Source organism: Beta vulgaris, chromosome 4 (genome assembly GCF_026745355.1).
Source record: "Beta vulgaris subsp. vulgaris cultivar EL10 chromosome 4, EL10.2, whole genome shotgun sequence".
Lineage (NCBI taxonomy): Eukaryota > Viridiplantae > Streptophyta > Magnoliopsida > Caryophyllales > Amaranthaceae > Beta > Beta vulgaris.
The window spans coordinates 29,171,385-29,243,473 of NC_079205.1; the positions used below are offsets into that span (position 1 = coordinate 29,171,385).

At 34.5% G+C, this 72,089-nt stretch overlaps 1 protein-coding gene across 2 annotated transcripts; it reads left to right on the forward strand.

Moving 5' to 3' along the window:
• The first annotated feature begins 10,865 nt into the window (after positions 1-10,865).
• LOC104907473 (protein ANTHESIS POMOTING FACTOR 1) lies at positions 10,866-35,469 on the forward strand. Of its 2 annotated transcripts, none has more exons than XM_010696408.4 (10): positions 10,866-11,044; positions 13,279-13,382; positions 14,865-14,974; positions 15,088-15,154; positions 15,385-15,484; positions 26,102-26,218; positions 26,299-26,436; positions 26,605-26,686; positions 26,979-27,028; positions 35,018-35,469. In XM_010696408.4, exons 1-10 carry the CDS (start codon positions 10,967-10,969, stop codon positions 35,210-35,212), a joined length of 1,041 nt encoding a protein of 346 aa, XP_010694710.1. In that variant the 5' UTR covers positions 10,866-10,966; the 3' UTR covers positions 35,213-35,469. The 2 variants fall into 2 exon arrangements, with proteins under 2 accessions (XP_010694710.1, XP_010694711.1); XM_010696409.4 differs by having other exon boundaries at positions 10,867-11,044; positions 13,282-13,382.
• The last annotated feature ends 36,620 nt before the right edge of the window (positions 35,470-72,089 follow it).

Here is a 72,089-nt window from a genome sequence, read left to right on the forward strand (position 1 = left end):
ATTAAGTGAGTTTAACTAATTAAGTGTCAGTGCCTTCATTCTCTCATAATAGCCATTTGTTCTTTGCTTTCTTACTCTAATTCCACTAAGCTTATTTCGATCAATTGTATTTTGGTTTTTGGGGTAAGGGAACTTTGAGTGAAGTTCTGTAAGAAGAGGCTTTGAGTAAAGCTTGTATGTGTGAGAAAACTTCGAGTGAAGTTGAGAGGAACTACTGTTAAGGGAACAGTGGCTCAGGAACTTGAGTTTAGGAACTCAAGGTGTGGCTCGAGTTAGAATTAGGTTGTAACAAAGTTGTTTGGCCTAATTAGTGAAAGAGTTGAGTTTAAAATCCCTAGTGGTCGAGGTTGTTTCTTCTTGTTGGGCCCAAGAAGTTTTTCCTCGTAAAAATCCCTTGTGTTCCTCTAGCTTGTTTATTTGTTTAAGTTTAAATTTTCGCAAAAAGTTACGTTTATTTCTACACCTACAATTCACCCCCCCTCTTGTAGTGTTCCTAGGGAAATAACAAATATTATTTCCACTCAAAATTTATTTTATGATAATGTGATTTTATTTGATAACTATGTTTATTAAAATAATGATTTCATTTAGTTTTGATTTATTTAACAAGTTTAAAATAAATCATTTACTTGTTTAATTATTTATTTTATTATTTCTAATTAATTAAATATTTTTTTTACATTTGTTATTGGTATCCCTATACAAATTGTCCATTCATAATTGTCCATCCATATTAGTACAAAGCCCAAATGCCAAGTCCATAACCCAAACGTTTTTAACCAAAAAGAAAAAGGAAAATAAAATATAAAAAAAGAGTGAAAAAACGTGATTCTCCACTATTATCTTCATCTCCTTCCCTCCTTGTTCTGATTCACAGCACAAGAAAAAAGAATTGTGACACCTTCCTCTTCTCCCTTCTTCTTCGTCTGATTCACAACACACACAACCAAGATCTTCAACACAAAATTTTCAACTTTGTCAGTAAATAAATGAATTAAGGGCAAAAATTTTCTTTCAAAACTAAACCATAACATCCACCATTAGATTTCTGACCAAAAATCTTCCCTATAAATACTGAACTCTACTCACCATATTACTCAAGCAAACAATCTCAAAAGATTTGCTTCAATTCATTTTTTTCTTCCTTGATTTCTGATTTTTGATTTTAAAATTAAAATTGAAATCGAAACCAAACATAACTCCTCTGTTCTTTTCTCCGCCGGAAACCGCCACCTCCTACCACCCATACAACCGCCTGAACCACCAAAATCGACCGCAACACCGCCAGCCACCACTCGCGACTTCCCTTTTAAGGCACCTCTGCATCACCTCTGCTGCGTCGCGACTCGCGCCCAGCCACAAAATCACCACCTGAATTCCATCGCTGAACTTGGCCGTACTTCGCCAAAACCGAACCACAACAAAACGCCTTCACCTCCCCTGCTTCGTGCCTCCATTGCTTCGTGTCTCCTCCATTTTCTCCCTTCCTTCTTTCGTTCGTCCATTGCGCCGTTTCTCAGTTTGAGAAACTGAAAACCTCCTTCCCTTTTTGCCTTTTTGTTTATTTTTGTTTTACATAGTCTATTTTGTTTACTTTTACTTTGAAAACAAAATCAATGACTTTCCTAAATTTGCCGACTTTATTAAGTTAGTATATTTTAGTTAACCTTTTATAACTTGATAAATGTTTCTTAATTTTCTAAAATGAAACAAGGAGTATAATAGAGTTAGATTTTCATGTATAAAATAATTGTTGAAGTTAATGAGCATTAAGTTGAAGTAATTTTGAGTACTTAAAATGATTTCATAAATGATTTCAAAATCATAAACTTTGATTACGGATCCTCTAAAAGATCATTAAGAATTTCTTTAAGTTATTTTGAATTATTTAAATTGTTTTATATATATAAAAACGGGGTTATTTAGGAACTAACTTAGATCTCATTAACATCTATTGTAGACTCCGATTTCGTAGATAAGGAAAATCAAGAGTGTTAATCCGTTCGTGAACTTAACTTTTCGGCACGCGTCACGAGGTAATCTCCTATGTCCATCTAAACATAGATCCCATTAGTGTAAAACGAATTGATTACGTGATTATGTGCTTATAAAATTTATAAGTATGGACTATAATTATGAAGTGTCAACCTAATGCAGATTATGAATATGAATGACAATATGAATAACGACTATGGATTTCGATTATGAATCATGACCATGGACGGTGTACGATATGACAAAGATGTTTACTATAACGTTATTAATATCGGTTAATGTCAATTAATAATGTTATGATTATTATTATATTATTATTATGATTATTATTATTATTATTATTATTATTACTATTATGATTATTATTGTTATTATTATTACTATATATCATTATGAGTATCATGAATATTATTCTGGTTATTAATACTGAGACTTTATGAAAGTTGGAATTGGTAAGAACTTGTGATAATGAAATGATTATGAATCTGAAGTGATAAATGAACTCAAGTGACGGTTGTGTTTATGCAATGAGTTATTGAAACCGCTATGATGGATTGAAATTATGATGGATTGAATATGTTCACACTGGATTGAATAAGATGACGTAAATGTGTACGTGATTTATGTGATGACTTGAATTAAAAGATGTTAATCACGTAAAGTGAAATATATCGGAGGGAAATGATAAACAGGTTTCCCTGTATGAGTGGTTCCTATAGGTTCTCTGGTTTATGCTGATTATTCTGTTACTGTCTTTCTTCTATCTTGTTGTGATCCAAGTAAAAGGGGTGTGCACACTAGGGACTCTGTTATTATGGCCATTATGATATCCGTAGGTGGTTACAGCCTTACAGGGGTTCGCCCCGGCCTACAAGTAGGTGGTTACAGGCGTACGCCCCGGCCTACAATGTTGAAGGAAGTGGTTACAGGGGATTGACCCCGGCTTACTGGCGTTCTCTTTCCTATCCTCGAATAATTGGATTAATTGAATTAATGATATGATTATTCAGTGTATATATATGTGTATATGTGCTATGACTTTCAAAACTATTAATCTACTATTTTACAAAGTATTTTCAATTTAAGTATTTTACGGGATGGAGTTGGAATTACTCAGTTTTTCTGATTTTTGGGAGCTTGTCTCTCTTGTCTCTTTTCAATGTATTTGTGCAGGTGGGTGGTCGATCGGGGGAACAAAAGGGAGCTAGATCATTTAGAATTGTCATCCACTTAGCATATGATTACTTCCGCTGGAACTCTGAAACACTTAATTAATTAGTAATGTGTAATGAACGATTCACTTGGTTGTAAGGATTAATGAATTTGATTTAGTTTGTTTTTAATTTAGCCTTGCATTTATTTCCAAGAAGATAAGTGCGGCGGTAGCGCCACCCGTCGAGTCGAAGCCTCGTGGATTTGTTTTTCCCCCAAAACCCGAGTTTTATCGAATAAAGAAGGGTTCGGGTCGGTGGGGGTGTTGCAGAATGGTATCAGAGTGAAGTTACATTAACTAAGGAAAGATTAGAATTGTTAAAATATAGTAGTTAAGGAAAGTGAATCAAATAGGGTTAAAATTTAAATTTTTTTAGGAAGTCAAGTTAATAAAATATTTAAGAGAAATGAAATTAGGATTAAAATATGACTTAAGGATGTGGTATGGGTACGAATGGGTTTTGTGTGCATGTATGAAAGTACTCGTTAAAGGGGATTGACCCCGGTTTACTGGCGTTCTTTTTCCTCTCCTTGAATTACTGGATTAATTTAATTAATCATGTGATTCTTCAGTGTATATCTATATGTGTATATGTGCTATATGACTTCCAAAACTATTAACCTACTATTTTACAAAGTATTTTCAACTTAAGTATTTTACGGGATGGAGTTGGAATTACTCAGTTTTTTTGATTCCTGGGAGCTTGTCTCTCTTGTTTCTTTTCAATTGCTGGTGGGTGATCGACGGGGGAACTAAAGGGAGATCATTTAGAGTTGTCATCCACTTAGCATATGATTAGCTTCCGCTAGAACTCTAAAACATTTAAGTAATTAGTATTGTTTGATGAACTATTTACTTGATTTTAAGGATTATATGAAATTGAGTTTAGTATGTTTTAATATTGACTTGTATTTATTTCCAAGGAGATAAGTGCACGCGGTAACACCACTCGTAGAGTTGAGCCATCGTGGATTTTCTCCCCCAAACCCGAGTTTTGTCAATTAAAGAAGGGTTCAGGTCGGCGGGGGTGCTACAGAATGGTATCAGAGCGGAGTTAGATTAACTAGGGAAAGATTAAAATTGTTAAAATATAATAATTAAGGAAAATGAATCAAATAGGTTTAAACTTAAAATTTGTTTAGGAAGTCAAGATAATAAAATATTTAGGAGAAATAGGATTAAAATATGATTTAAGGATTGAGTATGGGTACTAATGGGTTATGTGTGCATGTGTGAAAGTACTCGTTAAAGGTACTTATTAATTGTTTATGTTTTATTAGATGGCCAAAACACGAATGATCGCCAGGAAATGCACCAGAACCTCTCGTCAAGGACCTTACCTTCTAAGGATGAGGGTAGGAGAGTCGATTTCAGCTTTCATCTCCAAGTTACGATTAACCATGAAGTGTTACCAGCTCAATGAAGGTCAGGGGTGTTCGGATTACCTCACGCCACCTAAATAGACCGATGTTTTAATTCACACTCTCCCCAACGATGGCCCTTATGTCGGAATCAAGAACGAGTACTCAGATCATATTCTGAAAAATGAAAGGCCAAATTTTGAACGATACACATGGAAAGGGAAGTGGTATCTCACATTGAGTTACTTGGAGAAACGAATGCTCGATGCTACAGCCAAGTGGCTTAATGACTACGTAACTTCCGATGACAATGAACCCAACTATATTGATAATGAAGAAATAGAAAGAAGTCCTGCCCCACCCGTTGAAAACCATGGTGAAAATGAAAACGAAGATGAAGAAGAAGACCTGTCCGAATATGAAGAGTGAAACCTTCAACCCTAGCTAGCCTTAACCACTAGGAATCTAAGTAAAATGTAGTAGACTTCTTAATGCTAAGTGTTAACTTAATTTTTTTGTTATGCTAGTTATTCTTAGTTATGGAAACTAAGGCAACTCTTATGTGATGAATGCAATGTGCATGGTACTCTTTGAGTAAATGAATTGATGAACTTTTGGTATATAACCTGAGTATGCTGTGTGGAAAAATGAATGAATTGAATGAACCTTGATTATATATTTATGTGAACTAGAATAATGCAGGTAGCTTATGCTATACGTTTATACACGATCTAGAGTAAGGCGACAAGAAAATCAAATAGCTGAAACTCGTGAACAAGTTGCAACACGACTTAGGACTCTCGGGCAACTAGCTCATAATTTTGGCTTAGTTCTTTAAAACCAGATCAACAACCACCATGGAGACTATCCGCAAGCTGCAATGGCGAAAAAGATTTCCGCTTTGAAACCACCAACCTTTGTTGGTAGAGAAGACCCATTACTTCTCGAAAACTGGATAAGAGACTTCGAAAAGATTTTCACGGCCACGGGTACGCTTGAGGCCCAGAAAGTAGACCAAGCGACCTTTTACTTACACGAAGATGCCGTCACTTGGTGGGAAAGTGTCGGACCAATTATTAAAGCTCAAGAGAACTTTAACTAGGAAGCGTTTAAGGTAGAAAGTAAGGCTTGATTCTTCCCCGAGCACATTTGTAGGCAGAAATACAATGAGTTTAGTAGGTTCAACCAGAGCTATAACATGAGTGTGCAAGAGTACGCTCAAAAATTTAATGAGTATGCTCGTTTCTATCCAACTGTAGTTCCAGATGAGGGAACTAAAGCCCAGAAGTTTGAAGACGGACTTAAGTTTGATCTTCATACTCGAATGGGAGGTAGTACCTTAACTACCTTCGCAGAGGCGTATGCTAAGGCCTCAAACCTAGAGAGAATTCTACAGCATGAAAGAGAGGTGCTAAGTAGACATAAAAGAAAGGAACCTGCCAGCATCAACAACACAAGGATACGACAAAAGGCCCAGCAACAACAACAATGGTGGGAACAACAACAACAATGTTGGACGTTACAACAACCACAACAATCAAAATTCTAGACAACAGGCCCAACAAGGAAATAGGATACAAAGGAACTTCGTTTGCAAGAAGTGTGCCAAGAACCATCCAGGATTCACTTGTCAGGGTGGAAGGATCAAATGTTTCGAGTGTGGAGAAGTAGGTCACAAATCGTTCAACTGTCCGAAGAAGCAAGCCCGAAATGGAATAAATACGAACAATGGTAATAATGGAGGTGGAAACAGAATTCAAAACTTCAATAACAACCGCCCCAATGGAGGAAATGTTGCATAGAACGGAAACCAGAACAACCGCTCTTTTGGAAGTGGAAATGGAAACTTTGGAAAGAATGGCAATGGAGGCTACACCAATGGAAAAGCAATGTCATGAGTCGAATTGAAGCTGACCCCGATGCTAACATTGTGACTGGTACTTTTCTTGTGAACTCAAATCCTGCTTATGTACTCTTTGATTCAGGAGCGTCTCATTGTTTTATTTCTAGCACTTTTGTTGATAAGTATCCCCTAAAATCTACCCAGTCTTGTGGAGCCAATATAGCCATGCCCACAAGGTAAAACTATTTCATGTAAATCTCTTTTCTAAAGTATCACTAGGGGGAAAAAAAGAAGGGCTGCGCAGGAAGGGCTGCGCTTTCTTCAAAACGCAGCCCTTCTTTATTGTAGGGTTGCGTTTTTTTAAAAAGCGCAGCCCTACATAACAGAAGGGCTGCGTTTTTGAAGAAAAGCGCAGCCCTTTTGAAAAAGCGTTGTGCTTGTCAAAAAAAACGCAGCCCTTCTTACAGTCAGAAAGGCTGCGTTTTTTTTTACAAGCGCAGCCCTACTGAGTGAAGGGTTGCGCTTGTATAAAAAATGCAGCCCTTCTGACTGTAAGAAGGGCTGCATTTTTTTGACAAGTGCAACCCTTCTGAGTGAAGGGTTGCGCTTGTAAAAAAAAAACGCAACCCTATATGGTTTTTCTTTTAAAAAAAATTGAAATGTACTCATATGGCTGCGCTCTTGGTATATCGTTTTACAAAATTTGACAGCATAATCTCTCTCCTCTATTTTCCCTCCTCTCTCACGCCCTTCCTTCTCCCTCCTTAAATTCTCTCTCTTCTCCACAACAACAAATATCAGATCCTATATTTTTCAACCCTCATTCAACTCTTCTTCTTCCAAACTTTCATTTTCTGCATTTTTTAGCTAAATTAGGGTTTCTTTCTTCAACAATGGTGTCCAAGCGAATTCTCAAGGTAATAAATTTCATTTCGTTCAACAATGGGGTACCGCAGATTCCGTGGTTTCCGTGGTTTCCAACCCTCTGTTCTGTTTTCAACCCTCCGTGATTTCATTTCATTTCTTCAACTTTCATTTTCTTCAACAATGGGGTACCACAGATTCTGTGGTTTCCAACCCTCCGTTCTGTTTGTACTTCCGTCGTTGTTACCCACCGCCAACACCGCCAACACCGCCACGACGAAGAAGTCACCCACCGCCAACACCGCCAACACCCGCACCAACACCCACACCCACACCGTCATCACAAGTGATGATTTTTCGTTTTTCAGATCTACAATTTGTTGATGTTTGTTTTGATTAATTAATGTAATTTCAGATTTATAATTTTTCCCTTTTGTATTTCTGTTCGTTTTTTTATTTTTGTTCATTTTCGTTCTTGCTTTTCTTATTTTCGTTCCTTTCTGTTCATTTTCATTTTTTTTTCATTTTCGTTCATTTTTTTTGTTCATTTTCGTCCCTTGTTTTTCAATTTTCGTTCGTTTTTTTTCCCTTCTCTCTATTTTCTAATTTCATTATACTTTTTTAGTTCCAGATCTGATTTCATTATACTTTTTTGTTTTTTAGTTTATTTAATTTCATTTCGGTTTTTAGTTTAGATGCAAGAATATCATATTTTTTTCGGTTTTTAGGGTTTAAGTTATAATGCTGTAAGTGTGGGTTATGGTGTGTAGGCAATTTCCAGTTGAACAACGAATAATATCAAATTGTTCTTTTTGCTTTGCTGTAAGAACAATTTCAAATTCGTGGCTCATGGATCAATTTTTTATGTTTTGGATTGTTTAAACAATATCAATATGAGTAGATATATTTAGGAGTAAAAAAATGCAAAAAACAAAAAAAAAATTATTTTTTTTTGGTCAGAAGGGCTGCATTTTTAGTTAAAAAGCGCAGCCCTTCATGCTTAGAAGGGTTGCGCTTTTACCTAAAAACCGCAGCCCTTCTAAGCTGGAAGGGCTGCGCTTGAAAAGTGCAGCCGTACTTAAAAAGTGACGGGCTGCTATTGAAAGGGCTGCTGTAAAAAAGCGCAGCCCTAAGGGCCCTTTTTAGCGCAGCCTTTCTTTATGTTTCCACTAGTGTATCCCTGTAGCCATAACTAGTACTGAATTACCGGCCGATCTTATCCTTTTGACCTAAAAGACTTTGACGTTATCTTAGGAATGGATTGCTTAGCTAAGTATAAAGCCAAAATCGAGTGTCATACCCAGAAAATATCTCTTAGATGGCCAAAAGGAAATAGGATATCTTATAAAGGCATAATCTTCCAGCCTGACGTCAAAATAATCTATGCCCTAAAGCTTCAGACCTGTCTTAGAAAAGGCTACTAAGTCTATCTATGCCAAGTAAGGGACGTAAACGTGGAAAATGAGGAGTTGACTCAAATTCGGATAGAAAAGGAATTTTCGGATGTATTTCCCAAAGAATTACCTAGAATGCCGCCAATCAGGGAAGTGAGTTTCAAGATCGACTTAGCCCCAGGAACATGACCTATCTCTAAGGCTCTGTATCAAATGGCACATGCAGAAATGCAAGAACTGAAGGTGTAGTTGGAGGAGTTATTAGAAAAAGGGTACATTCGACCTAGTGTATCGCCTTGGGGAGCCCTGGTATTTTTGTTCGGGAGAAAGACGAATCTTTGAGATTGTGTATCGATTATAGGGAGTTAAATAATGCCACGATAAAGAATAAATATCCTCTCCCGAGAATCGAGGATTTGTTCGATCAACTTCAAGGTGCAACAATATTTTCAAGGATCGATTTGAGATCGGGTTATCACCAATTACGAATTGCTGAAGAGGACATTTCGAAAACAGCCCTTCGTACGAGATATGGCCATTATGAGTTCACAGTTATGCCTTTTGGACTCACTAATGCGCCAGCAGCTTTCATGGACCTCATGAACAGGAGTTTCCAGCCATACTTGGATAAGTTCGTGATAGTGTTTATTGATGATATATTGGTGTACTCGAAGGATAAAGAGGATCATGAGGCTCAGTTGAGGAAAGTATTGGAGATTCTTCAAGAAAAGTAATTGTACGCCAAGTTCTCAAAGTGTGAATTATGGTTGGAAAATGTATCATTTTTGGGTCATGTGATATCAAAATAAGGCGTTTCCGTAGATCCATCGAAGATTCAAGCAGTGACCGATTGGCCTCATCCTAAGAACGTCACTGAAGGAAGGAGTTTCTTGGGTTTAGCCGGATATAATCGGAGGTTCGTAAAGGATTTTTTGAGAACGACCCAACCTCTCACCAACCTGATGAAGAAAACGACCCAACCTCTTTCCTCTCCTTGAATAACTGGATTAATTGAATTAATCACGTGATTCTTCAGTGTATATCTATATGTGTGTATGTGCTATGACTTCCAAAACTACTAACCTACTTGCAAAGTATTTTCAACTTAAGTATTTTACAGGATGGAGTTAAAATTACTCAGTTTTCTGATTTTTGGGAGATTGTCTCTCTTGTTTCTTTTCAATGTATTTGTGCAGTGGGTGATCGACGAGGGAACTAAAGAGAGATCATTTCGAGTTGTCATCCACTTAGCATATGATTAGCTTTCGCTGGAACTCTGAAACATTTAAGTAATTAGTATTGTTTAATGAACGATTTACTTTGTTGTAAGGATTAATGAAATTGAGTTTACTATGTTTTAATATAGCCTTGCATTTATTTCCAAGGAGATAAGTGCGGCGGTAACACCACCCGTCGAGTCGAGCCCTCATGGATTTTCTCCCCCAAACCCGAGTTTTGTCAATTAAAGAAGGGTTCGGGTCGGCGGGGGTGTTATATTGACCCAGCGGTCAGATCTGTTTCTGACACCACTAAGGAGAGGTGGTAGCTCGGTGAAGTACCACCCGAATTTTAGGGTATTTCGAATCCTCACCCCAACAATATGTTGGGCATTTATTCTGGAGTATTTATGCTTGTACCCAACCTCTGAGTTGGTGTCCCCTGCACGCTAATAGCCTAGCAGAAGTTAGTGTTCGGACCAATTATTTTTTCTAATAATAATAAAAAAAACATATTTCCTAAACAAAATTGTCAAGAGTGGCAACTCACATGACTATTTACACATCTGACTATCTGAGATCACATATGAAAACAAAAGGGACACTAAAACTTTGTTTGGTAGGAAGGATTTGGATGGAAAAGAAAAGAAAGGAAAGGTAAAAACAAACTTTTTCATGTTTGGTAAAAGAAAATGAGAGGGGTTTGATTGGAAAAGAGAGGAAGTGAAAGGAAAAAAATACTCTTAAATAGTTGCTTTCCTTTCCTCCCAAAATCGGAGGTATTTTACCGGAAAGAAAGCTAATAAACTTTTTACTTATGTTTTCTTTGTTTTCTTTTCTTTACTAATGACAACCAAACATGTGATTCTTCTTAAATCCAACAATTATACCAAACATTGAAAACCACAAGTATCTTCTTTTCCTTTCTCGTCCTTTCTTTTCCTTTCCATTACTAAAAAAAAATTTACCAAACCAAGTGTAAATTTTTTTTTCTATAGTATTCGCAGCTGAGGCAAATCCGAAGTGAAGTGTTGTCGAGTGGGAAAATCAAACAAAAGGGATTTCTCTCGTCGGCGTTAATGGGGATGATGTCATTAACGGAGCTTGATGACGACACAGTGCGTAGCATGTCAATTGGCGCCGTCTTCTCCGATTTTGTGAGTCTCTTCGTTGTTCTATTTCCTCAATTTCCCCTCCTTTTTTTTTTTCTCTTGTGCTTTTCTTATTTCTGTTTGAGATGTTTCTAACTATTCGACTACTTGATCATAATTCATGAAACTGGAAAATTGTAATTTGTTTTAGAAGTTTCAACCAAACGTATCTATAATCCTTACAACTTGACGGTCAAACTGGAATATTGTAATCTATCTTGGTAGTGCAATTGTCACTGCTTTTGGAGTCGAACTTTGGCTGTTTATTTGTGGCCATGACGATGGTGAAGGTAACATATATCCCAATTTAATCGCAACAGTGTCTCAGACTCTTATGTGCATGGGTTTAGGATTTATTTTATTGTTAAAGTTGATTTGATAGAGGGTAGTGGGTATGATCGGAATAGTGGGTGGAGTTGGTATTATTTACGATAAAGGTGTATGGTATAGTGGTAGAGTGAGAAAAAAAAAGGGGATTCAGGCCTTAGGTAGAAGTGCTCTAAAGTAAGTTGGAACGGTCGAATATTGACAGTGTTGCAATGAAGATGGTACTACTTAACCTAATACACAATGGCAATCAAATTTGGGATGTGCAAATCAACACTCAAAAGTGTTCTTTCTTTTTCTTTTCCTCTTATAGTATCATCTATCTCGAGTGGGTTTTGAGATAAGGGGCCTACTTCGTCGTTGCCTATGATCTTAAAAATAATTTGATGAAGTTTGGGTGAGACCAAACAGAGGTTCAATATTAGTTTCGACGAATGAGGGGCCAAAGTACCTTTCACTTGTAAATTAAAGATAAACATGAATGTTGCAATCATGTACATTTTTCCTTCTTAGTTCTACCAAGAGGCAAGAGACAAGAGGCTGATGAGAATCTCAAAGTTGCAAATGATTAGAAACAGTTATAGACATCCCCTCGTCAGTAGAGTTTTCTCCCTAAATACCCAAAACATCCTTCTATGATGTGTTGACCGCTAGGATATAGGGTTTGACCAGTACGATATAGACTATGGCATGAGGATAAGAATATCTTTTGAAGACTGGAAGGCAATAGGACCCCAGAATTGTGTTACTTATTCTAGTTGAAGGTTTTGATTTAAATTATCAGAGCCAAGATGGGAATGACTATCACTCTAAATATGGAGCATCCTATTGGTGCTCATTGGAGTTTGTCAAATGAGGATCTTGGTAGGCAAATTGAGGAAGAGGGCATGAAGAAGAAATTAAGAAAGAGGAGATAGAGAAAGAATTTATGTAATGAATTCTGGGAGTTTGATAGAGCTTGAATCTACATTAAAGAAATCATATAAGTCTCTTTTAAATAATCAGTGCTTCATGTGCTGATGAAACCAATCACCCCTTTTGCATACATCTTTACATGTCTTCCTTCAATTCAAATTCCTGTTTTTCTTTCGAGATTTTTTAATATGCTTATTAATTTTTTCATCATCTTTTTCCCCTTTGTATTTACTCTTCTGTCTCTTCTTGTATAATAACCTAATTCGTCATATTATAGTGTATTACACGTGAACCTGATATCTTGGTATACGGTTGATAATATTTATCCAAGACTATGCAGGGAGATTGCTTTCACCAAGTGGAAATAAATTATCTGTATTGCTTCTTAGATATTTGTAGTAAAAAAATTATGAGCTGGCCGTGATACTTGTTTTGTGAAAGCCTCTTGCCGTAGAATGACTTCGAGCTGTTCAGTCAGGTCAGTCAAGCAGTCTGAGGCTTTCACAAACCACTTTTCCAAGACACCTCGTAAAATTTCCTATTATGAAATTTAAGATCAGCTACACTGACATCCTCAAAGGACCAGTTTGCTGAGCAGTAATAATTCCCTACTCCCTAGTCACTAGACTATAGTCTTCTATATGTTTAATTAGAGACACATAAATAACTTTTAACTGATGGTTTAGGTTTTCTCAATGAAAGCGTAAAAAGTGAGGATGATTTAGCAACATTGCTTGCTGAATTACTTGAGCAAATCAAGATATTTTGCTGACATGCAACATCTATCTGCAGAAGCTCTCTAATCTTATAAAGTTTTCTGTAAAAGATCCATAATAATAAACAATTTTTTCTTCAAAAGAATGAAACTTTCCAATCTTAATGGTTATCTTACTGAGAGAGGAATAGTGAGAAGTGGGAATGCACGCAGCAGCTCTATTGTTACATGTTTTTCTTTTTGTTTTTTGACATCTTTGACTTGAACTTGTGGTTTTTCCTAGCAGGGTGAGAAGATAAATTCAATTGATTTCCACCGGACAAGTGATCTGTTGGTCACAGCAAGTGCTGATGATTCAGTTCGGCTTTATGACATTGTCAATGCCAAGTTAGCCCTCTGTCTGATATTAGTCTAGATTTGGTGAATGGTGCTAAGTTACTGATCTAGATTACTACTCCCTCCATCTCCTTTAACACTTCTCAATTCTCATTTTCAAAATCAAATTTCATAAATTCTAAACACAAAATCTCACCAATATGTAAGAAAAAAATATAGTTATGCTTGTTGATTCGTTTCAATGTCTACAATCAAAATATCAACTTTTTTATCATTTTTGTTAGGATTTTTTTTATTTACAACTACCCATAAGTAGAGGCTTTGATCTCTAAATCACCCTTAGATGGAAAGCTTATTAAAAAGACACATCTCTTTAGTTACATCTCATAGCCACCCTATGCCAAGAATTCGACAATTAACTATTAAATTAACATAGTGCAATAGTTATTTTAGAATCAAGACCTACATCAACTTAGTAAAAGAAAAACTGAAATTAAATACCCATCAACTCCAGTCTCCAACCCTAATCCCAACCCTTACAAGCCCCACCATAGCCACAACCCACCCAACAATAGCTTCTCTCACCACCATCTTTATCTTTTTGCCTCCTGTCGCTTCCTCTTACTGCGTCTCCTCTTCTCTCTCCTCCTTTCTACCTTTCCATCTTGACAGCAACAAGGACACCAACCAAATTCACTAATGGCACACCAACTATAACAATTAGATCCAAACACGGTACACTAAGTACAACAATTCAACCCAAGAAGAACAAAGAAAGATGCAGGAAAGAGAGAGAAAGATGTCTCAGATGGGGTCAGGCTTCACAAATCAGGGTGGGGACTGTGGTGGTTAGTTTGGGATGTCGGGTGTGCGTGCGTGCGAGGTACATGCTGCAAGACTCCATTACATGCATATTAAAGTGGGCTGGTTGAGTTGAGTGGTGGACATGACAATGGTGGTGGTGGGGGATATCGAGGTAGAACCAGGGGTGGGCGTGATCAGCTATGGTATGATAGGAATTTTTTTTATTGGGGTAGGGGGTCATTCTTGTAGTGGTGATGTTGAGGAGTTCTGAATATATATAACATTTTATAATTATTTACTGTACATGTTTTAACAGGAGTAAGCAAAAAGTTGGTTATCAAAGGATAATTACATCATTTAATTAAATAGGGTGGTCATGGGAATTAATGAAGCATATGTAGGTATTTTTTTCTAGGGTTTTTATTTGGGGGTGGCTTTGAGATCAAACATCAAAGTGCTACTTGTGGGTAGTTTTGAACAAAATTCTTTTTTATTATGATGTATATAAACATATTGATGATCAAAGCTGTGCAAAAGGCACATGAGAAGTTTAAATGAGGATGGAGGAAGTATGTCAATTAGTTTCTCAACATTTTTTCTTACATGTCTATATGATGACTAAAGAACTTGTTCTCGATATGATACTTCTGTTAATTTCGTTCACTGGATTATCTGGTCTTTTGAACAAAGTTTAATTTGGTTTATCTACTCATCTGCAATTCTTTCCAGACTTCTGAAGACCACATACCATAAGAAACATGGTGCTGATCGTATATGCTTCACCCACCACACTAGCTCGGTGGTTTGTTCTTCAAAGTATAACATTGATTCAACCGGAGGCAAGTTTAATTAAAATTGTTTCTTGAATGTATCCCATCTCAATAATGTGTACAAGCTCTGTGGCCTTTTGTCTGAATAGTTTGCTAAGATATCCTTTCTTCGCCTTTGCCAGAATCCCTAAGATATCTTTCCATGTATGATAATCGCTGTCTTCGCTACTTCAAAGGCCATACAGAAAGGTTTGAATATATTTTCTATGATTGGATAGTTAACTATGATTTGGCTTCTACAGTGGAATCATTGCTGGCCTTTTCCTTCATTTTGATTTCAAATCGTGCAGGGTGATAAATCTTGAAATTTTGTCATCCTTGAAATATTCTTTGACTACCTTTCCATGATATCTATCTTGTCTGATTTTTTGAAGCCTTGGTTTGCTAATGTCAGCTTATCTCTTTCTCCCTCTGTGTAGAGTTGTTTCCTTGTGCATGTCACCAATCAATGATAGTTTTATGTCTGGTTCCCTTGACCACAGTGTAAGAATATGGGATCTTCGAGTAAATGCCTGCCAGGTTGGTTTAACCTCTTTTTTAGATATGTATTCATGGACTCTATGTTGAAAACGGATTTGAATGACCGGTAGACTGTGTGATAGATCTGAAGTGTAATTCTTTTGCCCTGGGAACCTGTTTTTCAAAAAATTGTTGCTAAATTGGTAGTCTTATTGCTATGGGGCGAATAAGTTATAATTCTATTGGTCATTTTGGAGACCTTTGATGCATCAACAATAGATAGGAAGATGTTGACTAAAACATTTAGATGTTGATCTTCTTTGCCTATGCCTTCATCCATCAGTTAAAGGCACGTCAACCGACTTCAGCCTTAAGATGTCCAAGCTTATTTATTACACAAGTGATTGGTCTCTTCCTTGCTAAAAAAGGTCACCTTTATCTCATGATTACTTGGTTGCTATAATGCCATCCCATACTTAGCTATTCTTTGAGCTACCAACCCAATTCTATGATTGTTTATAAGAGGAATGGCACTAGTAGAACTTTGCGAGCAATGTCCTGGAAGATTTTCTCTCTCTCTCTTCCTGTTTCTTCATCTTTATTTATTTATTTTGTTGAATGAGTGTGGTTAGCACTGAATTCCTATTCACACGCACAAAAGAATCCATGGGCGCTTTACCCTTTTGATTCTAAGCATGTTCTAGGTACTACACTGCTATGTTACTCCGACTCATATATGGGTGTCGTATCCGAGTAGGTATCGGAGGATCCAACATCCTACTCAAAAATTTTAGGGCGATACTGCTATGAACTGATATTTTAGGGGAGGGTAATTTAGGTATTATCGTAATTAGTAGCTTGGGGAATAAGCTAGGTAGTTGTGCTAGGGTAATTACACTATATATAGGGATAATTAAAGAGAGAAGGACATGTTGAAAATAGATGAAAAATTGGGTGAGCTCTTGTAGTTCAATTGGGATAGAATCAAGCCTATCGAAAGCTTGAATATCGGTTACTTCTTGCTGTTTTTTTACTATTACTATTCAATCAAAGTTCATCTTCTTCTTTAATCTCTCTATTTTACTATTATAATCTGTCCAAGCTATGTTAATTCATAGCAAATGGTATCAGAGCAGAACAATTGATTTTTCGAGTTTTTCAAAAAAAAAAAAATGCAGCAGATTCGAAATCTGGTTAGAGAGGGGTTTGCAGAAATTATGTGGAGCTTGAACCCTTGTTATCCAGATCTGAGGAAGTTGCAAGTCATCCGAAATGAGCTTCAACTTCCTTTATTTGATGGACGAAATCCAGAGGAATGGGTTGATGAAATGGAAATTTTTTTCCATCTTTTCTGGTTCAGTGAAAAGGAGAAATTAGAGGCTGCAATTGTCGAACTTGAAGGCGAGGCATTGTCGTGGTTCCAATGGGAGCACCATCGTCGACCGTTCTACCGGTGGGAAGAATTGAAGGCGCTGGTTGCACGACGTTTTCGTACAACGTCGACAAATCTTGGAAAGGGTGGTCTCATCTGAATAGGGCAGCAGACATGGTGGAGAAGATTCCAGAAATAGGGGCATCTTCAACAAGCTTGCTCGAAGAAGTCAAAACCACCATATGTGGAGGTGGAGAAGAAATCCACCACAGTCAGATGAAGGTGAGTTCGGTGGTGAGCCTAAACCAAGCGGCGAAAAATAAATCTGAAAATGTTTCATTGTCCTTCTTTGGTGGATATACTGGCGGTATACAAGCGGGGGTTGCCTCTGCATTTGAAGTTTATGGGGGTTCTAGTAGCTTTGCAAGGGAAGCAGCCATTGGAACATCATTTGAGCAAGGTGGTGATAGAGGTGGTCCAGAATTCTTGGCCGGAAATTGCATGTTTGGTAAAACTGCAACATGTGGTGGATTGAATAGGGAAGAATATGGATTCTTCAAGGGCGGATCTGAAGCTAGTGGCTCTGGTGGAGGTCCGGGCTTCGCCGGCAGAGTTGCGGGTGGTCATGCGCTTGGTTCAAGCGGCGAAGAAGAGGAGTTTATTACTAGCGCAGCTGGCAGTGGCCCGAGCGGTGGCGACGTGGTAGGTGGTGCTGTGTACCGGGAGCTTCAAAAAATTTTTCAGAAGATTCCAGAAATGGAGATTCAAAAAGAGGAGTATGGGAGAAGAATTGCTGAGTCATTGATCAGCTTGAGGGGAAAGCTAAATATAGATGATGCAATTAGTAAGGGCAATTATGTAATTTCTCAAGAAAGCCCCTGCCAGTCAGCCAGAAATCACATGCTAGCAGCTACAATCTGTATAATTAATGAGATGGAGCCCACTTTGGAGGCCAAAATTTCTGAACCCATTTCCCCCCCTCTCCACCTACTAATCAACCCAACCCAGCTCTAGATGTCAACCCTCCTTCTAATTTCATGCTTACCCCAACTAGTGTGGAACACGTTTCTGGGCCACCACACTTAAATCTCAGCCCAATCATCTTTAAACCCATTCTCTTTCCCAACTTGTCCAGTCCACAAACTCCCAACTTTCTGATTTTTTCTTCGACATCTAAATTCACTCAGCTAGAAAAAAATTCTACAACCAAACCATTCAAGACTGCTTTTACTTTCCTCAACCCACCCCCTTTCCATCTTACCTCTGAAAATCCCAATTTCAACCACTCTTTACTTCTACCCCATGACAACTTCAAGGCTGACTTTTTCTTAGCTACACCACCAGAGGAAGAACAAGGACTCCACAATGAAGAGCTTGAACGCCAGTGGAAGCCGGGCATCAATTCTCACACAGACATTGCTAATTGTTGCCAAGGCCAGGAATTTCGTTCTAATTACTATCCACCTTGAGGACAAGGTGGAAGTTTGGGGGGCCGGTAATGCTATGAACTGATATTTTAGGGGAGGGTAATTTAGGTATTATCGTAATTAGTAGCTTGGGGAATAAGCTAGGTAGTTGTGCTAGGGTAATTACACTATATATAGGGATAATTAAAGAGAGAAGGACATGTTGAAAATAGATGAAAAATTGGGTGAGCTCTTGTAGTTCAATTGGGAGAGAATCAAGCCTCTCGAAAGCTTGAATATCGGTTACTTTTTGCTGTTTTTTACTATTACTATTCAATCAAAGTTCATCTTCTTCTTTAATCTCTCTATTTTACTATTATAATCTGTCCAAGCTATGTTAATTCATAGCAGATACTGCCACACGGCCAAGAGACTAAGACAGTTTCTTGATCAATTTTCTTGGCACGTCTATCACTAAAAGTGTCGGATTTTTTTTCGGACACTTTATTTTCATTGAAAAAGGAATAAAAAGCAATTGTGTACTTTTTTTAAAATTATTGTTCTCTTAAAAGTAAAAAATTGACAATAAAATTGCTCCCTCCGTCACAATACTCTTTACACTTTCCTTTTTTATCCGTACCAGAATAGTCTTTACACTTCTATGGTTGGATATGACCCACTATTATATTAATCTTTTTACCTTTTAACCATTGCCGCATAATACTCTCCTCCAAATAAAATGATACCACTCCTACTAACTTTAACCATTGGCGCACACATTCTCTCCATCAAATAAATAATAGTACTACTACTACCTACTAACTTCTATCACATCTTCCTTTTCAATAAAATAAGAATTGATCTCCAAACAAAAACTTATGATATGAAACTGCGTGCATTGATAAGTGTCAAGAGTGTTCTCGGACAAAGGGAGTAGTTTTTTTTTTTTTTTGGTGTTGGGCAAAACAACATGATAGCCAATAGGAGAATGGAACCTATAGTACTTACACCCTAGCAACTGCTCCTCTTATTCCTTCAGCTAAATTATGAGCTAATTTGACATGAGTTTATCTACCTTTTCTATCCTAATTCTGGCACATAACGATGCCCAGAATATTACACCTTGTAAATGTTTTATATGCTAACCGGTGCTTTATCCGGATGTCGTAAGGAGGTGACATTTGCATCATCAGTGAAGATCATGACCATTGGCCCCGTTCTCCATCCCTATTTTAGTCCTTGGAAAACCGCAAAGAATTATGTTTGCAAAGTCCAGGCACCTGTCTCCCTGCTTTCCGTGGCCGATCCTTTTCCGTGCACCATCCACTTGTATCTTTACAACATCCTGACTATCATCCCATGCCCCATAAGTCCAAACGAAGTCATCATGAAGTTGGCCTACCTCAGGTGGGGGAACACTCTTTATGGTCTCTATATGCGCTTTTCTTTCATTCTATGCGCCTCGCCATCGTTGCATATTCTCATGTGCCAACTATAATATCCTTGTACGGTTAGATGGGGTAGCGCTTGAAAGTGATTTCATTACGGTGGCACCAAAGTCCCCATATGATCATGACTAATATGATATAGCTGTCCTTATCCCCATGATCACCCTTTTTCAAATATGACAAGTTAGATAACCGATTCTTTAACGGGATATGATTATGTGAATCTACTCTGAACCCCAAATTTGACGCTGCCCAAACTTGTTTTGAGATAGGTATTCTCGGAATAGGTGCTCCATGGTCTCTCTTTGTTGCATGCGAAGTTTACACTCGAGATCTACCCGAGTTCCTCTTTTGAACGTTACCTTTTAATATTTCCTGATCAATCTCGAAATAAAATACTTTCATTTTGGGAATAGATCGCTACTCCCTATCTTTCTCCATAAGTAAATTGTATTTGAGGATGTGCATGTAACATGCTCCCGTAGCCAGACTTGATTGATTACTCCCCACTTGAAGACGGTAACTAGAATAGGTCATCTTTTCTTTCAGTTCTTATTGGGACTTAATCACTTAGTTTCTCTTGCTGCAGTAGACTCAAAACTCCGCCATAACATATCTTGGTCCCATGTTTTATGTAATCTCAACAATTTGTTCTTTCAATAAGCTTTCCATATCAGCCTTATCTTGAATTTCCAGCCACCCAACCCATACTACTTATCTCCAATTTTAATCCTGTCTTCCAAGCTCAGCTTGTATCCTCTGAATTTCTGCTTATCATTTGGTTGTGCTTACCGAACATAAGTGTTGGCTGTGAATATGTTGCATTTAGGACACGCGTTGCTAAAAGATTCGGGTTCTTGTGTAGCCTCCAGTTTGAAGATGAGGGCTTTATTCAATATCCGTACATCCCTAAACTCAAGACTACAGTCACTCTTATGTTTAATTGATTTCATTATATTTCAATTGTAAACCTGTTTGTTGTATATTATCCCAGCCCACCAAAATTTTAGCAAAAGCGAAGTAATTTTCTTTGTAATCTTCACGGGCACATATAAATAGTCATTATATGAGAGGCTGAGGCAACGAGGACAAAGTTCATCAACAATAGTGCGAGGTGGAGAAAGAGTTGAATACTGTCAGGAGCTTAAGACCTTAACCATTTTGTAAACAATAGGTTGGAATTTATAGCTGATCTACCATCTATTTCCATTGGGCTTCTAAGAGAGCTTCCAATAGGATTTTCATTTTGGACCCCAAGTGATTTCTTCAGCGATTCACGTATTGTAGGAGGGGTGTTTCCAGAGAATTGAATATAAGATTTTAAAAGCTGACTAGTTAAGCAGAGATTGCACAAAAGGTGTGCAAGACATACATCATGACTTCGCATGGCTTATCACCGTTTTTGAAGAAGTCGACGAATAATGAGTTATTGGTGGTGATAATCTCGCAATCATAATTTCTCTTAGTCTACGAGCTGTTTGTGCCCTTTCCACAGCCCTCCCAAGAACTTCCATACACAATTGGAATAGATAGGGGGAGAGGGGTCACCTTGCCGGAACTTGGCACAAGCTGTGAATCTATCGTAGGGTGTGTCATTAACCAATACTGAGAATGTAACATCGAGATACACTCATACACCCAATTTATCCATATTTTTTTATTTCCATTGCCCTTAGTTTGTGAATGAGAGAGTCCGGCCTGACTCCATCATACACCTTGTAAAGATCAGTTTTTAGGATCACATAATAACCATTTCCTTGCTTCTTCATTGAGATCCAGGAGACGAGTTCATGAGCTAGTAAGCAACTGTCATGCATCATCCAACTTGGCACAATGCATATTGTTGTTCCGAAATTAAATATGGAAGAACAATCTTCATTCGATTCACCATAACTTTCGTTATATTTTGTAAGTTGTATTACACAAGCTGATTAAATATGGTAGAAACTTGATGAGGTTGTGCAACCTTTGGAATGAGGGCTTTAAACGTCTTGTTGGTCTCGCTTAGCATATTTCCCTGACAAAGAAAGCGTTCACCATATCCCGAACCTGATGTGCTATATCTCCCCAAAAAGTTTCGAAGAAACCCGGAGGTGCACCATCCAGCCCGGATGATTTCCGAGACATCATACTAAACGCTGCTTCTCGTACCTTGTCCATTATATGGGCTTATTTCCTCCTTTACCCTAGGCAAATCCGAGAACCATTCCTCCTGAAAAGGTAACTGGCAGTGTAGTGGGGTTCAATAAGGAAGAGTAGAACTTGATGAATTCTTGGTTAATAGGCCCCTCATCTAAATCCAGTTCCCTAACTCATCGTGTATAGTACTTATTCCTTTTTCTACTTCTTTGACCTTTTGACTTTGGGTCTCATTTAGTTTCTTGAAAATTAGCAAATCACTTATTGGTGAAAGTTATGGACCGAACGTAAAAAAAGTCAAAAAAGCAAGAAACATAGTTGAAAACAGGAACTTTAAAAACAAACCCAACTCACATGAGAACGAAGAGGGGTAGGAAGAAGCAAACTCTTGACTAGCGTGAGAAACAGAAGGGGTAGAAAAGAAGCATGACCAGCGCCACCCGGACACCTCCTGCGCTCGCTGGAAAAGATTGCCGGCAGCCCATCTGTCAACGACCGCACCAGCTGACTCGTTTCCTCTCTTTGATAAAAGTCCTAACAACTGAACTCTTAATTTTGTGAATTATATCTCCAATTTTCAGAACTAGAGTTTACCATTTGAACCCTAGATCTTAAATTTTATCTTCTCTTCTGTCAACTTCAACCCTTGATTGTCGACACTTTACATATACGCGAATCGACACCCATTCCCAGGCGCATTGAGTGTCGTGTCGCACGTCCTGCGGAGTAGACACGTGACACTTCATGTCCATTACTGTACACTTTAATAAATTCATTTTCACCGTCAGGAAATTTCCTCTTGTTATCTGTTTCTTGTTCATTTTGATCTAAAATATTCTTAGATTTCTTGCTGGAAAGGATCTAAATACCATGCTCTTAACTTGAGTTTTTTTATTTCCAGGAGCATTTTTCCTTTTTCTCGTTGAAATTGGCGATTTATATTTGAACTTAACTATGTGGACAGTAGCTTACCTGCTGTGAAGCTATCGGAAAACAAAATCACTCCGCTTACTCTTTGATGATATAACCAATAACTGTTTCAAAACTACTCAAGAACTCGTGCTAAACCATTTTGAATTTGAGTTCATAATTCTAGGTAGAGAAGAGTGACTTGCCAACCAAACTTAATAAATTTAAATGAAAAAAAAGGTAATGAGGGACAATAGATATGGAATAAATGATTTGGATGATAAGTTTTAGCAATTAATAGAGAAAGGTATTGGGAATTGAGACTTGATTCTTACTTTGCCATATGCACGAATCGCGCAGCCACCCACGACAAAGAAATTGAGCAAAAATGCAATTGAGTGAGGAGTTTTCAAGACTTGGTGGGAAAATTGAGAGTTTAAACTTCAGATTTGCAGACTAGGGTACACGACATTGCAACCATAAGAGAGTGAAGGGGAGTATGGAAACTATGGGCTGTGCATTGACGGGCTTTGAGAAAAAGGTTTCTTATTTTAGGCTCATAGCCTCATAGGATTCATTTTGAGAACTTTATGTACGGGGTTAGAATCGCGGACTTGGATTACGATCTTATTGATTCTAATTGATTTTGAACAATCTTGAAGCAATCATAGACATTTAGTAACAAATGCATCGTATGAACGCACAATCTGACCATGTGTGTCATAATTTTAAAAACATTGGCCCCCATAATGATCTTTTATGTAATTTATCGTAATGTAGAGCATCTAACATGTACATTTGTTACCTTATGACCTTCTTAGAGGATTCATGTCTCATGATGAATCTTCTTTTAGCCCTCTATATCATCCTCAAAGAAAATTGGTGAAAAGATGCATTTTTTTTTCGAGGGCAATATAGTAATGATGATATAACAGATGGAAAGAAGCATTTCTTTGTATGGTGTTTGGGTGGAGGAGTTTAGTAAGAGGGTCCAATTAAATGGTATTGAGGTTAGGTTGGGTCAATTTTGGGTTGCCTTCTTGTGTACAAGAATATATGTAATCTTGTAAACTTTGAGCAGCTCCAAATATGTTGGAAATTATACTTTCTCCGTTTTTTTATTTGCAACACTTTCCTAGAAGGGAATTAATTAAGTACTTGCAATACTTTCTACTTTTGCTTTTCCTTTCTCTCTATCTCTTTCCAATCAGATGGGGCCCTCTCTACCTCTATCCTAACCAAATTTTGCATTGGAGTTGATGGAAAAAAAGTGTTCAAGTAAAAAAAAAAAACGGAGGAAGTATATGATTTGGCATATGACATGTATGATTGATCTAATAATGTCTACACACTCTCTCTTTATATATATAATTTTTTTTATCATTCACTATTTGGTTCTCATGTTTGTAAATTTGAATTTCTAGTGAAGGTTATTGTTTATTTGTGTTTAGTTGTTAAAGTTACTTTCTCTATTTTTGTGGAATACGTGTAATGACCAATGCCATATCTTTAACCAGTAATAACGTTGATTACGTGTTAGTAAATATCATATAATATTAGTTTTCTTGAATTTACACATTAAGACGAACATATTGGTTTAATCAAATGCAATCGAAGTCTGAAAAAGGTGAATCTTTTCGCTTTACTGTATAATGGACATCATATACTTTAAAATTAAAAGAACAATTAAATGAGAAATTAAGATAAAATAGAAAACAAGAATGATGAACTCAAAATTAAAACTAAAATCAAATAAATAAATTTATGAGTTAAAAGTATAATACAATTTAAAGGTAAATCGAAAAGATTAATTAAAATGAAACTACTGTATGATTGTTTGAGTGGGTGCCATTAGGGTTTCGGTCAGTTTTGATTCAAGCTAATTTCATGACTAGCCCAATCATCTTGGTTCGAGTCAGTTTCAATTGGAGTCAATCTAGCAACTAATATATTCATGTCGGTTCAGATCGTATCGAGTTTCGGTTTTCATGGGGTCGTCATTTCTGATGCTAATCCTTTTTGGAGTTAGGTCAATTTTGCCAGTTCTAATCATGTGAAGCTCACATCCTTTTATTCTGGAGTGGGTCAATTTTGCCAGTTCTAATCATGTGAAGCTCACATCCTTTTATTCTTTTAGACCACAAAGCTCTAAATTTTTGGAAGGAATTTCTCATCCGTACTACGTTTCTCAACATCTATAATGTATGAGGATTTTGAATTTGTAGTTGGGGCAGATATTGTTTTTACATTAATGCAATTTTCAATGGTCCATCTATATTTTTTGGAAGCATAATTGATTTGCAATTCTGCATTGCTTCTCTGGCAAAGGAGGAATGTGCAGCATCACAGAACGGATGAGGTCCATAACATTGTCCATGTTGAGTTGGAGGGCTGTCAAGTTAGGAGTTTTTGACTCTACATGCAAAACTGATGTTGCCTTCAAAGTATGCAAATTTTCTATTTGTTCTGTCAAATAGTCACCATTACGATGTTTGTCAGGTTTCGAATTTTATAATTTAGCTGCTGTGGTCATAGGCTGATAATAAGAGCAAAATCAAGTAATCATGATGCTAGAGGAAACGTGGATTCTTGTTTTTGGAAGGTCATGGAAGACTCGTGGTGATTTCCGAAGCTTCTTGAAGATTTTCATGGAGTTCGAGTTCTATTAAGACTCTTCATAGTTTTCTAGTTTTATTAGGATTCAGTTTGTATTAGAATTTTATTAGTAATAGGAGTCTTGTAAGATCAGAAGTCTAATCATAGTGGAAGTCTAACCTTGCAAGAAGTCTAATCTTATTAGAAGTCTAATAATATTAGAACCCTAAAGTTGGTAGAAGTTTATTATAGCTAGAATATCCTACCTGGGATAAGTTTTTCTTGTTTTGAGCTTATTAGGAGTCTTTCATTATAGTTTTAGTAGGATTAGGAGTATATTAGCGGTGTCATTAGCGATTAGATTAGAATTAGATCTAAAGCATGCTTTCGTTAATTAAATACATATTAGAGTTAATGAATTCCGAAATTCTCTAGTGTTTGACACTTCATTATTCATCTTGAAAGTTGGTGACTTTATCTTTAAGCTTTCACATATCAGTTCAGTTTAGTTTAGTTGATGCAATTCTTTAGACCACTCAAACAATACAAACCTTTTATGTTGTTCGTGGTGATTAAATTCTTTTATAGATTATAGATCATACTAAACCTATCTATCCCTTAGTTATGTTTCTTGGTGCTTAAATTTTATATACATTCATACTAAGCCTATACCCCTTGTAAATCCGCATGTTGTCTGGTCTTTCTAGATCAAATATATGAAATCATTTGTCATTAAATTTCAGTCAGAGATACATCGTTGGCCTGAGAAAACTGGTATATTTTTATCTTGTCCTTGTATGATTTGTAGGGGATTTTACGTTTGCGTGGAAGACCAGCAGTTGCATATGACCAGCAAGGTCTTGTTTTTGCAGTTGCTATGGAAGGAGGTGCTATTAAATTGTTTGATTCACGCTCTTATGACAAGGTATGACACCTTATGACCAATGTAATCACATGTGAGTTTACTTTTAACCGTTTTAATGTGTTCTGGAATGTCAATTGTAGGGTCCTTTCGATACCTTTTTAGTTGGTGGAGATAATGCGGAAGTCTGTGATATAAAATTCAGTAATGACGGAAAATCAATGCTCTTGACAACCACGAATAACAACGTTTATGTTCTTGATGCATATGCTGGAGAGAAGGTTATCTTTAGCTGATCTAGTTGATGATTCAGTTTTTATCTAGGTCTATGAATTACTTTCAAGCATAAACATGGTTTCTAGAAGTTCCTGTCACAGTGCTTCTGCCCTCATTTAAGAGATCGCATAATCCGTGATGCATATTTTTATTGATACACTTGGTTCATGCAGCGTTGTGGATTTAGCTTAGAGCCTTCAAGTAACACTACAATAGAAGCGACATTCACTCCTGATGGGCAGTATGTTGTTGCAGGTATGTTTTCCATTTCCTAGTTAATGTATGGAACTATGGATAGAAACACAACCCATGATAAATTGTCTTTCTTTTCTCTTTTCACACGCTTTATGTGACTTATATCAGCCCGTCTCTGCTGTTAATCCTTCCATTACTTCTGTTTGGAGCCCAAGCATTGAGTATACTGTAAAGTGAAGCACTATGCCTGACTTTTGTTGTTGGCTTAGTGTCATGGACTCCACTCATCTGAACTGGGTCTATACTTTAGCTTCAACTCTAGGGTTAAACTCTTTAATTGCTTTCTGTGCAGGTTCAGCTGATGGAAGCATGCATGCTTGGAACATTAACATGCGAAGTGAGGTGGGTTATATTCATTCTCAACTTTTTCCCTTCTTGTTTGCTATAAAAGCCCTTTCTTTTGTTGTCTCTGTTGTGTGTACTCTCACTCTAAAGCATCCAATTTCAACGACCTTAAAAAGAGAAAAAATTGGTTTAAATTAAACTAAATAAATATTAGCTCTTAATAATTTACGTGCATACATAATTAGCGTTTAAATAATTAACTTAAGAGACACAATTAGCGTTTTTAATATAATATTAAATTAAGAGACACATGGACATCAAGAAGGGCTAAAATTGCATTGATTTAATAATAGGCTGCAATGGTGCAATAAATATTAAGTGGATTAAGAATAAAATACATTTAATTAGCGTTACGACCAAACTTCCGCCATATATTGGCAACCAATTCAATTTTCAAGGATTGATGCACATGCTGATTTTCAGTTGCGTTTATCGGCCATGTAAATGTTGATATCTACGATTTGATCATGATAATATTCAAATTGGTCGTCATCATTAATCGTGTTTCTAGTGAACTAAGTAGTATTTGCGTAGTGTGCATATCTATCTCGTTCATCTTCCACGATCATGTTGTGCATGATAATGCAAGACAACATGATATCATTTAAGATTTCCTCATCCCTTGCTAGGGATGGTTTTCGAACCAAAGCAAACCGAGATTGCAGCACCCCACACAACTGCCGTGTACTTGTACTAGTAATTGAATTGGGGCCTGAAAAAGACATAGCATGAAAAATTTACCGTTCAAAAAAGTATAATATGATATGTTTTGTAACATAATAATATAATAATTGTTCTTTTTCCAACCGTTTTCTTACTAGATAGCTCCAAAATTTCCTTATTTGACATATTGATATTCTTAAGAACATCAAAAATTAACTTTCAAACTATATCAATCAAATAAAGTTCTAACTACCCATTGAAAAGCATTATTTGTCTAACCTTAGTTAAAATGAAATTACGAATTTTCATAATCTTATATTACTACAAGTACTAGTGTACTACCACAACAAAGAAAATAAAATACTATATTATAAAGCAACCAACTATCAAATAGAAAGAAAAAAAACATGAGTTGAATACTACCTTGTGTTGGAGTGGATCAAATGCCCACTTAGAGAGGACACGTGGGCAACAAGAATTAAGAAAATGGAGACGAAAAAATAGGAAAAGAATTAACTTGTCTAAGAGTTAAGTGATGTACTAATGTACTGGCATCCTTCTCTTTTACTATTTATTGAGAGAAAAAATTATATAACAGAATGGAGACGAAAGGAACAATAGGAAAAGAATCTTTTGAAATACTTGATCTTCATCATCTTCTTCCTCTCTCGCACACATGCAAATCTTCTTTCTCCAACAACACCCTCTTCATGAATCAATTTATTTAATTTCAAAAATCTATGATTTTCTGAACTGTTGTTTGTATCTTAGAGTGGAGTGAAGAATCAAAATTAACAGAGGAAATTAGGAATTATGAGTAACGATAAACTCCAAAAGCCATTTGGCAGAATTATGCCAAGATTTCTTTACTTTTATGTCCATTGAAGATATGAGTGTTCAAAATTAGGTCCCTCCAATTTGGAGGCCTCTTCCATAGAATAGCTTGCATAAATAACTTATTCTTGCAAGAGTTTGAAGCCATGTACTGATTGAATGAATGTTGCCCATTTCGGATATATACCATTATTGAGATAATAACCCTTGTCATGTTGGTTACCATTCACTATAAAGTTCACGGGTCGTGCTTGACTGTCTTAAACATCTGGAAAAACATGAGATCGGTGAAGAACACTCAGGTCATTGCACGAACCCGGTATCCGGAAGAAAGAATGCCAAATTCATAAGTCAAATTTATAAGCAACTTCAAGAACCAAAATAGGAAGACCATCTCTTCCTTGATATTGTGTTTTCGATGCTGTCGGGCAATTTTTCCACTCATAATGCAGTGCATAGATTAACCTATGATGCTGATCATGCTTGGGAATCCAAGCTCCTCACGTGATTAAAGAATTTTTGCCAAATCATGTGGATTTGGCCGTTTGATTGTTTCAAGCATGTACTTGCAAATTAGTTGATAACGTCCTTTGTGAATTTCATTAACGCTAATTGTGTCGTGCTTTTACTAATTTACACATACTCTCAATCCCGGCTGCCACTACCTTGATAGTGTGTGTACAATTGTATAAGAGGATGAACCTAACCGTCCACTACCAGTACTATCCCTTTTTTATGTGAGCCACTCGTCATTTGCAATTCATAATAAGAAGACTAACATGTCTCTTCGACGAAATAAACGAGGAGGTCTGGTTGTTTAGAAAGTCATCGTCGAACAATCGTCTATGACCTTCCTCCTGGCCTTGATTAAGGTGGCAATGTACACCACTCTCACGATTCTCTTGTGCAATTCTATTGTGTTGGAGTAATATTTGATATTAGAGTTGGAAAAGTTGGTTGAATGACATTTATCAAGAAATTGTCATTTTTTAATCACATTTGCCTGGGATGATCTTTTCTCCTCAAAACTAAAGGAACTTGAAGAGTTGAAACCATTGCCTCAAATGGTAAGCATTCATAAACAATGTACATTAGGAGTGTAAATGATGCGAGTGGAGTTCGAGTTTGGGCCAGCTTCACTCGACTCGTTAGCATTTTGAGCCAAGCTCGAGTTGAGTCGAGTTTTAATCGAATAAATTTCAAAGTAGCTTGCAAGTGTCTCGAGTTAAAAGCAACCATAAGGTAGAACTATGTCGAATTTAAACATTTTGCTATAGATTATTGGGAATTCGACATAATTCGAAAATACGACTTCGGTCGCTGTAACGGGAACGATCGCGGTTTCGTTGGAACATAACGGATTCGTTTGTCGCAGATCGCATCACAAATGTGGTATAGATTTGGAGGGGAAAGATCTTCCAATTTGTCTAATAAATAAAAATAATTCTTGACTTATGAAAATTTTGGAACCTATTTTTGGAAACTAAATATAATAGGAAAATTTAGAATATAAAAAAAATAAAGAGTTGAAAAACTGAAGCTGTAGCGTGAGAAACTGAGAAAGTAATAAAGTGCAACACTACCACCAAATAAAATAAGAGTATAAAGTGCGGTACTATTCACAAGGAGAGGGGTAAGCAAGCAGCACAACGGACCCCCACCATAAGAATAAAAAATAAAAAAAAATAATAATGAGTGTCAACGGCCGTCGCGGCGTGAATTTTTTTAAAAAAATCGCACAAGTGAAATTTAAACTTTGTTTTTCTTCTATTTTACTTTCTATATCATATTATGTCCGAAACTCTTATAAATACAATATTTGAGGTACTATGATGATATTTGAACATACTTCAGTGTAAGAGTGTAATTAAAAAATTAAAAAAAGGATGAAAATTAGGTGATTCCACGTGAGGGAATAAAAACTAAAAGGGAAAGAAAAAATAAAAATGATGAAAAGAAGAGAGAGAAAGAGATACTTTATGAGTTGCAATTATCACGTGACTGGCAGTCACAAAATAAAAAAGAAAAAGAGGAGAGAAAAGAAGAGAGAGAAAAGAAGACGATCGATATAAGAGAAAGAAAACCAACAAGCACTAACCTGCAAACAAGCCAACCACCGGCAGCTACAGTGCTAGAAGCAGCCGAAGATGACTCGTCGACCTACTCTGCCATGACCGGAGAAGCAGCGTTGCATTCCAATGCATATTAGGGTTTTTTCGAAATTAGGGTTTGCAATTTAGGGTTCGATTCGCAGTAATCTAATGAAATTAAAGGAGGGGTTTTACTCGGATTTGAGTTCTACATCCTCGGTAAGCTTTAATTTAAATAAAAAAAATGCTTTATTTTCAAATTTTAACTCAGATCTATAGATCTTGCATTGGCTCTTCTTCTTCCTCCACCAAAAGAACTGGACTTCTTCAAATAACGGACGTTACGTGATTGTAATGGTTCTGGAACGCCGTTACACCGTTACGTAACGCCATCGCGCCGAGTTTGGTGTGAATTCCAAATCACCGTTCTAGAACGGTATTTAACGGAACGACCTCTCTGAAATCCGTTACAAAGCGGCCGTTCCAGAACGGAACGACCGAGTTTTTGTTCCCTGGTGTGGTAACTCAAGGGTGATGCTCGATGCGGTGGAATATGGGCGAATCAAGGTCGATGCGATGGATAACAGAAGATACACAGTCGTATCGTCCTATATCGCGGACTAAAATAATGAGGCAGTATGAACCGGTGAATATCAGTTCGACAACTTGGGGAAGCGTTACAATGCAGCCAAACCGAACGGAACGATCGTATTTTAACACTATCAAATTCGAGCTTCTCACGAGTTTTCGAGTCGATTATCGAGTTGCTTAACCAGACTCGCCAGCATCTCGAGTTCGATTCGAGCTCACTCGAGTCGAGTTTTGACCGAGTTTTGATTGAATTGGTCTCGATTAGCTCGCGATTTGTCTCGTCTCATTTACACTCCTAATGTTTATTTTTTATTTTTTTTGAGGGGAACTCCTAATGTTTATTTAAGTCCCAATTGTTTTGGTAACTCTATTTGTTGTTTCTTTAGAGTCACCTATTGTTTTTGGACCTCCAACCTCTCCTTTTCTCTTTCAACATCTCCACTCCTTCAATCTCCAATGGAGCCGAAGTCTCTCATTATATGAGCTAAAAGTTGAAACACTCAATTGTTTCATCAGCCACCCCCCTTTGCCTTCTTCACATTATCGGGTCGTTTTTCCACTTCATGTCCTGGTAGGTATGCTGACATTCAGTCATTTCCATCAACATTCGGCCTTTCACCGCTACTCCTACTTCCAAGTGAATCCACATTTTCTTCTAGAATCTCCACTCTTAGACTATGAATGGAACCGAAGTCTCTCATTAAATAAGTTTAAAGACTCAATTGTTTCACCAGTCACCCCTGCCTTTGCCTTCTTCACACCATTCCACTTCACGTCCTTCACTACTTGTAGGTTTGTCAGATATTGAGTCACTTCCATCAACTTTCGACCTTTTATCGCTAGTCTTGATTCCAGGTGAATGTACATTTTCTTCTGGAGCATGGGACAACCATGTGGATTTTCCAATGACTTCTTAATTATGACTCTCTTTATTTAGGAAATTTTTTCAACATTTTCCAAGCATGCTCGAGAGGAACCTACCATGTTTCCTATTATGCAATAAATAAGCTTCTCGAAGAATGTCATAATCGTTTTGACCACTCTCTTCCTTCCAAGAGCTTCATCATAAATTGCAACCCACCTTAAAAAACCAGTGGAGCAACTCTACTCTAACTACCTTTCACCATATCTGCATTTCTTGGAGCTATATATGTTAGGTTGGCTCTTCTTGCAGCCTCGAACGCATCCCAAACATTTCCCCAAAAGACGCATTTCTTTTGACTCGTTCCAACCACCTTATTAAGTGAAGTTTACATAATTGCTGTGATAAGATTTTCATCTTCAACTCAACCCCAAACCCTTTTGTTGCTACAATCTGTTTCTAGAGGTCGTGGTATTTGTGATTGAGTGAGTGGTGGTTTTGAGGGAGGTGGTGGCTGACATAGAGAAGGTGATAGTAATTGTAAAAAGGATTGAGTTGGGTGAATAAACTTTGTATAATCCTCATCTTCTTGGCATTGGCCATCTTTATCATCACCATCAACTTCAACTAGATCCCAAACCCTTCAACACTACAATTTGTTTTTGGAGGAGGTGGATTTGTGATTGAGTGGGTGGCGGCTGCAAGGAAAGTGGTGGCTCACAAAGAGAAAGTTGATAGTAATTGTGAAAAGGATTGAGTTGGCCGAACATAACTTTTCATATTCATCATCATCATCTTCTTGGTATGGACCATCTTCATCATCACCATCGCCACATGGTTTGGAGATGATTCTTTTAGGTATTGAGAAAATCCGTAATCATAATCATATTGATATGAAAGGTTGACATTTCGATATGAAACTTCATGTTAAAATTATCATATCGAGGAGAATAATTTTGAGAATTTTCACTCCTTTGATTCGTGATTATCTGAGATGGCGGGTGATAATTTGAGTGATTTTGAGAGGTGTTTCGATGATTTCGTTGTCTAGGCATTTGGCTTTTTAGCAGTTTTGGTTTTGATTTATTCCATAATTAGGATTACTAGAATCCATAATTATGGTGATTTTAAAAAAGAGCAATGGAAGAGTATTGAAATAAAACAATTGGAAAAATTAGTGAAGATAGAGAAAAGTAGTGTATAATATTGCAAAATGGATCTCTATTTGTAGAGCTCGAAAAAATAGAGTTATTGGTTTTTTTTTTTACTTTGTATTTTTTAAAGTTGAACCTTTGCAAAATTAACAATAATTAATTATCTCCCCTATAAAACAAGTGCATCCTGCACTTGGCGCTGACACACGTACTTTAATTTTTTCTTTCCGAAAAAATTAAAGCTCGCCAAATTAGACGATGCGGGGGCACTCACGCCTGATCTTTATTCCACTCGAATCATACCTCGAAACTTCCTCAATCATCTCATAATCTTTGTTCTACTCATGGTTAAGGGCCCCAAATTAAAGATTGACATCACAATCTTATTTTCCGATCATGGTGTATGGATACTCTTAGTTTCTTGTTTAAATGCATCATCTTCATTTATGATGATGTAACTTTTGGAACCTTGATTTGCATACTTGAATGTGCAACGGCTCCATTGTTTGGATTTTGCTTGTAAATGAGCTCCTGCCTGCGCTTGTATTTGGTGGCGAACTTAACGGAGTGAGCTGTTAAAAAATGGGGTTTAAAAGCAGGCTTTGGAGCACCACTTTGAAATTAATGGAAGTGTAAACTTTGGTAGATGTAACAGTACAGGATCTAGTAGCAATATCGTGTTCAAGTGACCTTCAGTTTGACTATCTTCCAATTAGTTTGCCATTTTCTCAAGAATTTGATGTTTCCGTAAGAATAGGGATCCCACTAATTTCGATACATTTGAGCCTCCTCTTTGGTAGGCTCCAGATAATTCTTGGGAAGCCAACCGCTTAAAGTTTCTTGAAAACTAAATATCTGCAGTTCCAATTGCTGTGTAGCTGCAGTTCTGAACTTTCAATTCAATCTCTTTTTTTTTGTCAGATGAGACCACCTCACTTTAATGTAGTAAATTAGTAAAACCCTTTACGTGTTCAGTTAATTTGTTGTTGAAATATAATGAATTCCTCCAGAAGATTATTCTTCTTGACGATCCTCACTATCTGGAATCCGTGGTATTTAGAAGACTGATCATCAAATATGTAAATTATCTTATTCATCTCTGATGCTATACCGTAGGTTCGCCAGTAATGACATTGTCCGGTTCTAATTTTGATGACAAAATAGCTGAGCATTTTGACTTTTGATTCTAGTTGATGTATCTTGCTGTAATAGTTTGACTTTTGCTTGGTTTTGTTCGAAAAAAGTACCAAACTTCTGTTGGGAATAGTTCTTCATTTCGACACTGATCATACCAAATTAACATCCATCTTTATACTGTCCATTCCCTTCCTGAGCACGTTGACGATGCAGAACTCAGAAAGATCTTATTGCTGTCCAGTGCTCACTATTGGATACCTTTCTAACGAAAAAAAAGCAGAAGAAACCCGTACACTTTGTTATCCAATATATACGTTTCTTCTACCCTATTACTACTACTCTAGTAGTATCCCAATTTAAGCTGGTAAAGGAACTGAAGCCTGTTGTAGCAGCAATTATGTACATGATCATCCTGCAGGGCTTTTTACTGTTGAGCGGTTTGAGTTCTGAAATCATATCATGTTGAGGTCGCGACAGTGGGAAAAAATAAGTCAGGTCTCACGACCAATTTCTCGGTGCAATTCTGTGCCTGTAGTCTGTAGTTATCAACTTATCTTAATTCTTCTTTGCTAAAATTACTATCTGCTGTGTTTTAACCCACATATGGATTGCTCAAGACTCATCAAATTAAGGGCATACTTTCTTTCTCTGCCAGGTAGCACGGTGGAGTAGTCAGATTGGTGTTCCATCCTGCCTGAAATGGGCACCACGACGAGTAATGTTTGTGGCAGCTTCTAGTGTTCTCACCTTCTGGATACCTAACCATGAGAAGATCACTGGGGAATCCAATACCAAGGATGCTGATGCTGCAACTACTTTCCCACTGACTGCTAATAGCATGGGCGTATAGGTCAAGTTATGCCTTAGACAGTCCAGAGCATTACAAAAAAATCTAATAGTATGGTCAAGAACCTGGTTAGAGGTAACTATAGAAATTGCCGGAAGTGGACACATGTACATTACATGCCAATATGATTGTATACAGTATACCTAGTATTGTAGCATGTGAACTAAGATCGACAAACAGTGAGTATGAGAAACCTAATCACTGTTTAGAGTAGTCCAACCGCTGCACTAATATACTTTTTGTTTTTATTTATTTTTTGACATCGAGAGCAGAAAACGTACAATATTAAGAAGAGAACCTATTGTGTTGGACTCGTCTGACACAACATTCTCATCAGATGACATAAAATCACGCGCGTGCAGCAAATTTCATAACGACCAAAAAAAAAAAACAGCTTCATCCGCATCTCTAAACGCCACGAGAGATCATCATACTCATCCGCTTCCTCCCTGCAAGTAAATTTCATCTCGACATTCAATTTCTCAATCTAGTTAAACCATGAATGTCAATCGAAGATTCGAATTTCCAAATCGAAAGTTCATTAAAAAATGAACTAACCAATGAGAAAGGTAACATAGGTCTCACATTAATCAGCAAGTTTAACACAATAATTCAACTTATAAATTCAAAAGAAATAAATTTATATTAAAACATGTTTGATACAGATAGTAGATCAAGAAAAAAGACGACGAAGAAACAGGTGCAACAAAATAATTTTCACTTGCATTTACTCATTTTCAGTTAGCATTTACATTGTTTCAGTTAGTATGTCTAAAATTTTCATTTACAAAAGTCTATTCGAATCAGACTAATAATTTCAGGTCCACTTCTTTTTTCAGTTAAGGTCACTTCTTTTTTCAGTTAGACTTATTTATTTTTCAGTTGGTCTTCATATTATGTCATTTAGTATAATGATTCTTTCATTTCATTCTATTCCAATTAGACTAAAAATTTTCAGTTAGCATTTACATTGTTTCAGTTAGTATGTCTAACATTTTCATTTACAAAAGTCTATTCGAATCAGACTAATAATTTCAGGTCCACTTCTTTTTTCAGTTAAGGTCACTTCTTTTTTCAGTTAGACTTATTTATTTTTCAGTTGGTCTTCATATTATTTCATTTAGTATAATGACTCTTTCATTTCATTCTATTCCAGTTAGACTAAAAATTTTCAGTTAGCATTTACATTGTTTCGGTTAGTCTTCTTTTTTCAGTTAAGGTCACTTCTTTTTTCAGTTAGACTTATTTATTTTCAGTTGGTCTTCATATTATTTCATTTAGTATAATAATTTTTTCATTTCATTCGATTCCAATTAGACTAATAATTTTCAGTTAGGATTTACATTGTTTCAGTTAGTCTATCCAAAATTTTCATTTACAAAAGTCTATTCGAATCAGACTAATAATTTTTAGCTAGACTTATTGATTTTTCAGTTGTTATTCATATTGTTTCGTTTACTTTCTCAAAATTTACAATTAGACAAATGGACCATACTCAGGTCACTTCTTTTTTCAGGTAGTTTTATTTATTTTTCAGTTGGTCTTCATATTATTTCATTTAGTATAATAATTATTTCATTTCATTCTACTCTAATTAGACTAAAAATTTTCAGAACCTTATTATTTTCAGCTACCCTTGTTTAGTTTTCAGTTAGTGCGTCTGTTCTTTCAGTTAGTATGCTTATTTTTTGTCAATGAACTCAACAGGTGAACATGGATATCTCAAGTACATCAATGACGAGAATATCAGAAGCAGTTTAATAGGGAGACATGTTACAGATCTCAAAGATGGTTACAACTTGTATCAAGCCCATTCAAAAGCATTAGGATTTAGTATTAGGAAACAAACTCTAAGGAGGAGGAGAATTGATAATTCTATATACGAATTCTACTTGGTTTGCTCGAAGGAAGGAGCCTCTTCAACAAATAAAATAAGAGAACCAAAAGAACAAGACATAGAACAAGATCATGTTTAGATACCAGATGTTGAGGAGCCAACCAAGAAAAAAAAGGAAAGGGTGGTCAATGAGACAAGAACAACATGTAAAGCCATGGTCAGATTTAAGCAAGAAAAACCTAGGGAAGCCTTTCTTGTTGTAGCTCATGAGTTGCAGCACAACCATGAGTTCGTAATACAACAAGAACTACATCATCTGAAATTAGAAAGGAGGATAACTGAACAAAAAGGTCAGCTAATAGAAATAATGGTTCAATCTAGCATAAAGCCAATGCATGCATACAACTTTTTGTGTCATGAGGCTGGATCAGATGAAGTAGTGGGCCACACAAAAAGGGACCATTTAAACTATATCACACTGTACAGAACAAGATTGGTTGAAGGAAAGGATATGCAGAGTGTGTTGGACGAACTTCAGCAAAGAGCGGATGATGATCCTACATTCTTCTATAGGCTGAAATTCGGGGAGCATAACAACATTGTCAGCTACTTTTGACGAGATTCCATGATGTTGGAGGACTTCAGAGCCTGTGGATATGTAATGATATTCGACACCACTTATAGGACAAACAAGTATGGATTGATATGTGCACCATTTGTTGGCATAAACTGCCATTGGAAAACAACAATGTTTGCATGCGCTTTCATAACAAATGAAAAGGAAGAGAGCTTTGAATGGCTGCTAGAAACATTCAAGAGAGCAATGTGCCAACAAGAGCCAAAGACAATTTTCACTGATCAAGATAAGGCCATGGGAAATGCACTTGAAAAGATATAAATAACATAAACTCACACAACTGAATACAAAGCTATCAATTTGTGATTTATTGTTATCATTTCAGTTGCATGTCTTATTGTTTCATTTCAAAGATCTACTCTTTCAGTTAGATTCATAAGCATTCAAATTAAAATGATTTGAAGCATATTATGTACTATGTTAAAATAGGTTTTTCCAAATTCAAGACATAGGCTTTGCCTTTGGCATATAGAGAGGAACTTTATAAGCCACTTCGGATCCCTCAAGACCAATGAAGACTTCAAGAAAATGTTCAAGAACTGCTTGACGGGGTGTCAAAATGAATCAGGCTTTGAAGAATTATGGACGAGAATGATGGAAATGTATGGACATGAGAAAAAGGAATGGTTCGATCAAGTATATGATTAGAGACACAAGTGGTACACCGCGTTCAATAGGGATATGTTTTCAGCTGGAATCTTATAATCACAAGAAGTGAAGTCACAAACAAGACAATATCATTCAATGCAAAAGCAACGACAAACTTGTTTGAATTCTACCATATATTTGAGCAGACGGTGAAGAGATGGAGAAGCAATGAAACTAGTGACAACTTCCGGAACATAACCGAACGTCCCAAAGCTGTGAAATCCAAGTCAAAGCTCCTGAAACATGCAGCTGATGTATACACACTAGCACTGTATAATGACTTTGAAACATAGTATGAGTGGGCATTGACATCCTTTTTACGAGCATTTGCAACAGAAAACTCAGAGCTGAAGCTGTTTGAAGTCTCACCAGAAGAAGATTTCAGTAATTCACATACGGTAGCATACGATGAGGCTACAACAGAATTAATGTGCTCATGTCAATGCTTCACAGAGACGGGGATGCTTTGCTTTCACATCATAAGGGTCATGCAATGTTCAACATATTTCAAATCCCAGAAAAATATATCTTTAAGAGATGGACAAGACTTGCAAAGTCAGCAGTATGGGAGAATATTTAAGGTTAGTTAAATAATCAATATAACTAACTAAAAAATTAATGTAACTAACTGAAGCAATTAAGACACCACCTGAAACAATTTATCAACTATCTGAAAACTTTAGTTAGCCAACCGAAAATGATAAGGCGGGCGGGCGGGCGGCGGGCGTGCGTGCGTGCGGGCGGGCGGGCGGGCGGGCGTGCGTGCGTGCGTGCGTGCGTGCGTGCGTGCTTGCGTGCGTGCGTGCGTGCGTGCGTGTGTGTGTGTGTGCTCAGTTGTTTTGGTTAGCCAACTGAAAAAATTACCTGATAATAAGTACCTTAATAGAAAAGTTCTAACTGAAAACATTAAGACTCCAACTGAAACAATATATAAACTACCTAAAAAATTTAGTTAGCCAACTGAAAAAAGAAAGGCTCCAACTGAAGAACTAGTATAACTAACTAATAAAATAATGTTACTAACAGAAAATTAATTGGGGGTTTTAGGGGTTTTGTTTGTGTGTAGGAGGGGGGGGGGTGGGGGTGGTGGGTGGGGGGGGGGTTTCGTTGGTGGGTGATTTTGGGAGTTTGGGGGTGTTTGTTGGGGGGGGGGGAGGTTCGTGGTTAGCCAACTGAAAAAATTTCCTGAACAGTACCTGAAAAACTTCAGTTAGCCAACTGAAAAAAGTAAGGCTCCAACTGAAACACTTTATCAACTAGCTGAAAAGTTTTTATCGCTAAGGCTCCGTTTGGTAGGGCGTAAAATATTTTCAGTGTAAAATGATTTTCATGGAAAACAATTTACAATGGAAAACACAATTCCAAAATTGGTTTTCCGTTGTTTGGTTTGATGTAAAAAAAATGATGAAATGAAAGGAAAATGAAAGGGAAAGTAAGGAGGTAGTGGGAGGAGTGTACAAGAGAGAGAAGGAAAATAGTTTTCCCTTCATTTTGAAAGGAAAATGGTTTTCCATCCTTGGGAGAGTAATTTTACCCCAAGGGAAAATGGTTTTACACTCTTTTGCCAACCAAACAATGTAAAACTGAAAATAGAGGAAAACAGTTTTCCGGGAAAACGTTTTACGCCCTACCAAACGGAGCCTAAATGAAAGAATTGACTAAGAAACTGTTATTACAGCAGATAAAGACCAAAACTCAAATGCACTATTATGGACATTATGGAGACATGCAATAACCAAGAATTTCTACAACCTAGTGTCAATATGTCAATCGAGTGAGGATGCAAGAAAATTATGTGACAAGTCGTTGAAGGAATTATACAAATCGGTAAAAGATGTTTTCAAGACCGATGAACAAAACAACAAGAAATCGAAGACGAAGAACTATGAAGAGAGACAGTTGAAAATCCTGAGGTAATAAAGACAAAAGGAAGACCCCCAAAGGGAAACAAGAGAGTAAAAGGACATTTTGAGAAGCGTAAAATGAAGACAAGGCATCCGAATGAATATGGAACAAAAACACCAAATGTACCTGAAGTTGAATAGTGTAAAAGAAATATTAGTTTTCACTTGTATTCCAGTCAGTAATTATTTTCAGGTACACTTGTTTATCTTCAGCTAGTCTTTATAGTGCTTCAGTTAGTTTCCTAAAATTTAAATTTACAAATATATGTCATACACTTATCATTCTGAGTTAGATTTTTCACTTTTCAGCTGGTGATTGTATTTTTCCACTTAATTCTCAAACAATTTCATTTACACGAATGTATTCCACTCATAGTAAGTGTAAATGTACAATTCTAAACATTAAAAATATCAATTGAGTTGTGTGCTATTTCTACTGTACATTACAAAATTGAGTTGTGTGCTATTTCTACTATACATTACAAAAAAAAAAAAAACAGTTTGGCAACTAATATTAACGAAAATTCAACAGTTTGTTTAATCTGTCTTTGTCTTCATAATGATCATTTAACATGCTTCGACTTCCTCCTCGTACTTCCTCCTTCGCTCTAAAATTATTGGATCTTCTCTATTCGTCCTCTTTGATCGATTAACTGCTAATCTATTAAGAAGACCCTCTTTTTCCTTCCTTAACTTCTGTCTTGCAATAAGTTCAGGCTTCTTTGCTGACCAAACATAATAATCACGCTTCACTTTGTCTTTCAATTTGTTTAAAGGATGCCCCACTAGACGAAGTGCAAGCTTGCACCATTGAAAGTTTTTGTTGGCTGCCTGAAAATTAAAAAAACATCAACACTATCAAAAAAATTTCAAAAACAGAAATCTAACAAGTAAAAATTCTCCCAAAAAACCATAAAGTTATCATACCCTTTTCAGGTCAACAAGTGGAAACTCGTTCGCATTTTCACCATCGTACACCCATACACTTGATTGCATACACACCAAATCATGATTGTTTTCCTTGTTTCTCCAAGGGAAAAAAAGAGTCACTTTCTCCCAATGTTGGAGATGATCAAAATCACGACATCTCATATTACCACTTGCATAAAAGCATAAAAACAGACACTGCATTTGAAATGAAAAAGTAAAGAACCATTAAAAACAGTAACAAATGAAATAAAAAACATCCCATACAAAAGGGTACGTATAAAGTATGTAAGACTGTTAAATCCCTCATAAACATATCTTCAATATCCTTCATGTCTGTACGATTGTCAATGTTTTCAATCCTTTTAGCTTTCTTGTTGAGCACCAAAACAGTATAATGATCATCCTTGTGAACAGGAACAAAAATCTGGAATATACACATAACATACAAAAACAATAAGTCTACCTGAAAGAGAACAAAGAACGAAATGAAATAGTAACAACACTAAATCAAACACAAATGAAAAGTAGTGATAAACTTGGAAAACTAGCTGAAACAGAAACTCGGACTAACTGAAAGATTGAAAACACTAACTGAAATATAAATTCATCCAAATGACAACAATAATAAATTCAACTGAAACAATAAAGGATGTCAACTGAAATAAAGAAGCAAATTCAATGAAACAAAAAATAGCACAAAATGAAATCAAAACTATAACTAGCTCAAACAATTACAAAACTATCAGAAATAAGCATAATATTATCAATTATTGAAACATATCAAACTAACTGAAATCAAAAGAAAAAAAAGTTAAACAACAATACAATCCCACTAACCAGATCAGCTTGTCGAATATCGTTCCTTGGAAATGTTTTCACCCATGCAGAAAGAGCGTCATTACATTTCTTGAAGAATAAATCATCTTCTTTTGTAACCAACTTTTTCTTCTTCTCTTCCCATTCTTTCAATTTCTCATCATATTCACTAGTGCCATCCAACTTCTTCAAAATAATCTCATTTTCAGCAATTTCACTATCAAACTCAACCTTTTTTGCCTTCTCTTCACACATCCAATTCATATAGTTCTGCAACAAAAGAAAACAGATACTAAATAACCAACTGAAAACAGATGAAAACAAAATATGACAAACTGAAAACAGAAGACGACCAACTGAAAAAATATGACCAACAAAAGCAGATGTATAAAACAAAATGAAAAGAGAATATGACCAACTGAAATAAATAAGAGAAATAAAATAAGTCATAACACTAACCACATAGTACACCATCAACATAAGTGAAAAATAAAAAGAATTGAAAAACTTACTGAAAAAATAAAACTATATTAGATAGAAACACTTACAAAAGGCATCAAATTAAACCAAAATCTCCTCGTTGCAGAAGGTGATTCCTCTTCTTGCCTATTAAACATATATGCGCATCATCAATAACTCCACTAGTCAACCAACCGTGACGAGGCATGCTAACAAGGTCGAACTTGTACAACTGAACCGAGTAGTTGCTGTCGTGATTCTCGAAGTCCACAATGACATCACTTTGTAGTTCATCTTGCAGAATAAAATTCTTCATCTTTGTAGGTTCAGATTTTGGATCCAATGAGACCTTGAAACGTCGTCAAACTCATTGTAGAAGATATAATCAACCAGCAACACATTTTCAGGAGAGAGATCATTCAGGTACTTGTTATATTGTTGCAAGCTTCGACTCAAGATTAGGCCATGATTATTGACAGGGATAGCCTGCAAACCAAGTGTAGAAGAAGAACCAACACCAGCTACGTCTTCAATATCTTTCTTCACATCCTCTTCTTTTTTCGGCTCTCCATAATCAACTCCATATTTTGCAATCTTGTCAATGATTTTATCCAAATCGTCATCCTAGAATCATCACCTTTTTCCTCCACTCTCAAACTTTTCAGATTTCTCCGAATTATAGTCATAGTCCCACCCTTCAATAATTCAGGTGTTGAAAGAATTTTGACTTTGAATGATTCTTAGGTATGTACATTTGATGATGAATCAAGAGAAGAATAAGAGCCATCACCTTGCATTGCATTAAAATATGAAAAAAAAAACTTAAACAAAAATGACAGATATACTAACTGAAACATAAACTAATACTAACTGACAAGAAACATATACTAACTGAAATAGAAACAAATACTAACTGACAAGAAACATACAATGACTGAAACATAAACTAATACTAACTGACAAGAAACATACACTAACTGAAATAGAAACAGATACTAACTGACAAGAAACATACACTAACTGAAATAGAAACAGATACTAACTGACAAGAAACATACACTAACTGAAACACAAACTAATACTAACTGACAAGAAACATACACTAACTAAAATAGAAACAGATACTAACTGACAAGAAACATACATTAACTGAAACGGAAAAATAACCAAATTAAAACACAAACAAACGAAAAAATAAATTAATACCTACTGAAACAAAATGCAGTCTAAAAAAAAAACAAAAACCATACTTACACGAGGATATTTTACTTTAACTGGAGTGATGATTGGAATTGAACTTCCAACACCCTCACCACTGTCTACACATCCAACACCCTCACCAATAGGACTCGGAGTTAATAGCTGGAATGAAGGGTATGAAGGATCAACACTTTTAAAAGCAGGACCATTATCAGGACCACCAACAGGACGCTGATGACGCAGAAGGCCAACGTAATCAGAAATCTTTTTCCCTTTACCAGAAGAATCAACTTTTGAAGACCTTCTACTATAGCTGTGACACAAAGAAGATGCCCTAGATGTTGAATCCCTCTTCTTGAACACGTTCTCAACAACTTCAACAATGGGAGGAGGAGTAGAAAGATCAACAACTTCAACAGCAGCGGTAGGAGTAGGGATAGGTGTAGAATCAGCAATCTACTTCTCACAAGAACTCTTCTGCAAACCAGAATCATGAGTAACACTCTTATCCTTATCCTTATCTTTATCCTTATCCTTACCCTCTTTAAGTTGATCATCATCACTTTTACCATCAGCATTCCTCGTCTTATCATCTTCCTTTGGTTCTTTCTCATCATCTTCAGTGAAAAACAAAAACAATAAAAAAAAAGCTAAATACACAAGAGCTGAAAAACACACAAAATAAAAAATGAATCAATTCATTGACAAATTGAAACAATGTTTCCACCAGATGAAATAAAAACAAATAGAAAAAGTTTCATTTGGTATTTATATATTTTTCAGCTGGTATTAATATTATTTCAGTTAGAGTTTCACAGTTTTCAGTTGGTCTTTTTATTCTTTCAGTTACCTCTTTAACTTTTTCATTTAAACAAATGTATTCCACTCAAACTGAAACAATGTTTCCACCAGATGAAAAACTCCAACAATCAAAAAATGAAAGGAACTTACTGTCACCATAATCTTTATTTCCTCTTTTCTCTTCATCTCCATGAAGACCAGCATCAGAATCATCATTATCATCCTGCTGCTTCTTTGTCTCATTATCATCCGAACCATACATTCTAGTCATCCTTATCATCATCATCATCTTCATCATCATCATCATCATCATCATCATCATCATCATCATCATCATCATCATCATCATCATCATCATCATCACCATCTTTAAGTTGATCATCATTCCTCGTCTTATCATCTTCATTTGGTTCTTTCTCATCATCTTCATTCAAAAACAAAACCATTAAAAAGAAGCTAAATACACAAGAACTGAAAAACACACAAAATCAAAACAAAAAATGAATCAATTCATTGACAAACTGAAACAATGTTTCCACCAGATGAAAAAAAAATGGACCAACTGAAACAATCCAGCAATCAAATGAAAACTTGAATGAAATAAAAAACAAATAGAAAAAGTTTCATTTGGTATTTATATAATTTTCAGCTGGTATTAATATTATTTCAGTTAGAGTTTCACAGTTTCCAGTTGGTCTTTTTATTCTTTCAGTTACGTCTTTAACTTTTTCATTTAAACAAATGTATTCCACTCAAACTGAAACAATGTTTCCATCAGATTAACAACTCTAAAAATCAAATGAAAACAATAAAATGAAAGGAACTTAATGTCTCCATAATCTTTACTTTATTTCCTCCTTTCTCTTCATCTCCATGAAGACCAACATCCGAACCAGGAGCACATTTTCCAACATCTTCCTGCGGCTTCTTTGTCTCATTGAAAAGAACAGTTTCATTCCGCTTCACCAACGGTGCAATTGTAGGATCAACTTTGTTTGCGCTCTCTTTCGCTGCCCAATGACGCATGCATATGTCGTCAATTTGATTCAAAAACTTTGGATTAAAAACATCATCACTGTCATCCAGAGAAAGACTGTCTTGAGACAGCTTCTTGCCCTCTTCCCGAATGTTTTGTGCAATATCCAAGTTCACTTGACAGAATGCAAGCACATTTCTCTTTAACTTGTTCATGTTCTTCACATATTCTTTCGATTAACAGAGCAAAAGAAAGAAAGAAACAAATGAATATCATAATGAAACAAAACCAACTGAAAGCCAAACAGAAACAACAGAAACAAAAAAATGGACCAACTAAAACAATCCAGCAATCAAATGAAAACTTGAATGAAATAAAAACAAATAGAAATAGTTTCATTTGGTATTTATATAATTTTCAGCTGAAATTGATATTAGTTCAGTTAGAGTTTCACAGTTTTCAGTTGGTTTTTTTAATTTTTTAAGTTACCTCTTTAACCTTTTCACTTAAACAAATGTATTCCACTCAAACTTATTAATTTCAGTTAGCATTGTTCAGCTTTCAGTTATTCAGCCAGTTTTACTCAAACTTATTAACTTAGCATCCTTTATATACTGAAAAAAGTACAAATAAAATTTCAAAAATAATAAAAACATAAGATGAAAGAAACTCACAGAAACATCAAGACCATCTATTTCCTCACCGGTCATCAAAGTAGGAGGTAGATCCATAACAAGCTGCCTTGTTGAAGGTGATGGATCCTCAACCACCTTTATTGTAGGAGAAACAAACTTTATAACACTAGCAGTACTAACACTAGGAGCTTTAAACTTAAGTACTCTACTGCCATCTTTCTCCTTCTCTTTTTCACGCTTCACTGGCAGAATAAAATCCATGTTCATCTCAAACTGCTTCACAACACTAGTCAAATGCTTATCTTCCTGTCAATAAGTGATAAATGACTTACTCACATTTGAGAAATCAAGATTGCGACACTTGAAGTTGTGAATAACAGCAAGAGCCAGAGCACTCATGCGTCCCCGGAGCTTAAATGTGACTTTCTTCTGTCCCAAATCGTTCTTTTTCATCATTATATTCTGATGATAGTCCAAGACAACAGTACAAAGACTAGGTAACACGTATCCACACTAATCGTAACTTGAAATCATAGTTGCATCTTCCAAACTCTTTGCACACTTCAAGATCACCACGTGGACAAAGGAGCTTTGACAAGGAAAAAATAACAAACATCTTCTTAAAATCATCCCCACTTTGATACTTCTTAAGCAAATCATCCCAATTTTTTTTACTAATATATGGCTTCTTAGGATCAGAAACATCAAGCAACCTATGCCAATCCCTCCTAGCACTTCCTACCTCAACCTGACTACCTTTCCTCCTAAAAGCATCATCATCAATCACCTCAACTGCTTTATCTGATACAGGTAAACCCAACACATCCCTAATGGTAAACTTATTAAAAATTACTTTCCCATTCTTTGTCATACACATCATCCCAGAAGCATTGTAGTTCAACAACAACTCCAAATAGATATTCGAACATAACTTCTTTATCCTAATACCTAGAAGATTGCCAAAACCAATTTCCCTAATGTCTCTTTGCTGCTGATCATTGAGGTTACTAACAACTTCATGTAAATGAGAATAATCTGACAATACATGTAGACTAATAGATTTAATTTCTTGCTCTGTCAATTTCCTAAGAAAAGTGAACAAAAATAAATTAAAAAAAGACAGAAGCAATCATATCATATAAAAGGAGAATAGATCGATCAAAAATGTCTTTCTCTTCGTCTAGATTAGACCTTGTAAATGTAAACTTCACTGGTGATAAATCAACTTTGCCTTTTTTCTTAGACAATGATTTATCACAACTGAAAGAAAGAAAGTTTAATCAAATAAACAATATCAAGACCAAATGAAAGAAAGACAACACAAGCTGAAAGAATAATAAGACTAACTGAAACAAAGTAAAATAACCAAATGAAAAAAAAGCACTAACTGAAAGGAAAAAAGAACAAAATGAAATAAACAAGCAACAAACTAAAACATAAACAAACAACTAAAACACATAAAAAATCACATGAATCATTAAACAAACCAAATAAACAAATTAAGCAATTCAATAACAACTGAAAGAATTTACACACCAACTGAAAAAATACAAGAATCAACTGAAAGAATACAATAATTAACTGAAAACATCAAAACATCAAAGAAAAACAAATTCAAAAATACCAAATGAAAGGAATAAATGTCTAAATGAAAGAAAAACAACATCAACTGAAAACATATGTGAATGATACAAAACAACAATTAAAACACACCAAAAAAAAAACAAAATATGTAAATGAAACAAAGACATCATCAGCTGAAACAAAACACATGATAAAATGAAAGAAATACAATAATCAACTGAAAACGTCAAAAAATCAAAGAAAACAAAATCAAAAATACCAAATGAAAGGTAGAAATGTCTAAATGAAAGAAAAACAACATCAACTGAAAACATATGTGAATGATACATAACAACAATTATAACACACCAAAAAATAAACAAAATATGTAAATGAAACAAACACAACATTAACTGGAACAAAAACATAATAAAATGAAAGAAATACATATCTAAATGAAACAACAAACAAATAAAATGAAAAATAACATAAACACTATGAAATGATAAAAAAACAATACCAACTGAAAAAAACAATTAACTAAATGAAATCAATACAGCTACTAAATGACAACAACATCCATCACAATATCAAATCAAAAAAATAAACAAAGTAAGCAGACAAAAAAACATATGAAACAAAAACAACAATAAAAGAAAGTTTTCTTCGAAACATACCTTGGATTATAATCACCATCTTTCTCTTTCTTCTTCCCAGCAGTAGACACAACCAAAAGTTTTCCTGAAGATGTGTCAGTCTTCACCTTCTTCGACTTCGAGCTGCATTACAGTTACAACAACAACACACTAAGAATTTGAAAAAATAAGATGCAGCAAAAATCAAACCAAATTATACCTAGAAACTTCATCTCTGATCATCTTAACCATATTTGCGATGCAACAATAATCAATTACGAACCTAATAATCGTTAAATGTTTTGGTTGTGAGAAACAGAGAAGCTGAAAAATTAAAAGCAAAACTAGAAATAATGAGAAATTAAGAGAGAAGAAACAGTTTTAAAACTAGAAAGAATCAAGCACGAACTACATAAGAATCAGTTTCAAAACTGTCAAAAGATAAAACCTAATAATCGTTAAATGTTTTTTTTTAAAAGAAACAAATATTAAAAAAAAATCCACGCGGGTTTTCCCACTGACTGCTGATAGCATGGGCGTATAGGTCAAGTTATGCCTTAGACAGTCCAGAGCATTACAAAAAAATCTAATAGTATGGTCAAGAACCTGATTAGAGGTAACTATAGAAATTGCCGGAAGTGGACACATATGTACATTACATGCCAATATGATTGTATACAGTATACCTAGTATTCTAGCATGTGAACTAAGATCGACAAACAGTGAGTATGAGAAACCTCATCACTTTTTAGAGTAGTCCAACCGCTGCACTAATATACTTACTGAATTTATTTATTTTTTGACATCGAGAACAGAAAACGTACAATATTGAGAAACAATAGGCAAAGTGCTTGCTGAATTTTGGGGAAAAATATAAGTTTTACTTTTCTCTGTTATATTTTCTAAAAGAACTTAAATTGAACTGGGCCACACTATACACAATATGGATCTAATACTAGCATGTGTAATTAGAGGTGTTGAAAATGGTGATTATATGCTAAAAATGGTCATTAGGTTATAAAATAATTTATCTATCTGTATATATATTGTTGACCCTTGGGTTTTGAAGATGACTTAACCACAAAAGACATAATGTATTTTATTTATTTTGTTGCTAGGTAATTCATTCTCGAGCAAAGAGAATACTTGATTGAAGATTAAAACGGATAATTAATCAAAGATCGAAGTGAATATGTTCGAGTGATAGAGTATCAAGCATGGAATGAAGATTAGGATACATTAGGGTGTATTTATTATCTTCATGTTAAGGTTGAGTGAAAGCTCAATTATGTTCGTGGTGAATTCTCAAAGGAACTTGGTTCTGTTCCCATGACAGGAACAGACCTGGCACTGTTAGGAACAAGGTTAAGGAACAAGACTTAAAACTGGTTTAGGAACACCTAAAATAACTCTAAAGTTATGCGCCTAACTCTAGGTGTGCGCCTAATATGTTAGTTAGAGTTTTTAGGGTTGTTTTAATTAAGATCCACTATTTAGGAAATTTGTTTTTAGTTTGTTAGGAAAAGATTTTAAAACTGATTTTCGAATTTTATTTAGAAAAATATCTAACCTTATCTTTTATATTTATTTAAAAGATTTTGTTTTCAAAATAAAATATCTTTCCGGTTTTTTTAAAAGATTTCGTTTTAAAATATAAAACTGATTTTCGTTTTTATTAAAGTTATTTTTAAAAGATATTTTCCTAAAATCTAGCTAAAGTAAATATTTTATTTATTTCCTAAAAATGTGATTACACGCCTAAAGCTACAGCTACACGTTTTTGTAGTTAGTGGATTTAGTGGCTTAGTTAATTATCTCCCAAGTATTAATTAATTTAAATGAGTTTAATTATTCCTCAAGGTCATAAAACCACGTAATTTGTTACTGCTTCTCTTATTTAGTTAAGTAGTGGATTAGTGGGTTAATTACTTATCAAGGACTATTTAATTTAAATTGTTTAATTAATTAAAGTCATGGAGATCATGGGATAATGGATTAATTAGTGGATAAAATTGTCTATAAATAGGCGCCTAAAACCTTAGAACAATTTGTGTCTGACTTAGCTAATTTGTCTTAGTTGTCTAAAAGAGTCAGTGCCTTTTCCTAAAGAGAATTCATACTTACATTAATCGAGTTTATTACTCTTCCATTGTTTTACAAAGTGTATTTTTGAGAAAAAGGGTTTGAGTGAACTCTTGTAAGTGTGAGAAGCTTTGAGTGAAGCAAGAGAAAGAGAAAGAGAAAGGAACTTCTAGTGAAGTTTGAGAGGAACGTCAGTTGTGGGAACTGTCGTTGGGAACTTGAGTTGAGTGACTTAAGTTGAGAATTGAGAGAAAACTAATAGGTTGTAATCAGAGTTGTTTTGGCCTATTATAGTGGAAAGTTGTGTTAAAATCCCTTGTGGTCGAGGTTGTTTCTTCCTACTAGGCCTAGGAAGTTTTTCCTCGCTAAATCTCTCGTGTTCCCAGTGTTTGTTCCCAAGTTTACTTTTAATTCCACAAAAAGTATAGCTTATTCTCTCACTATAATTCACCCCCTCTTATAGTGCTCATATTATACAACATATATATATATATATATATATATATATATATATATATATATATATATATATATATATATATATATATATATATATATATATATAATATATATATATATATATATATATATATATAATAATATATATATATATATATATATATAGGGATAGGATCTTGTGAAAACCACAATTAATCTGAAAACTGAAAACAAGCAATCTGAGCCGTCGAATTTAGAAGAAAATATTAGATGGTCTCGATTTAGCCACGTCGCGCGCCTAAAAATTTATTTTCTGCCACCTGATTTTCTCTCTCTTATTTCTCAGCTATCAAACGTAATTTCTCTCTCCTAAAGGCCGATTTTCACGCTCTCAATTCTCACCTTCAATCAATATCAATCCTTCAATGATTCAAAATTTCGGTAAGAATTTGTTTAATCTTTTCATTTTTCACATTTGCAAATCGAATTTCACTCAATTTTGCTCTAGTTGAGTTTTTCCCCCAAATTTTCTAGGGTTTTATGTTCAGTTGCGATTTTCTTTCATGTTCATCTGCAATTTTTTTTGCGATTCTTCTTTATGTTATCATATTCTTCCCAAATTTGTTGAAATTTGGATTATGTTATGTTTAACTTAGGTTACATTTTTATTTTTTTAGGAAAATGAGGAGAAAATCAGTTCGAAAATTTCCCGGAGAGAAGAAAAATGATGATGTTGAAGTACAACTTATAGATGCTTCTGAATTTAACAGTTAGTTGCTGTATTTTTCATGCTTCTGAATTTTTTTGTGAACTTTTTGTTAGATCTAGAAGAGAATTTCGTATATTCATTTGAATTTTTGTAAGATTTACTAAATTTTCCTCATATATTGTTTGAAAAAGCTATTTTTCTGTTTTTGTATGGTCAATGTTTATTAGGGTTTAGATTATTTGTTATTATGTGTTAGCTTTTTGTTAGATCTAGAAGACAATTTCGTATATCCATATGAATTTTTGCAAGATTTAATAAATTTTCGTTTATTCCAAAAAAAAGGCAAAAAACCAACTTGGGTCACAGTTGTGCCAAAAGCTATTACCAAAAATTGATACACGAAGCAAACAAATGTGTAGTGCCTTAAATGACAATATTAGAAAGTTATAATGGAAGTATGTGATTATCTGTCCATGGTGGAAACTTCATAACAAATTAACATGATATAACATTTACTTGATGAGACAGCCTCACAGAATTATAAGAATGAGAAAATTCTAGAAAATAAAGCCAACAGAAAAAGTTGAACTCATTTTTTTTTCCATTTGTAGCTCAAAGCCAGTAGCATATAGCAAACATTTACACAAGATGATCTACTTTCCTGCACATTCAACTTAAAGTAATAATACATTGAAGTCTCAAAAACCTTCAAGGGGTTCAACTACTCGGAATGTGAAGTCACTTTGGATTTTGGCAGCCTGAATTTGATAATTCAAATGACTAATCATGACCTCCTACTCTAAAAGGATGGTTGAAATACTTTCCCTTGACTGCAGAATTTATATGGGCATTGGAAAAGGTTTTTTGTATGGTCAATTTTTGTTAGGGTTCAGATTATCTGTTATTATGTGTTAGCTTTTGTGATTCTCTTTATTTTGTTTATTTTTAAGTATAGTTATTATGTATTTGTTTTGTGTAGCTGAAATGGAGAATGTAGGGAAGAAAAATAAAAAGCTTCCTGTTAAGAAATCGAAGAAAACAGTTCAAGTTCAACCAAATGAAGGTAATCTATCTAACTTATCCTTTATTTGACATGTTAATACTGCCGTTTCTTGACTATTGAGATTGGCTAAGTTAAATTGCTACCAAATGACATAGGGTTTAAATTATTTGTTATTATGTGTTAGCTTTTGTGATTTTCTTCATTTGGTTTGTTTTTAAGTATAGTTATTATGTATGTGTTTTGTGTAGCTGAAGTGGAGAATGTAGGGAAGAAAAATAAAAAGCTTCCTGTTAAGAAATTGAAGAAAACAGTTCAAGTTCAACCAAATAAAGGTAATCTATCTAACTTATCCTTTATTTGACATGTTCATACTGCCGTGTCTTGACTATTGAGATTGGCTAAGTTAAATTGCTACCAAATGACATAGGGTTTAGATTATTTGTTATTGTTTTAGCTTTTGTGATTTTCTTTATTTTGTTTGTTTTTAAGTATAGTTATTATGTATCTGTTTTGTGTAGCTGAAATGGAGAATGTAGGGAAAAATAAAAAGCTTCCTGTTACGAAATCGAAGAAAAAGTTCAAGTTCAACCAAATGAAGGTAATCTATCTAACTTCTCTTTTATTTGACATGTTCATACCGCCGTGTCTTGATTGTTGAGATTGGCTAAGTTAAATCGCTACCAAATGACAAAGATTTGGCAATGCTGTGAATCCTTGAGAAGATTACTTCCTACATGCTTCTTGAAATCCCTGAGACTTTACTTTTGTGATTTCTTAATTGAAAAATCTATTAGTTAGTGGTGGTCTAACTTTGCTTTTAAATGTTCGTTTACTTTTGTGATTTCCTACATGAACTTTATGATGATGAGGAAGCCAGTGACAAGAATTATGAGCCCAACAATGACATTGACCTGGAACAACATGATATGCGTATGATTATTTTCGAGGGTCAATTGAAGAAGAACAAAGCAATTATTAAGAAGATGGATGTTGCAGTTAGCAACGAGAATGAATCTGTGTATCTTACGTGTGTGTTAGTACATTATCTAATCATTTCAATGTAATGAGTGATTGTCTTGAAAGTTCTAATATAGCTTTATGGTCATTTTTTACCTTTACGAGCTTATAGGTTACCCATATTTCCTTAATATCTAGTTAATAAGTATATAAAATCGTTAGTTGCTCTAATTATCTTATTAGTTACCCTTATCAATCTATAAGTTATCTTTTGTCTAATGAAGTCAAGGTAATGTGTATTATTGTTTTCAAAGTTTAAATATATATCTGTGTTCATTTGTTACCTTTATGAGCTTATAAGTTGCCCCTATTTCTTTAATAGTTTACTTTTGTATCATTATTACTTGTTACATATATATAAAATCGTTAGTTCCTCATATTATCTTATTAGTTACCCTTATCAATCTGTAAGTTATCCTTTGTCTAATCACGTCAAGGTAACTTGTGTTATTGTTTTGAAAGTTCAAAGATATATCCTTGTGAACTTCCTCACATGTTTTTGTACATTGATTGTTAGTTTTCTTTGTGTTATTATTTGTCAATTGATTTATTTTTCTGTTATTATTCATGTGATTCTATAAGTTACTCTTTTCTCATAATATATTAGTTATTCGACATTATATTTAGTTTGCTTTCTTGTTTTCATTTTGCTTTTAGTGCTGCAAGGATCATGAGAGTACATTGCAGACCTCATTCGTTGGAGTTACTCATAAAGGACCTTACTGCAAAGCAGATTGATGCTGTAAAAGAGGCTGGATTTGGTGGGATTTTAGGTTTGAAGTTAACTGAGACATGTAGGATAATGATGCCATGGTTACTTGAAAGGTTTGATGGTGGTAGTTTAATGTTTAACATTGGTGCTAATAAGGACTTTGTTGCTACTCGATATGATGTGTTTTGCTTACCAATGAATGTGGGAAATGATGTGCCTGAGATAGCTATTGTTCGTGTGGGTGAAAACATTGATTCTCAATTGAAAGAAGTATGGAAGCAACAATTTAATGTTCATGGTTATGATGGTATTCCTCTTCGAAAGATAGAGGCTAGGATTCGAGAGTTAATAGATGGAGGTGATGAATTTAAAAAACTCTTTGTGATGCATGCCCTTTCTAGCTTTCTTACTCCCACCACCAATAGGACGGTTGATTTGAAATTAGCAAAAGCCTTGCATATCGTTAGTGAAATTAGAAATTATGATTGGTGCTCATATGTTTTGGGTCAACTTGGTAAATATGTATCTCATTTTAAGGATCATGAGAAGCAAGAAAGTTAGTGTGGTTGCATGTTGTTGTTAGAGATTATATATTTTCATAAGTTAAAATTCCAAGGGAAGAAGGAGAATCCAACCATTCCTCTAATATAACATTGGACGGATGAGAGGGTTAGTAAAAGAGTGAAATTGGAGAAAATGGCTAATGATTTTAGACAAGGGCTCTTGGATGAATCAACATATCCGGTGAGTGAGCGTTATGAGCATGTTCATGGGGTTCTACGACAACCTATTCTTCTTGAGGAGGAAGGAGATAAAAGGATCCATCACCATGTCAAAGCTACTTCTAGTACTGGAGGAAGGTTTATTGAAGTTCAACTTCCGGAAGGGGCAATGACTGATGGAGAGATTGTATCTAGTGCAAGAAATGTAAGTTTTTATCTTCTTTTTTTTGTATGTAAGTTTTTATCTTTTTTTCCTTCTCTATTTTGTTGATGTTTTTGGTTAATTAATACTATTTAGAACATTATATTAGATAACTAATTAATGTTTGCACGGTCCCCCCTTCCCATGCCTAGCAACCGTCCACCAGCCCCCTTCCCCCTGCCCAGCAACTCCCCGGCAGCTCCCCTGCCTAGCATCCCCCTTCCCCCTGCCCACCATCCCCATCCCCCCTGCCCAACAACTCCCCACTAGCCCCCTGCCCACCAGCCCCCTTCCCCATGCCCAGCAACTCCCCTGCCTAGCAGCCCCCTTCCCCCTGCCCAGCAGCCCCCTTCCCCCTGCCCCCTGCTCAACAACTCTGCGGCAGCCCCCTGTCCAGTAGCCCCCCTCCCCCTTTTTTTTCATATTAATTACTTATTAAGTTTATGAAATCATTAGTTGCTCTTTTTTTTTTAAAAAAATGTTGTAACCTTTTGTGATTCTTACTTATTTTCTGTGATTTTATTTTACTAATGTAGGCCATCCATGAGGCTTATTTGTTTTTGAAGAGGGATATGGAGGTCATTTCACATGTGTACACGAAGCGATTTCAGACTTTCCAGGAGCTTGCAACAAACCTCTGTTTTGGGGATGCTTCTTTGTCATCTGATTCCCCGGAGATCTCAAACACATGAGTTTTTTTTTCAGATGCAGAGGTGTTAGACATGATTGATGGTATTGTTGAAAAAGTTTACAAAGATGAGGCCGACCACTGAACTTTTTCGTGCTTTTGGTGGACCAAGTAGAGGTGCTAAAAGAGTTGTGGACGATGTTGGGCATGATAATGAGCAAGGTTCGTATGCCACTAGGAGTTGCAAAGCCTTTTGCTCTTTGGATTGTGGTGAATTAGGTGGTAGTATCACTTATGTTAGTTGCTTCATGAAGTCTAATGCTCGTTTGATGACAAGCATGTCTCGGTTGGCCTTGGAAGTTGTTGATTACTCCATGTTGATGATTCTTCCATGGATTCTGGGTATGTGTTAATTCTCCTCTTTTTTTATGTATTAAGGAAGTTCATGTATTAATATGCATCTTTTACCTTTAATTGTTGCCTCTATGAGATTATAAGTTACCCATATGTCCTTAATAGTTTACTTTTTGTATTTTAATCACTACTTAAGTATATAAAATCGTTAATTGCTCAAATTATCTTATTATTTACCCTTATCAATATATCAGTTATCCTTTGTCTAATCAAGTCAAGGTAACTTGTGTTATTGTTTTCAAGGTTCAAAGATATATTTGTGTTTACTTGTTACCTTTATGAGCTTATAAGTTACCCATATGTCCTTAATAGTTTACTTTTTGTATTTTAATCACTAGTTAAGTATATAAAATCGTTAGTTGCTCAGGTTATCTTATTAGTTACCCTTATCAATCTATAAGTTATCCTTTGTCTAACCAAGTCAAGGTAACTTGTGTTATTGTTTTCAAAGTTCAAAGATATATTTGTGTTTATTTGTTACCTTTATGAGTTTATAAGTTTCCCCCATTTCTTTAATAGTTTACTTTTGTATTTTAATAACTAGTTAAGTATATAAAAAGTCGTTAGTTCCTCATATTATCTTATTAGTTACCCTTATCAATCTATAAGTTATCCTTTTTCTAATGAAGTCAAGGTAACTTGTGTTATTGTTTTCAAAGTTCAAAGATATATTTCTGTTTATTTATTACCTTTATGAGCTTATAAGTTGCCCCTATTTTTTTAATATGCATGTTTTATATTTAATTTTATTAGTTTGATTACAATAATATTTTTTTTTGATATCTTTTGTATACAAAATTATGTAGGGAGGGTCTTGTGACTTTTGGTTTGGTTCACATCATACCAAGAGAAGATATGCTATCTTTGGATTCTTGCAAGCAAATATATTCAAGCATTGTTGGGTGTTACTCATTGTTTCTAAACGAGTTAAATAGGTTGGAAGGTGGAGGTGTTCGAAAATTTTTCTTTGGTGTCAGGCATAGTGTAAGTGTTTATATCTCATAAATTTCAAATTTGTTATTGTAGAAATATTTTTCTAACTAGATTTAACTGTTCTTTTATGCTTTGTAGCTTTGTTTATTAAAATTGTTTGATTATTGAGATTCGGATACCAGCTCGTATGCCAATGATTTGCAAAATTGTTGGGAAGAATGGGTTACTTCATTCAATAGCGGCGATATTTTTGTTGCAAATTTGGTAATGTTTTTTTTGGATTGTGTTCTCCCATATATATTTTTAAAAACATATGGTTTGTCTTAGGAATATATATTGCTCATTTTGCAGATATATGTTCCCGTTCTTTATGTGGACCATTATATTTTATTTGTTATCGATCATCTGAAGCAAAAATTCCAGTGCCTTGACAATAGAATTTGGAGTGAAGAAAAAAATTGTAATTTTTCGAGATCTTTCATTTCATGTGGTAATTTTTAATTTTATTGTTGCAGCATCCTCTTATTATTTCCATTATATCAAGCTGGTAATTTGAGCTACTTCCGGATGAAATGGAAAATTATTCTATGCTCATGCTTTGAGATGGATTGTTACATGTGACATTTGATGTTCATGTAATTTGTGTTTACCTATTTGAATATGTTCAGGTAAAAAGGTTCTTTTAGATTACTTTTGAAAATTAAATAAATTATTACAGTTATGGAGGATGGAGAGAGGTTCGTATGTTTTTGTCCTATGAAAATGAAGAATTTCTATTAACTTCACTTCATGTGGGGCCCATATAATCTCTATATACACGTTCTTTCTAAACTACTAAAGTATTGTACTATCGACTTGCATAATCTAAGGATAAGTATTCTCTTTTCACAAAAAATTTTATAGATTCAACTTTGGATCCGTAACTAATCACTAATTTGTTTCACTAGTAGAACAAATGCTATTTGCTGCGGTGATATTGCTGCGGTTTTACCCATACGCAACAATATATCACGTAACTTTGGATCCGTAATTAATTGCGAAATGCAAAAAAAAAAAAAAATTTTTTTACTTGTACCATGGCATATTGCTGCGGTTTTGAGTCAAAACCGCAGCAATATGTTGAATTTTTTTTAATATAAAATAGTTATATTGCTGCGGTTTTGTGCTAGAAACCGCAGCAATATCTTGAAATATTGCTGCGGTTAAAAACCGCAGCAATATATTATTTACCTATTGTTGCGCCCTTAATTGTTGCGCGCCTAAAACTGCAGCAATAGGCCACTTTTTGACCGCAGCAATTAGCATTTATTCTACTAGTGTTTGGAAATGATGTGTTACAATTTGACCCTTGTAGCTGATGTTAGGAAAATCACTATTATGTTGCTAGAGTACTATTGTTAATGTTCTTTGGATACAAAAAAAAAATGTCATTGGGTTTTCTAAGTTCATTGTCTGATTTTGACATGTGTACATCAGATCTCTTTTCTTTCAGGACTAACAAAAAAAAAAGAGAAAATCAATCAGCTTCAAATTTGGTCAAAAATATCAATGAAAATTAGTTATATGTGAATAGCACTAGTTACTCAAGCATTTAAGTTTGACCAATTCATTAGTTAACAAAATCAATGATTGTCCATCTTCTCCTATGATAAAGCTAGTGTGAATTTGAGACCCAACTATATGTCTATATCTTAGAGATGTTCTATTGGGGGCAAGGATAGGGGGAGGATAAAAAGAATTAGATAGAAAATGAAGCGAATGGAGGATTCATTTGCTGGGTACAAGTTGGTTTCTGCCTTGTATTTATTTAAAATATGATACTAGATCTAGAAGCGAGTATTCTGCTTCTCATCATGCCGGTATCTACAAATTCAATTATCTGCTGCATCTGGTGTGTATTGTATACAATTGTACCTCTTTTGTAGAAATATCATAACAAAATTGTTTAGAATTTACTTATTTCTCATAATACATTAGTTGTTGGACATCTATTTCTAATATGGTCCTATCTTTATGTAGTGTGATCAAATGGGTGATTTTCTTGCAAAAAGAAATCATCCAAATGCAGAGTTAGTTCCACACTATAAATTTGAAGTTCAAGAATTTGATTGGAAATCAAGTAAGAGTAATGATGATTGTGGTGTTTTTCTGATTTATCACATGCATTTCTACGAGGGGGCTAAGTTTGATAATGAGCATTTGATGAAGGTATTTCCTTTATTCCTTTTCTACTTTATCATTTGTACTACTTATATAACATGGTAGAAATATTTTTTTTCTTATCGGTTCTTATGTAATTGATCTTCTTTTCTTTATCTTGTTGTAAGGCTCCGGGGAGGCGATTTCTTCGAGCACAGATTTGTGCCACTCTTGTGTTGTCAGATATGAATGAATCAAGGAATGATACGTTGTCTAAGTTGGATGATTTTAACAAAAAAAGAGATGTGTTGGCTGCTGAGGTAAGATCTAGAAAGAAGGCTATTGTCGCTGCTAAGAAGGAGAGGATAAATCAAGAGAAGGAAAAAGCACAAAAGATGGTTGTTTGGAGAAGGGAAGTGGGACAAAAGTAAAAAGGATCATCATGAAAAGGAAATTGAGTTAGATTGCTTATGATTATGAGTAAACTTTTTTGTATTATGAGTAAAGTGGGTAGTTTTTTGTGCATATTTTGTTGAAAAGTAATCTTTAGAACTTGAACTTTTGGACTATGGACAATCTTGTAGGATTTTAATCTCTAGTTAAGTATATAAAATTGTGAGTTGCTCAAATTATCTTATTAGTTACCCTTATCTATCTATAAGTTATCCTTTGTCTAATCAAGTCAATGTAATGTGTGTTATTGTTTACTTGTTATGTACATATAAAATTGTTAGTTGCTCAAATTATCTTATTAGTTACCCTTATCAATGTATAAGTTACCCATATAATACTTTATTTTTTGTATTTTAATTACTTGTAATGTATATATAAAATTGTTAGTTGCTCAAATTATCTTATTAGTTATCCTTTATTACTAATTGCATTTAAGATATATGTCACCATTGAAAATAGTGGTGATATATATCTTTGTTTTCATTTTATTATTTATATGGTCTTATAAATCACCCTGGCCTATTTCATTGACAGTTTATGAAGTCTGAAGTAGCTCTTTTATTGACATTATTATATTTAAAAATACTTTGTGGAGCGATTTATAAAACAAACGATACAATACAATTTTTTTGCTCAACTCAAATTAAGTCGTATTTTTAGAGTCCACTTCTTCCCCATACTACAAGTGAAAGAGAAAATGTAAAAACTTTTCAACATCATATGAGCCACTAATAATGATTAATGGGTAATTATTTAAAAAGATGCATTTTGTTCTACAATAAATACTTAAAATAGCGAATACTTCAACAAACCAATGCTATAATAAATAAAATTATGCATTGTTAAGAAAGAAGTTTAATAATGTAGGTAATACTTTATAAAACCAAACAAAAGTTCCCCGAAAAGTGTGATGTAAAATCTGCTTGCTCCCCTTTTGATCATCATGATTCTTGTCATCACCACCTATTACAGTCCTCCATGTAACTGCAAAAGAAACAAAAATTGTGATAAATAATGTATTAATAAATGAATGAAAAGAAATTCTCATTTGATAGTGATGTATAAGATGTAGTCACCAAGAGAGAGTCCAACACTAAAAAGTCCAATAGTCTAGAATCACTTTTTTTTTAGAAAAAGGAAAAATTCAGCAAATATACTACCATCTGCAAAAATTCAATCAACTAAACTAAAATTTAAGAGGACAATCAACAATATTCAAGAAAAAAAAAACGAAGAAAAGCGAAATTCATGCATTAATACAAAGAGAAAAACAAAAGCAAAATTGACAAACTTAATATAAAGAAAATACTAATAGAAATTACAAATCTAAAAATTAAGCTAATAATGGATTAAAATTGAATTAAAGTTAAGAGCTAAAGCAGTTTACCAGGAATTTAGAAGAAGAGAGAAAGATGAGAAACATAACGATATAACAAAAAAGTTACAAAAATTTATTCTAAACTTACCTCATTCTAGGTTTTTCTTTTTCTCATGCAATTAAGACTATCATGAGTTGAAAGTTGACCACATGGTCTACAAAGTCCCTCCTTTTTGTTGCTTGCTTCAATGGCTATCTCTTGATCACTTTTCTTTCTCTTTCCCGTATACCACTTCCTTTGTTTGAAGATTTGTTTGGAGGAAGTATACCACCTGATACTATATTAGAACCAACAAACAACTCAATATGCTTATCTTTAGATTGTTGCTCAACATTTTCTTTTCCAGATTTCATCTCCTCCTCAAAAGCAGATAACCTTTCCAATAATAACTCAAGATGGTCTGTGTTATTTTCAACAATGCTTACACATGAGAAGAATTTCGATCAAAGATCCCCAACAACTTTTTTCTCCTTATTTATTTCTATACCATCAAAGTCCTCACAAAAGTCGAAAATGGGTTTTTTTGAAGCAACTTTAGTCCATCAATGCAATATATGTTGCTTTGGAATTTCAGTCAAAAACTTCCCTTTTATCACAAAAAGCACGTGCCGACATAATATTCCCATGGATTTAAACATTTTACAAGAGCAGAAACAATCATGAGAATCAGCTTCAAACTCCTCAACAGCTTCCTCTATTTGTACTTTGTAAACCCCACAATTAAAAATTGCATTTTGAAACTCCCTCTGAAATTCGTAGAACATATTATGTGTGTAAACAAGAGATGCATGCTTCTCTAAAGGAAGAGGAGTAATGAGACGAGGCATGGAATACTTAGAATCTGAGTTGAGTTTGTTTTGGCCATATCTTTGAGCATCCATGGCTGATTCTATCCGAAACCATAACTCAACTAGAAGAAGATTTGCATTTGTAAACAAAGTGAAAAAGTTGTTCTCAGACTCTGAAATCTGTGTGGACCTCAAAATACCACCCATGAAAAGATTTCGAAAGTAAGAAGGGATCCACATATGTCTTATGTTAAACATATCAGTAAACCACTCATCATCTTCTAAGCCAAATTCACGCATCACAGAATTCCGCCCTTTGTCAAATTTATCTGGCTCAAGGTCTCTATCCCAAACAACAGCATTCAGTTTCTCAAGAAACTTCGTTGTTCTACACATAGCTGGACCTACTTTTACCGGCACTTTTTTCATGATATGCCACATGCAAAGTCTATGAATTGTCTTAGAGAAAACTTTTTCAATTGCTTGTTTCATTGCTGCATCTTGATGAGTAATGAGACAAGTAGGTTAATAATTACCCGTAGCTTTTAAAAAACATTCAAACACACAAACGAAAGATTCTATATCTTCCTTTGCAAGTAGGCCCATACCAAAAGTAACACATTTTCCATGATGATCAAATCCAGTAAATGGGGAAAGAACCATACAATATTTATTGGTATCAAAAGTTATATCAAATGATAACATATCACCAAAAAGAGAATAGTTTTTCCTAGTAATGGCACCCGCCCAAAAAAACTCTAGTCAAATGTCGATTTTCATCCACACAATAGTCAAAGAAAAACCCTCCACTACTACTGGTTGCCTTTCCTTTGAAATTATTTACAAACATATCAGCATCAACATCTTGTATGTAAGCTTTAACATCTCGACTGAAGTTCTTAAAATCAACCAATGACGCCCCTACATTCTCATATTCTCCTACATGCTCTTTTATCAATCTAAAAGATTTGTTTGGTCCGACATTCAATCTTGAATTATCAAATATGAACTTCTTGTGAGCAAGAGTCAAGTTTCGAGAATTTTTAAGAAAATGCATGCTTTTGGGAGTGGCAAATACATGGTTATGCGATTCATGAAAAAGATATACCATGAATTTTCCATCACTACGTTTTCTCAAACCTATCCTTGCTTGACAACCAGCACGATTTACACATCTTTTACGAGAACTAGAGCTTGTTATAGCTTTACTATTTGCTTTACTCTCACCATCTTCTTTAAATCCTTGTTTATTACAATAAATGTACTTCAAGTAAACATGGCCATCCTTATCTTTTTTCTCAGTAGCCAATCTTTCCACAAAACCGAGCACAAGCTTTATAAAACTCAATACCATCAACTAGACAATCAAAAGGCATACCCACAATAGGTTTTAACTCTCGAGGGCAGCAAGGGATCCATTCTTTTGAATCTCTAGGCGTGTAGCATGGGCGAGGAGTGAATGTGGATCTTGTTGTTTGAGCATTAGAAGTTTGAGTAGCATTAGTTGGAGTTGTATCAATAGAAAGAGTTGGAGTTTTATCAATGCAAGGAGTTGGAGCAAATTCTTCATCTTCCATTCTATTGTAGATTATTGGAACAACAAGAATATAAATCAATAATAATTTAGTAAACCGAAAAATAAAGCACCTAATTACTAATGATCACTACTAATTCAACCTTACATATTGAAAAGTATTTTCCTAGAAGTAATTCGAAAAGAGCACCTTCTTCTTTCTTAGTAAGCAAATTTTTTCAGGTTGTGAAACTCACTCAATAGTCAAAACCATGTCATATTTTGTCTAGCACAACTACCAACTGTTATGAAATTCCCACACAAGAAAAATCATATACTACATAAGACCTCTAGATATCTTTCTAAACAAAAGTATATTTAAGATATATTGAGGATAAGAAACTGATATTCATGCTCCTTAACGCAACAAATTATTTGCAACAACCAAACTTAGCTAAGAAATTTTATTCATCTCATAAGAGACCTATTCATAAAATAATTAGAAACAAAATTAAACTAATTTAATACTTACTACACCAACTAGAAATCAGATAGGCAAAATAGAGAAAAAAAAACATGCACCAAATAACCATAGCAATAAGATGCACAACCGAAAAACACCAGCAACAACAACAAGAGAGGTGGGTCGGGTCGACCAACAACCACGGTAGCGCCACACACAACAAAGCAACGACAACCACACGACAAATGAGTTTGATCAACTACAATTCAGCAATGCATAACTTATGATCACTGTATAATGGACAGTGAAAGCGATGGATTGATTAAGCTGAAAGTTACCCATTTATTCTTGTTAGTTACCCATATTAAGCTCAAAGTTACCTAAAAAAATAAATATGGGTGAATGAGCCGAAGAGATATATGAGACCTGTGGACTGATGCATTCATTTTCTTGGTGATGTTTGCATTTCTTGATATATGGATATCTACTCTGTTATTTTATCAAGATTACAATTTCATCTCTAGCCGTGTTTAGCCCTTCATTATTAAGGATTTTATTTTACGAGATGACTTTTACTATTAAGTTTCCCATCAAGCTATGAATCATTTAATCCGATCACTACTATAGCAGAAATCCAATCATAAACCATAACTAATATCAAGTTCCCTAAATTACATAACTGAAAGAGTAAAAAAAATATCAACTGAAAGTTACTTGCATACTGATATTCATAACCAGAAATAAAGGCTAAAGCTTTATTTTTTTTAATTCTCTATGTAGAAATTTAATCATGAGAAACATGGCATATATGAGTATTACCTTCAAATTCGACTTAAACTGAATCCATGGAAGCAAAACTTGAAGATCTCGCACTAAATTACAAGCCGCATATCGAGAAAACTTGAAGTATCTCGAAAATTAGGGATTATGAAATCAAAATTCGAAGCTTATAAATAATTCGACGTCCTTTGAAGCTTGACTTAGAGATCGCAATTCATGGTTTGGAATGAAAGTATCTCGAGATTCATTGGTTTGCAAGGAACTTCATGTTCTAGAGAGAGAGAGAAACGTCTACAGTAGCATGCAGGTTTACCCAGAAACGTAATACTAATGTGGAAAATCTAACGGCTCAGATTAGATTAAAGTTTTCAATGGCAGAGATGGCTTGCTTTCAGTTTTCAGCTTTGTCTTGGTTTTCAGCGGATCTGACCCGTATATATATATATATATATATATATATTAATATATTATATATATATATATATATATATATATATGAGGAACTTTTCGTGAGCATAGGGAGTTCCTCAAGATTTCGAGGTCAGAGAGAGTGTTATGCAAGATTGTCATGTCATCAAATTTTATTTTAATCTCTTAAAAAATAGAGTTTTTTACGTAGATTTAAATACACATAAGGAGTTCTAAACAAAGTTTGATTTTGCATGCATAACCTAGATTAAAATTAGAGTCTGATTTTGCAGAAACAACTTAAATTATTATATTATGTAAATTGTGTATAACTTTTGCTACGTAATTTGAAATATTACAATTTTTGTTCCATTGGATAGTGCTCAAAAATATGCTCTGAAATAAGACTCATTTACAATATAGTTCTACAACTTATGAAATAAAGAGCGTCACGTAGGATTGTCATATCATTAATTTTTATTTTAAATATTTTAAAAATTAGAGTCCTACATATATTTAAATACATAAAAGGAGTTTTGGATAACGAGAACTCTTTTATAAAAATAGAGTTCTACATATATTTAAATACATATAAGGAGTTCTAGATAAGATAAAATTGGAGTTTGATTTTGCATGAACAACCTAAATCATTATATTATGTAAATTGTGTATAACTATTCCTACGTAGTATTATAATTTTTTTTCCATTGGATAGTATTCGGAATATGATCTGAAATACGATTCATTTACAATATAGTACTACAACTTATGAAATAGAGAGCACCACATAGGATTGTCATATTATTAATTTTTATTTTAAAATTTTAAAAAATAGAGGCCTACATATATTTAAATACATTAAAAGAGTTTTGGATAACGAAAACTCTTTTAGAAAAATCGAGTTCTATATAGATTTGAATACATATAACGATATCTAGATAAGCTAAATTTAGAGTTTGATTTTGCATCAACAACCTAAATAATTTTATCATGTAAATTGGGTATAATATTTGCTACGTAATTCGAAATATTATAATTTTTGTTCCATTGCATAGTGGTCAATATATGCTCGAAAATAAGATCCATTTACAATATAGTTTTACAACTTATGAAATAAAGAGCGTCGCGTAAGATTGTCATGTCATTAATTTTTCCTTTAAGTATTTTTTAAATTAGAGTTCTACATACATAGATTTAAATACACATAAGAAATTCGAGATAAGCCAAAATTAGCATTTGATTTTGCATGAATAACCTAAATTATTATATTTTGTAAATTCTGTAGAACTTTGGCTACGTAATTTAGAATATTATAATTTTTGTTCCATTGGATAATTCTCGAAATATGCTACGAAATAAGATCTATTTACAATATAGTTCTACAACATATGAAATAGAGAGCACCACATAGGATTGTCATGTCATTAATTTTTATTTCAAATATTAAAAAAAATAGAGTCCTACATATATTTAAATACATAAAAGGGGTTTTGGATAACGAGAAATGAGAGTTTCATTTTGAATAAACAACCTAAATTATTATATTATATAGATAAAATATAATTTTTGCTTCCTAATTCAAAACATTATAATTTTTCATTGTTTGATATTGCTTGAAATATACTTCAAAATAAGACTCATTTACAATATAGTTTTACAACTCATAAAAATATATTTAACTAGGTGAATGGTAAGGCATTATTTGGTATTTCTTTTAGATAAATATATTAATAGTATAATATAATGTATGTGGCTATAACACTTTATCATAGGTTCAACTTATTACATGATTAAACATATTAACTTTCAAAACCCGAGTCTTATGAGTCCGGACCCTCTAGAGTTTTAATAAAATTCTACAACATAGAGTTGTATATGAACCATACATTTTAAAATCAAGAGCGTGTATTGGTGAAAGGGGGAAAATAAGGGATTGCATTTTGTTGAGAAAAAATAGAGTGGGTTTTGGAAAGATAATATATGAGCATTGATTTTTTATTCAATGGTTGATATTGCTCGAACTCTACATAGAGTTCTTTTAGAACTCTAGAGGATCCAAACACCAGTCTTACTGAACCAAAACAATTTAGTATTCCAATAAAAATTATTGAGGAAATATTGTTGCTACAACAAAAATTAAAATCTATAGCGATATGATGAAAAAATTAGAGAATGATTTTACAAAAACAACTTAAGAATAACATGTCATTCTTTTTAATTTTTATTTATTTTAAAAATAGTGTTTAACATAGATATAAATACAAATAAGGTATTTTTAAAAAGTGAAGATTACACTCTGATTTTGAATAAACAATCTAAATTATTCGACTATGTAAATTGAATATAGCTTTTGTTACATAATTCGCAATATTATATTTTTTTTACCATCGAGAGTGTTTGAAATGTGTTTCGAAATAAGTTCCATATATAATTTTACAATTTATAAAAATACATAAGGGAGGGTTGGGGCTTAGGAATTTGGTGGCAATCAATTATGCTAATCTCTTCAAACAAGCGTGGAGAATCCAAACTAATCATGCCCTTCTTGTAAGTAAAGTCTTCAGAGCCATATATTAAGACACATGGTTCGAAAAAAGTAGCAGAGGGAAGATTTCTCAAATTAGCTCTTGGGGAGGCAGGAGTATTATGAAAAGCGTGAGGCAAATGACAAGCGGACTAGGGAAAATAATAGGAAACAGAAAGTCGACAACCATCCTCAATACAATATGGGCTGGAGGGAGGTACCTGCAGTTTAAACAAGACTCACCTTGTCAAGAAGGGACAAGGCCAATAATGGTTAGTGACTTAATTCTAGATAACCGCACATGGGATACAAGTTTACTAAGAGAATGGTTTGGGGAGGAGGATGTAAAAACCATTAAAACAGTCCACCTTGTTTCATGTGATAAGGAAGATGAGTTCATATGGGAAAAATCAAGTCATGGAGAACACCTAACCAAATAAGAATACTGGTTAATCAGGGAAGGAGAAAGTGAGAAAAATGAAGTATCACAATTGTGGAAGAAATTATGGAAACAAAAATTCTGGCCAAAATGGAAGATTTTCTATTAGAAGCTAGCTAATGGTGCTTTTGCCACCAGAGTAAACCTTAGTAATAGGAAAATTCTAAGCGAGATTCCTTGTCCTTTCTGTGGAAAAGAGGAGGAGTCGGATACCCATTTATTCAAGGAATGCGGAGTTACTATGATAATTTGGAAGAGTTCAAATCTAGGAATAAACTCGGAAAACCCAGTCAATATTGGAGTCTCCCAATTGACAAGAAATTGGATTTGGTTCCTCATGCAGGAAGATCGAAATCTGGAAGGTCAAGCAGTTGAATTTTTAGAAATCTTATGGACTATTTGGTTACTAAGAAACAAAAGTATCTTCAATACGAGTTATCGCTTGAACCTCATAGATACTTTTGGGATTGTTAGGCAGTGGCAAAGAAGATGGCAGGCATGCTCAAACAATTTGCTTATGAATGAAAGGCCACAGAAAGCCACAATGGGAGACCTACGAAGGAAGATTTCTTGGGAGAAAAACTGGTCTATTGATAATCATCATAGTACATTGATAGTGGATGGCACTTGGAAGGAAAACAAGAGCTTCCAACATGACCCGAGAGATGCTGCGTACGGCTAGGTCATTAGGGAAGGGAGTATAGAAACAGCCTCGGGAGGACAAGCAATTGAGGCAAGTTCACCAGTGCAAGTGGAGGCCTATACACTCCTTTTTTGGCATTAAGGAGTGTCGTTCGCCTAACATAAAGAACCTGGAGGTTAAAACTGATGCTAAAATAGTGGTGGAAAGCTTACGGGACGAAGCAAAGACAACATCCTCCATAAGAAACATAATCATTGAAATACGATTATTATTACGTGATTTTGAGTCAGTTTGTATAACTAAAGTAGTAAGAGTAAAAGTACAAAAAGCCCACTTCCTGACTAACCAAGCCAGGAAGAGGGAACTTAGTATGTAATTGCTTATCTTTGTTATTGCCAATATATATATATATATATATATATATATATATATATATATATATATATATATATATTATATATATATATATATATATATATATATATATATATATATATAGATGAACAATAACTTATTATTTATTTTAAATACATATAAAATTAACTATAAAAATAGCGTATTATATGTAACAATTGCAATTATACTTTTCAAAATCATACTTTTAAAAATTGAGTTATATAAAGGTAAAAAATACAAACATATAGTTTTGAACCTATAGCATACCATGATGACATTACATGAAGAATCAAATGAAAGTTTGTCAACGACATTGTAGAGGTATTATGCAAATGACTATTTTATTCCTAGAGTATTTGTTTTATAAATAACTATGTATGTTTTTATTTTTCATTTACCTATATGTTAGATCTTATTCTTTTCTCAATGAACTTAATTATACTAAAACTTATTTGGAAATCAAGGTTCGAAAACAATAACCCGTGTAACGCATGGGCATCAAAACTAGTAAATATAAAAGAAGAATAACTATATATTAAACAAAGTGAATTATATGGAAAAATATGGTTAACAACTTAGAGAATAGTAGATATAAAAGTAGAGTAACTATATGTGAACATGTTATTATATATTAGAAACGGCAAATTGTAAATGGAATTAGTGCAAAAAAGGGTGACCATATCAATTAAAAAAATTCACTATGTTAAAATATAGCCTATACCTTTTCTGTTTAGGAGTAGTTGCAACATTTCACGTTTTTACACTTTTCAATGCATGATTTCAAATATTAATGTGTTTAATTATTAATAAGTAAAATTATAAAAACTTAAAAATTTAAAACGAGTTCAACAAGATCTCAATGTTTTCCCTAAAATACGAATGATCAAAGACAATAAAAGTCTAAGATATGAATAGCGAACACTATGCAAATGGTGCAAATATTTCTAAACAGAGGAAGTATGAATGAATAGTGAACACTATTGACACGTGATACATCTTGAGCTTCCCTCTATGATGATGTAAGGGCCTTGGTTGGTTCTATGTTCTCATTTTAGGCCATAGTTTTCACCGATCTTAAATCTAGATTTATACATTATTGTATAATATGAGCACTATAAGAGGGGGGGTGAATTATAGTGAGAGAATAAGCTATACTTTTGCGGAATTAAAAGTAAACTTGGGAACAAACAATGGGAACACGAGAGATTTAACGAGGAAAAACTTCCTAGGCCTAGTAGGAAGAAACAACCTCGACCACAGGGGATTTTAAACAACTTTCCACTATGATAGGCCAAAACAACTCTGATTACAACCTATTACTTTTCTCTCGATTCTCAACTTAAGTCACTCAACTCAAGTTCCCAACGACAGTTCCCACAACTGACGTTCCTCTCAAACTTCACTCGAAGTTCCTTTCTCTTTCTCTTTCTCTTTCTCTTTCTCTTGCTTCACTCAAAGCTTCTCACACTTACAAGATTCACTCAAACCCTTTTCTCAAAAATACACTTTGTAAAACAATGGAAGAGTAATAAACTCGATTAATGTAAGTATGAATTCTCTTAAGGAAAAGGCACTGACACTTTAGATAACTTAAGACAAATTAACTAAGTCAGACACATTTTGCTCAAATGAATTAGGCGCCTATTTATAGACAATTAAGACAAGACATGTTCTCCACTTATTAAACCATTATCACATGATCTCCATGATGTTTAATTAATTAATCAAATTAAATTAATTATTCCATGTCATGTAAAGCATCCACTACTTCACTTCATACAAGAAGCAGTAACACATTACCTGGTTTTACAAAACTTGAAGAATAATTAAACTCATTTAATTAAATAAATACTTGGAGGATAATTAACTAAGCCACTAAATCCACTAACTACATAAATCGTGTAGCAGTAGGTTTAGGCGTGTAATCCAGTTTTTAGGAAATAATAAATAAAATACTTTAGCTAGTTTTTAGGAAAAATATCTTTTATAAAACCGGAAAAACAGTTTTATATTTTAAAATCCGAAACATTTTAAAAACCGGAAATAAATTAATTTTCGAAAACTAAATCTTTTAAATAAAATATAAAAGATAAAAGATAAAAAGATAAGATTTGAAAATCAGTTAAATTAAAATCAGAAAATCTTGTAAAATCTTTTCCTAACAAACTTAAACTAAAATCCTAAAATAGTGGATCTTAATCAAAATATCCCTAAAAACTCTAACAACTATATTGGGCACAAGTTTAACTTAGGCGCACAATTTTAGAGTCTCTTAGGAGTTCCTAAATCAGTTTTAAGTCTTGCTCCCTAACCTTGTTCCTATAGTGCCAGGTCTGTTCCTTTCATGGAAACAGAACCAAGTTCCTTTGAGAATTCACCACGAACTTAATTTAGCTTTTACTCAACCTTAAGATGAAGATTAATAAATACCCTAATGTATTCTAATCTTCATTCCATGCTTGATTCTTCATCTCTCGAACATCTTTACTTCGATCTTGATTAATTCTTCGCTTTAATCTTCAATCAAGTATTCTCTTAGCTCGAGCATGAATTACCTTGCAACAACACAAATAAAATATACTATGTCTTTTGTGGTTAGGTCATCTTCAAAACTCAAGGGTCAACAATTTCCCCCTTTTTGAAGATGGCAACAAAAGGCATATATAATAAAATATGATATACTTAAGTCATATAAAACTATTTTAACAAAGTATGTAACCAAGCTAAATTAATTTTTATAGACTCGTTATTTTATTTTGTAAAGAAGAAATATGAGAACATAATTCATGAAAAAAATTTACTTTGATTTGCCTTTATCTTTCCCCCTTTGGCATCTTCAAAATCATTAGTCCACGATTTCAAAAAGATGAATATCATCTACTCAAAACATCACACCACCAAACTTGTGAGAAACAATTTGGTTAGTATAAGCAAATAAAGCATTCAACTCTCAAAACTGCAATCCAAGAATATTAACTATTCATTGAGACGCACACATGCAAAAAGATTAAACTTAGAATTGTCAAATTAACAAGTTCCATTGTAGCATGATTA

Bases quoted from the DNA above. Each gene is read 5' to 3' on its own strand.
- LOC104907473 (XM_010696408.4), top strand. From the start codon at position 10,967: ATGGGGATGATGTCATTAACGGAGCTTGATGACGACACAGTGCGTAGC. The intron at 26,437-26,604 runs GTTATCTTTAGC...TGGTTCATGCAG, and splicing joins ATGCATATGCTGGAGAGAAG to CGTTGTGGATTTAGCTTAGA. The intron at 26,687-26,978 runs GTATGTTTTCCA...CTTTCTGTGCAG, and splicing joins TGGGCAGTATGTTGTTGCAG to GTTCAGCTGATGGAAGCATG.